The 61,645-nt window shown below is 53.6% G+C and overlaps 4 protein-coding genes and 1 long non-coding RNA gene across 13 annotated transcripts; 3 read left to right on the top strand and 2 right to left on the bottom strand.

Annotated features, from left to right (window-relative positions):
* Window positions 1-7,497: 7,497 nt before the first annotated feature.
* On the top strand, window positions 7,498-16,841 carry LOC122208909. The gene is made up of 6 exons (XM_042920356.1): window positions 7,498-7,634; window positions 10,932-11,072; window positions 12,736-12,867; window positions 14,528-14,692; window positions 14,969-15,115; window positions 16,609-16,841. Exons 1-6 carry the CDS (start codon window positions 7,577-7,579, stop codon window positions 16,839-16,841), a joined length of 876 nt encoding a protein of 291 aa, XP_042776290.1. The 5' UTR covers window positions 7,498-7,576.
* Window positions 16,842-26,954: 10,113 nt separating this feature from the next.
* On the bottom strand, window positions 26,955-31,106 carry LOC122208637. Its single transcript, XR_006197308.1, has 3 exons — window positions 29,929-31,106; window positions 28,064-28,190; window positions 26,955-27,136 (listed from the first exon to the last, which is right to left on the bottom strand). It is a non-coding gene; the product is annotated as an uncharacterized LOC122208637 (long non-coding RNA).
* Window positions 31,107-31,200: 94 nt separating this feature from the next.
* LOC122208635 (interferon-inducible GTPase 5) lies at window positions 31,201-34,363 on the top strand. The gene is made up of 2 exons (XM_042919898.1): window positions 31,201-31,295; window positions 32,792-34,363. The coding sequence occupies exon 2, from the start codon at window positions 32,896-32,898 to the stop codon at window positions 34,288-34,290; it is 1,395 nt and encodes a 464-aa protein (XP_042775832.1). The 5' UTR covers window positions 31,201-31,295; window positions 32,792-32,895; the 3' UTR covers window positions 34,291-34,363.
* Window positions 34,364-34,485: 122 nt separating this feature from the next.
* LOC122208636 (interferon-inducible GTPase 5-like) lies at window positions 34,486-38,884 on the top strand. 4 transcript variants are annotated; one of them, XM_042919902.1, is made up of 3 exons: window positions 34,486-34,710; window positions 36,879-37,518; window positions 38,126-38,884. In XM_042919902.1, exons 2-3 carry the CDS (start codon window positions 36,915-36,917, stop codon window positions 38,767-38,769), a joined length of 1,248 nt encoding a protein of 415 aa, XP_042775836.1. In that variant the 5' UTR covers window positions 34,486-34,710; window positions 36,879-36,914; the 3' UTR covers window positions 38,770-38,884. The 4 variants fall into 4 exon arrangements, with proteins under 4 accessions (XP_042775836.1, XP_042775834.1, XP_042775833.1 ...); XM_042919900.1 differs by lacking the exon at window positions 34,486-34,710 and adding an exon at window positions 34,879-34,909; XM_042919899.1 differs by lacking the exon at window positions 34,486-34,710 and adding an exon at window positions 34,881-34,919.
* A 1,340-nt stretch (window positions 38,885-40,224) lies between these two features.
* On the bottom strand, window positions 40,225-60,470 carry SMG9 (SMG9 nonsense mediated mRNA decay factor). Of its 6 annotated transcripts, XM_042918019.1 has the most exons (15): window positions 59,890-60,113; window positions 58,439-58,719; window positions 57,278-57,433; window positions 54,943-55,017; window positions 54,593-54,857; window positions 54,391-54,488; window positions 52,416-52,528; window positions 48,980-49,091; window positions 46,953-47,048; window positions 46,433-46,518; window positions 43,434-43,540; window positions 42,577-42,684; window positions 42,280-42,408; window positions 41,822-41,966; window positions 40,225-40,746 (listed from the first exon to the last, which is right to left on the bottom strand). In XM_042918019.1, exons 3-15 carry the CDS (start codon window positions 57,425-57,427, stop codon window positions 40,668-40,670), a joined length of 1,563 nt encoding a protein of 520 aa, XP_042773953.1. In that variant the 5' UTR covers window positions 57,428-57,433; window positions 58,439-58,719; window positions 59,890-60,113; the 3' UTR covers window positions 40,225-40,667. The 6 variants fall into 6 exon arrangements, with proteins under 6 accessions (XP_042773953.1, XP_042773955.1, XP_042773954.1 ...); XM_042918021.1 differs by lacking the exons at window positions 58,439-58,719; window positions 59,890-60,113 and adding an exon at window positions 60,259-60,470; XM_042918020.1 differs by lacking the exons at window positions 58,439-58,719; window positions 59,890-60,113 and adding an exon at window positions 60,140-60,224.
* Window positions 60,471-61,645: the final 1,175 nt, after the last annotated feature.

The raw sequence follows: 61,645 nt of genomic DNA, 5'->3' as shown, positions 1-61,645 counted from the left end.
GACAATACACAGTGCCTACTGTCCTCAGTGTTCTACGTACATTGACTCATTTAATTCCTCAATGCAGGCCTTGACATAGGTCCCCCTCCTCTCCTTTTTTTTTTTTTTTAATATTTATTTATTTATTTTGAAAGAGAGAGAGAGTGTGAGCAGGGGAGGAACAGAGAGAGAGGGAGAGAGAGAGAATCCCAAACAGGCTCCGAGCTGTCAGTGCAGAGCTTGACCTGGGGCTCGATCCCACAAACAATGAGATCATGACCTGAGCCGAGATCAAGAGTCAGGTGCCCAACGGACTGAGCCACCCAAGTGCCCCTCTCCTGTCCTCATCTGACAAAAGAGGAACTGAGGCCCTGGCAGGTGACGTGACTTGCCCGAGGCCACTGAGCTTGAAGCGGCAGGACGGGAACTTGAACCCAGGCCATCTGGATCCAAAGTGCTCATCCTCTTCTGGAAGCGTGTGTGCTTTCCTTAGAGCCGGAACATCGCTAGCGGAATCCTCCCAATGGGAACACAGCCACCATGTGCCCAGCGTCAGCAGGAGAGGGTGGAGTGTGCCAATTTAGTGGACGGAGGCACTGAGGACTGAAACCAAGGACGGGATATCCCCAGAGATATAAGTCAAAGGAGAGGCAGGTGGGGAGGTGAAGCAATGAGGAGGTGACTCTGACGGAGACCAAGCACTGGGGCTGTGGGCCTCTTGTGGGGTCCTTGAGATCGACCTTATTCCCATTAAACGGATGTGCAAATCAAGGCTGCCCAGTCAGAGGCAGGGGCAGAAGAGAAATGCAGGCCTCATCCGGCTGAGGCAGGCCATTTTCTAGGTGAGGGTGGGGGGCTGTCTTCCCTCTTCCCTCTCCATGAGGCTCAGCAGTCAGGTCAGAGAGGCCTGTGTTCAGATCCTGGTTATGCCAATGTCCTCGCTTTGTGGCTCTGGAGAAGGGCCTTAATGGCTCTGAGACTTAGTTTCTTTCCCTATAAAATGCGGGAAATTCGGGGCTCATTTAAACTGTACCAGCCGGGGGCGCCTGGGTGGCGCAGTCGGTTAAACTGTACCAGCCGTCAAACTATGGAAATACTTCCAGATTTGGTTGGTAGAAATCTGCTAGCTGTCCCGAGACCCCGAGCGCCCCTGTGGCATGCCCGGGTCCTCCCGGGCACCCCCATGTTCTAGCAACACCAGGTCTGTGGAGGCCAGCAGGCCTCGTGGTTACTGTCACAGAGGCTGACCTGTACCGATAGACGGTCAAATATCGGAATACTGTATCCCTTCTAGGATTGAGGGTAATGGCTTGTAGACTATGGTAGGGATTCAGTGAGCTAACGTCTCTGTGGAATGATCAGGAACGCGTTCATAATAGCAATGGTAATGCCAGCATGCCCTTCTTTCTTTGGCCATGACTCTCCCTCTTGCCTCTCAGGACTCAGTTTCCCCATCTCCATGCTCCTCCCTAACGCCCCTGCCTGCCCCCCCCCCCCCACCGCTGCCAGGTGTCCCAGTGGCCAGGATGGAGGGTGGGGCCGCTATCTCCCTCACCTGTTTGCTCTCTCTCTTCTAGGCCTGCCAGTCTAGCCCTTGCATAAAAGGCCAGGTCACCTGTGTCCTGCTTCCTCCCCTCCAGCCTGGATCATGCTCCAGCTCCTCACCAGTCTGGCGCTCTTGGGAGCGCTGGCCACCCCAGCAGGTAGGCACTTTACGTGTGGTCCCTGAGAGCAGGAACGAGAGAAAGAGCGAGAGAGACAGTCCGTGTTCACATGCGGGGTGGGAATCCAGCTTCAGAATCTGGGGTCCGGCTCCTTCTCTCCCTCAGCGTTTTGTCTAGCAGAGGCAGCTGAACTGTGTTTGAGAACGTAGTTCTGGAGCCAGCCTGCCAGGGTTCACATCTTGGCTCTGCCCGTTCTTAGCTTTGTGACCTTAATTCTCTTTTTTCTTTTCTTTTCTTTTTCTTTTTTTTTTTTTTTTAGTTTATTTAGTTTGAGAATGGGGAGGGGCAGAGAGAGAGGGAGAGAGAGAATCCCAAGCAGGCTCCACACTGTCAGCGCAGAGCCTGACGTGGGACTCAAAACCACAAACTGTGAGATCATGACCTGGGTGGAAACCAAGAGTCAGATACTCAACCTCCTGAGCCGCCCAGGCGCCCCAGGAGCAGTTATTATTATTCCTTTATCTTGCCTGCCTGTCTCCTCTTTGGTTCTAAACCTGCGCCGTGGGCTCAGGTTGGGGATTAAGTGGCCCAGCACTTAGCCAGGATCGCACTGTGTGACCCCGAGTGAGACTCTAAACCCATCTGTGTTCTGTCTCCTCTCCTCTTCATGTATAAGAGGCAGGTATGAGGCACGGTTTGCAGTCTTCAGACCGGGCTACTTCGAGCCTGTGGATTCTCGGAAGAGCCCCAGGTGCCTCTCTGCAGGTGAAGAAGAAGGCTGCCATGGGGCGCCTGGGTGGCTCAGTCGGCTAAGTGTCCGACTTCGGCTCAGGTCATGATCTTGAAGTTCCTGAGTCTGAGCTCCGAGTTGGGCTGTGTGCTGACAGCTCGGAGTCTGGAACCTGCTTCGGATTCTGTGTCTCCTTCTCTGTGCCCCTCCCCTGCTCGTGCTCTGTCTCTCTCTCTTTCAAGAATAAATAAACATTAAAAAAGAAGAAGAAGAAGAAGAAGAAGAAGAAGAAAGCTTCCTGGACGGATACAATTCTCCCCAGCCTACACTAAGAAGGGACATTCCATTTAAAAAAAATTTTTTCTTTAAAGTTTATTTATTTTGAGAGTGAGAGACAGAGAGAGAGAGAATGAGTGGGGGAAGGCAGAGAGAGAGAGAGGGAGAGAGAGAATCCCAAGTCCACACTGTCAGTGTGGAGCCCGATGCGAGGCTTGAACCCACGAACCGTGAGATCACCACCTGAGCCGAAACCAGTTGGATGCTTAACGGACGGAGCCACCCAGGCGCTCCATGGGACATCCTACTTTTATGCGTTCAACCGTGGGCTCCCGATGGAGGTGTTTGGAGAGAGTTGCCTGGCGAGAACTGGTAGATCAGATGGGGATCAATAGCATCTTCAGCTTGGAGATGCTGATTTCTGCCTCCAAACTTTTTGCCGTTTTGCTGCCCTGAACGCCAGTTACACACCCTCGGGGAAAATGTTCCTTGATCTCCCAACAGCCATTCCCTGCGCCCCGCCCCCCAGCCCTTAATCCAATTTTTTGAAAGTTTATTTAGTTGTTTTTTTTTTTATAATTTTTTTTTTAACGTTTATTTATTTTTGAGACAGAGAGAGACAGAGCATGAACGGGGGAGGGGCAGAGAGAGAGGGAGACACAGAATCGGAAGCAGGCTCCAGGCTCTGAGCTGAAAGCAGAGAGAGCCTGACTCAGGGCTCGAACCTGCAAACTGTGAGATCCTGACCTGAGCCGAAGTCGGACGCTTAACCGACTGAGCCACGCAGGTGTCCCCTGTGTTTCATTCTTTTTTTTTTTTTTTTTAACGTTTATTTATTTTTGAGACAGAGAGAGACAGAGCATGAACAGGGGAGGGGCAGAAAGAGAGGGAGACACAGAATCGGAAGCAAGCTCCAGGCTCTGAGCCGTCAGCCCAGAGCCTGACACGGGGCTCAAACTCATGGACCGCGAGATCGTGACCTGAGCTGAAGTCGGACGCTTAACCGACTGAGCCACCCAGGCGCCCCGAAAGTTTGTTTAGTTTTAAGAGAGAGAGAGAGAGAGATAGTGAGCAAGCGGCAGAGAGAGAGGGGAGAGAGAATCGCAAGCAGGCTTTGCACTGTCAGCACGGAGCCCGGCATGGGGCTCGAACCCATGAGCCGCGAGGTCACGACCTGAGCTGAAATCCAGAGTCAGACGCTTAGCCGACTGAACCACCCAGGTGGCCCCCCCCTTAATTCTATTTGTGAACCCTGTGTGTGTGCACACGCCTGTGTTCTCTCCTCAAATTACAGGGTCTGATCACTCCTCTCTCCCCGCAGGGACCTCCAAGACGTGTCCAGTCTGCTCTTTGCTGGGAAACTGCACCGAGATGACCTGTCCTCCCACCAAGGAAGCCTGCGTGTTTGGCCAGATGCAGCTGGGTGGGGGACCAGACGGGGGCTGGGCGGAGGCCCAACAAAGCGGGTGGGCACGGGGTGGGGGGAGAGGGGCGTGGAAGAACCACCCTGGGACTGAAGGTCGCAAAGTTTTGACTCGCTCAGCTCGGTGCTGCTGGGGAAGGGGGGCTGGGGTGGCTTCAATCCCAGCTGAGGTCCCAGACTGACCTCTGGGGATTGCTACAGAGGGGACAGAGGTCCGGGGAGGGCGGTGAGAGTCCCTAATCTCCCCCTCCTCAACGTCTATCCCTAGAAAATGGGACCCTCATCAGGAACGGGTCGTGTGTCTCGGAATGCCGAGAAGGTGTCTACACCCTGACCTACGGCCCCCACTCGAGCCTCTGGGTCAGCACAGACTGTTGTGTAAACGGCTGCGGCAGGGCCGCCCGACAAGGTTTGTTGGCAGCACTTGGGGGTCGGGCCGCCAGATGGGGTGTTGTGGGGACTTGGCCTTGATGGCCAGCTCTGCCTGGCTGACCTCAGTGTTCTCCTCCGGAAAAATGGGTGTGAAAGAGGCTTTGCAGGGGGTGCTTTGGAGCACAAGGCTGGCAGGTAGCAGGCACTATGGAAATTGTAGTTGTACTCACTGAGTTATCGGGCGGCTGGAGAGGAGCCCCAGAATTTTATTTCTCCTTAGGAGAGAAGCTCCCCTTGAGGGTTAGCCAAGCAGAGCAAGAAATGTACAGGTAGCGATGGGCCCGGTTCTAGGGTGAGGCCAGCGAGGCCCCAGGGTGCGAATTTTAAGGAGGCATTTACTTCCGGGCGCTGACTCTGCACTTGTGCGCCCTTGAGAGTGAGCGCCTCCTCGCTGGCCTTCCTCCAGACCTGGCTCTGAGCAGTGATAAAGATCACTTTGTTGCTTGGTTATTTTTCCAAAGAAGGAATTTGTATTTGGCAGGTGTAGCCACGGGGAGACCCCGGACAGCTCCACCTCGGGGGGACTACGAGCCAGACTTTCAAACAACTGGGGTTTGACTCCTCCTAAAAATTGTTACTTCTCCCCAAATAAAACAGCCCGTCCCAAGCTGAGAGGTGGGCACGCCATTCAGCCTGTAAATGCCAGTTATGATTATAACTGTGTTAAACAAACATTCCTGTGTGTAGAGAAAGATCAAAGGGACTGTCTTGAAATACTTGGAGTAATTGTCTGCTGGTGGGCAATCTATAGCAGCCCCAGGAGAAATGTAATGGGAACCACAGATGGAATGAAAGCTTTGCCAGTGGCCACGTGAAAAAGTGCAAGAAACCAGGCGAAATTAATTCTAATAATGTATCTCATTTAAGGTAGCATGTCTAAAACATTATTTCGACATGTAACGGTTTTTGAATTTTAAAAATCATGGGGAGCCTGGGTGGCTCAGTCAGTTAAGCATCTGACTTTGGCTCAGGTCATGATCTCATGGTTCATGAGTTCGAGCCCCGCATCAGGCTCTATGCGGACGGCTCGGAGCCTGGAGCTGGCTTCGGATTCTGTCTCTCTCTCTCTCTCTCTCCCCGACTTGCTCTCTCTCTCAAAAATAAATAAAAATTTAAAAAGCATATTGATTTTACATAATCAATATAAAATTATTGATGAGGCATTTTATTTTTTCAAACTAAGCTTCTGAAATCTAGGGTTATTTTATACTCACAGCACATCTCAAAGGGAAACTACCACATTTTTTTTTTAACGTTTATTTATTTTTGAGAGAGAGAGAGACAGAGTGCGAATAGGGGAGGGTCCGAAAGAGGGAGACACAGAATCTGAAGCAGGCTCCAGGCTCTGAGCTGTCAGCACAGAGCCCAACGCGGGACTTGAACTCACAAACTCTGATATCATGACCTGAGCCAAAGTCGGACGCTTAACCAACTGAGCCACCCAGGTGCCCCCGTTTCTTTTTTTTTAATCTCCCACTCCCCTTCACCCATTTTGCCCACCCTCCACCCACGCCCCCCCTTTTAAAAATTTATTTATTATTTATTTATATATTTTTTGTTTTAGAGAGGGAGAGAGAGAGAGCACAAGCTGGGGAGAGGGGAAGATGGAGAGAGAGAGAGAGAGAGAGAGAGAGAGAGAGAGAATGAATCCCAAGCAGGCTCCGGGCTTAGCACACAGCCCAATGTGGGCCTTGATCCCATGACCCTGTGATCATGACCTGAGCCAAGATCAAGAGTCAGTTGCCCAACTGACTGAGCCACCCAGGCACCCCCATTTCCCCTTTGTTAACCATATATATATGCCACACCCTCTTTATCCATTCATCTATGGATGGATACTTGGCTTGTCTCCGTATCTGGACCTTTGTAAATAATGCTGCAATAAACATAGGGGTACCGCTATCTTTTCAAATTAGCGTTTTTGCTTTCTTTGGGTAAATACCCAGTAGTCAAACCGCTGGATCACATGGTATTTCTACTTTTAAATTTTTGAGGAACCTCCATACTGTTTTCCACAGTGGCTGCCCCAGTTTATGTTCCCACCAACAGTGCACGAGGGGAACTGGCCGCATTTCAAGAGCTCAACAGCTACAGGTGCACAGGGGCCACGTATTAGCCAACACGGTTCTGTGGTCATGTTTTCTTTGGTCTGCTTTTCAGTATTTGCCAATAGTGCAACATAAATCACATTTAGAACGAGTCATGGCTTAGCTTTGACTCAGGAAAAAAATCTGTTTAAGCAGCTTCCTCTTAAATGTTTCAGACCTCTAAGAAAGCTCTGAAATTGATCAAATGGTAAAGAGCCCGGAGGCTAGAACACAGTATCTTAAAACCTAAAATAACAGGATTAATCTTTTTTTCAGGATTAGTTTTTTTTTTAAGTTTATTTTAATTTTGAGAGAGAGAGAGGGAGAGAGAATGAGTGGGGGAAGGGAAGAGAGAGAGAGGGAGACACAGGATCCGAAACAGGCTCCCGGCTCTGAGCTGTCAGCACAGAACCCCATGCGGGACTTGAACTCACAAACTGTGAGATCATGACCTGGGCCGGAGTCAGAGAGCTAACCGACTGAGCCACCCAGGCGCCCCTCAGGGTTACTTTTTAATCACTTTTGGAATTAAATGGGTTCAAGGGAGGGCTTTTCTCTGCGCGGTCAGGACTGGGTCTCCAGAACGGGGCCTGGCACAGTGGGTGCTCAAGAAATGTTTGTGGAATGAATAAAGGAACCCACAGGATCTAGCCCGAAGGTTTTAGGACGAAGCACCGGTGTGGGGTGGCCCCACCTTCGGCTCTGTCTGCTGCTCTTCAGAGTATATCTTCACGGTTTGGAAGCAGGTGGCTGAGACCAGGCTGGTCCCACTTTGGAGGAAATGCTCTGGATTGTGGTTGGGGGGTGGTGGCGGGAACAGAGGGCTGGTGGGGGAAGGAGGGTGGGGGGGGCGTGTTTCTCAGCCTTCACCCCACACCAACCACACCCACTCCTCCCAGAGGCAGGGTCCGAAGCCCAGCTCAACGGAGTGCAATGTCCCTACTGTTCTGGGAACAAGTCAGCCTCCTGTGACTCCCTTTCGGTCATGAACTGCACAGGGGACCAGACTATGTGTCTCACCCTCAACGGGACGTGGAATGGAGGTAAGGGTTCCTTCCCTTCTGGAGGCGCTTGTGTGGTGGGCCTGCCTCCGACACGCACAAACAAGTGTTGAGGTTCATTTGCATGGTGTTCTGGTCACCTGTTGCTATTAGCAAATCGCTCACAAATGTGGCAGCTTAAAATAATAGCCATCATTTTATTAACTCTTTTTTTTAATGTTTATTTATTTTTGAGAGAGACAGAGAGAGCAGGGGAGGGGCGGGGGGGGGGGGGGACAGAGGATTTGAAGCAGGCTCAACTTTGACAGCATAGAGCCCGACATGGGGCTTGAACTCACGAGCCATGAGATCATCATGACCTGAGCCAAAGCCAGATGCTTAAACCACTGAGCCACCCAGGCGCCCCATTTTGTTAACTCTTACAGTTTCTGTGGGTTGGGAATTGTGGAAAGCCCACCCGGATGGTTCTGAGTCTCTCACGGGATCACAGAGTGTGGCCGGGGCTGGAACCGGGCAACTGGGGGTTTGCTGAGCATCTCACACACGTAGACTCTGGGCCTTTCCAGGGTGGGTTTTCCACATTGGTTAGACTCGGCTTCCTCACAGCATGGCCGCCTCAGGGCTCATTATATGCTGGCTGAAGATCTCAGTACTGACTAGCTCAGCAAACAGGGCAGGGGCCGGGGCTAGTTAGGCATCTCTCTCTCTCTCTCTCTTCATGTAATCTTAGGGCCTCTCTATGTTGTTGCTCCACGTTGGTTAGATTGGGCTTCCCCACATCATGGCTGCCACCACCTTTGCATGGTGACTGAAGACTTTAAGGGCAAGTATTCCAGCAAACAAAATGGCAGCTGCCCACTTTTACATGAGTTAGCCTTGGAGGTCACATGATGTCATTTTACCATGCTTTGTTGGTTCAAACGATCACAAAAGTCCATCTGGTTTTGATGTGGTTCTTGAGCAAACGGCTAAGAAAGAATCCTTAAGACGTCTTTGGTGCAAAAAGGTGATTATATTAAAGCACGGGGACAGGACCCGTGGGCAGGAAGAGCTGCACTGGGGTGACTGATTTTATATTTTTATGTTTGTGAAGGGAGGGGTATAGAAGAAAAGTAAGTCTCTAAGGAATTTGGAAGCATGGCTTCCAGGACCTTGAGGGGCTAGCTGCTATTAAGTTAAGGTTACTTTTTTTTTTAATGTTTATTATTATTTATTTTTGAGACAGAGAGCGACAGAGAGACAGAGCACGAGCAGGGGAGGAGCAGAGAGAGAGGGAGACACAGAATCCGAGGCAGGCTCCAGGCTCCGAGCTGTCAGCACACAGCCCGATGCCAGGCTTGAACTCATGAACTGTGAGATCATGACCTGAGCCAAAGTCAGTGCTCAACCGACTGAGCAACCCAGGCGCCCCAAGATAAGGTTACTTTTAATAAAATATAAACATGAAGGCACTAAGGCAGCCATGAGTTCCTTGAGGAAAGTCACATTGCATGTTTCAGGTGTCTATCAGTGGGCTACAAGCTGTGAGGAGATTTAATTTAAGCTACATTTCTCTTGCCTTTGTTTCCCTCATCAGTTTCAAGAGGAGGAAGCCTAGTACCCTCACTTCTTGATGTGTCAAAGAATTTGCAGGTGTATTTTAAAATCACCCCTATGCGTTTGCAAACGGTTGGAGCAGAGGCTTTTTGAGCAAAAGGCTTAGAATAGAACATAGTCTAACTATTAGGCAAACAAAGCGACAGGAAGGAACAGTCCGGGCTTCTGCTCCTGGTAGACTGGACCTCTGAAAGGTCTTCCTGCTACAAACAGTGGCATACTGGGAAGGTGTGAGGTAAGGGAGGGGGGACATGAGTGGTGGGAGTGGTCCGCCCTGGGGGGAGGGGTACTTTATCACTGCCATTGTTTGGAAATGCTGGAATAGGGTGATAAAAAGAATCAGATTGATGTTTAGTCAGTTTTACTATAATAATAATAATAATAATTATTATTATTATTATTTTAAATGTTTATTTATTTATTTTGAGAGAGAGAGAGCTTGAGCGAGGGAGGGGCAGAAAGAGAGGGAGAGAGAATTCCAAGCAGGCTCCGCACTGTCAGTGCAGAGCCCCCAACACAAGGCTTGATCGCACAAACTGTGAGATCAGGACCTGAGTTGAAATCATGAGTCGGATGCTTAACCAACCGAGCCACCCAGGTGCCCCATTTTTTTTTTTAAGTAAGCTCTACGCCTACCGTGGAGGTTAAATTCAGCTCCCCAATATCAAGAGTCCCATGCTCTCCAGACTGAGCCAGCCAGGCTCCCCTAGTCAGTTTTATTATTGTTTTTAAGTGCATCCAACCCAGCATTGAACTTCAGCTCAGGTCACGATCTCGCGGTTCGTGGGTTCGAGCCCGGCGTCGGGCCCTGTGCTGACAGCTCAGAGCCTGGAGCCTGCTTCGGATTCTGTGTCTCCCTCTCTCTCACTGCCCCTCTCCTGCTTGCACTCTCTCTCTCCTTCTCAAAAATAAATAAACAATTATAAATAAATAAATAAATAAATAAATAAATAAATAAATAAATGTTCCATGGACAATACACCCCTTATAGCCTGTTCCCATTATCATCCCTCTTGGTATGCCATTATTTACAGACGAACTAGATGTACAAAATTATTTCTCCATGCTTTGGGGGGCTTATAGGAAGTTAGGGAAATGTCCAAGGATCCCCAAACAAAATAAAAATGTGAGCGGAATTCAGAGCAAGAGCAGTAAGCAAACATAAAAGGCAGAGTGGCCCTGGGAGCAAATGCTGATGACACCCTGCTTTGGGTGACTAGGTCTTGGGTCCGTGGCATGGCTGGGGAGCTGACTCTTAGAGCTCCACATAAGCGGGAAACCTCAGAAGGAGACTGGAATGATCCCAGGTTGGTAGTACCTCCTAGTTTTCAGTACAAGCAAAGGCAAATCCTCTCCACCCGAAAAGCCCTCAGGATACCCCGCCCCCCCCCCCAAGATCAACATCAACCAAATATGAGCTCACAATCAGAGCTCACAAAATGCACAAGGGAACAAGCTACCATGAGTGAGAGCAAAAGCAACAAACACGAGATTCGACTCACGAGGAGCTATTGTAATGATCAGCTACAGAACGTAACCATATGTGGTATATCTGAAAGAATAAACTTAGAATCACAAAAATGAGCAGGCATCAAAAGGTTGTACGAAATGACCAGGCAGATTTGACAACGAATCACATAGAACTGTCAACAGAGATGGGAACTTTCAGACCTAGAGAAAGTCAGCAAGGTGGGAAAGCTCTGGCTTTGAGTCTCCTCCTGCCGCTTCCCCCTGTTTCTGCAGGGGGTCCCCAAATCCTGAAGGGCTGTGCTACCCCAAATGTCTGCCACCTGCAAGTGAACACCACCCTGGGCCCAGAAACGTCTGGATTTCGTCTCGTCAGCCAGCCTGAATGCAACTATGTGGTTACACCCACCCTGCCAGGTACTTTGAACTCTGACTTCCTGAGATTCTATTTTCTCTGCCCTTCCTAGACCCCACATGCCCTTCCCAATCCTATGTGTTTCCAGGGTATCCCCTCCCCCTCCCAATACGCTCCCAGGGAATGCAGTTACCCTTATAAGCTCGCAGACGCGCGTGTGTGCACACGCACGCGTGCACACCCACACATCAGTTAACACTCCTAGAAGCAGAAAATCCAACTGGCACACACCCACACATCCACAACCATCTCCATCAGTATCCCAGCACCCCAAACACACGTACAGAGGAGCACACATTTCTAAACACAAGCATCCTGTCATGTAAATGAGATTAGAGATACAAACTCTGTTGAAATAAGAAGTCTCTTTCTTTCTTTCCTTCACTTCCTTGCTTGTGTAAGAAGACAGGTTTGCCAAAAGTCTTCTTCTGGCCTAACAAAGAACAAGGGCAATAAGTTTTGTCTTCCAGAAAAGAGAGATGCTAATTGAGAGCACTGACCAGGGCAACAGCTTTTTTTAAGCGAGACAACAGAACAGAATCACAGACGGTTCAGAGGAGAGAGAGGCAATTTTCAAATGTGGGTAGAGCGGCCTTCCCTCGGCTCCAGGGATGTGGAAGCCTCAATCTTAAGCATGTTCCACGCTCAGTGTGGAGCTCGACGAAGGGCTCACTCCCACCAACCGTGAGATCATGACCTGAGCCGAAAAAGGAGTCGGCCACTGAACTGACTGAGCCACCCAGGCGCCCCTGGGGGAGTTTTACTTTAAAAAATTAAACAGTGGGTTCAACGAATGATCACGATAGAGAAAAGAAAAAGACCCAGGAGCTCAAAATTTACAATATGGAAGGAGAGGGGTGCCTGGGCGGCTCAGTCGGTTGAGCATCCGACTTCAGCTCAGGTCATGATCTCACGGTTCCTGAGTTCGAGCCCCGCATTGTTGGGCTCTGTGCTGACAGCTCAGAGCCTGGAGCTGCTTCGGATTCTGTGTCCCCCTCTCTCTCTGCCCCTCCCTTGCTTGTGCTCTGTTTGTATCTCTCTCTCTCTCTCTCTCTCAAAAATAAATAAACTTTGAAAAAATATGGAAGGAGAAAGGACTAAGTAGGCTAGCCAACAACTGGAACACAAGACATGGAATTTTTGCATATACAGTCCCTCTGGACGTGTAACAGATCCATGCAGGGGGGCTCGTCAGTTGTCAGATCCGGGTGTGTGGACAGGCACCAACACACAAATATACGAAAGTACAAAATATACACAGACGTGCCGAAGCACTCTAACATTCACAGACATTCACATCTGTACTCCAGATATATATCCAAGCACCCTAAACCTTGCTGGGAACACAGACACATCCAGACCCACAAAATCAGCCTTTTATATATACACGTAAACATGTGCTCTGTTCACGCAGAGATGTAGACACCTTCTCCCACAGGGATGCCACACACAAACGTCCCCACCCTCTGCCGACGGTTCCAAAACAAACAGAGTTCAACACAGGCACACACAGCCCCGTGTGTACACAGGGAAACAGGCTTGGGCACACAAACTACATCATTGTAGAGGTGCGCATACGCTGATGTGCCCAGAAATACACACACACACACACACACACACACGCACAGGTTGCTCTCCAGCCTGCTCATCTTCCTTTCTCCCTAGGCCCCCCTGCAAACACGTCTCTGACCACGGACGGGGTCACTGTCTGTGTCACCTGCTCAGGACTCAATACTTGTGACGCTGTCCTCTGCCCAGCAGATCGGAACTACTGCCTTCAGACAGCAGGCATCCTAGGTGAGTGTCCCCGGAGACAGGATTGAGTGGGGGTGGCAGAAACGAGGCTCACCAAGATCTCTCCTTGCCCTCCGTGTTCGCCGCCCTGACTCCGGCCCTGGCGGCCTTTTCCTGGCGGTGGAGGACAGAGGCTGGTTGCAGCAGAGTATGTGAATTTAAGATGTGATGTCACACAGGGGGGGCCTGGGTGGCTCAGTGGGTTAAGCGTCCGACTTCAGCTCAGGTCATGATCTCACGCTCCGTGAGTTCGAGCCCTGTGTCAGGCTCTGGGCTTCCAGCTCAGAACCTGGAGACTGCTTTGGATTCTGTGTCTCTGTCTCTCTCTGTCTCTTCCCTGCTCATCCTCTGTCCCTGTCTCTCTGTCTCAAAAATAAATAAACATTAATACAAATTTTTAAGTAAATAAAATGTTAAAAAAAAAAGATGTGATGCCACATTTGTTATAGGTACTTATTGCTGAATAACAAATCAGCTTCAGATGGAGTGGCTTAACGAGACACAAAAGGACAAATACAGTATGACTCCTCTTATAAGGGACACCCTAGAGTAGTCAAAATAACAGAATGGTGCTAGTTTTTAGTATTGCAAAATGAAAGCGTTCTAGAGACCTGTTACCTAACAATGTAAATATAGTTAATACCACTCACAGTACATTTACAAATGCCTAGGAGGGTACATTTTTTATTATGTGGGGTTTTTTTTGGGGGGGGGTGGGGAGGGCGCAATGAAAAAAAACGCGTTGTGGCTAAAAAAACCCCATGATTTATTACTTCTCACTATTCTGTGGGTTCACGAGGCCCAGCTGGGCAGGTCTCCTCCTCCAAGGGGTGAGGTTCCCCCTGTGGCTGCATTCCGCTGGGAACCCGGCTGGGGCTGGAATGTTCAGTACGACCTCCTGCTTTCCGGGGCCTCTGTCCGTGTGGTCTATCATCAGTCAGTAGCCTTGCTGAGCCGCTTTCCAATATGGTGGCTGGCTTCCGAGAAGGAAGAGGTAGAAGCCACGGGCTTCGTAAGAGAGGAGCCCAGAACTGACACAGTGTCGCTCCTGCCACGGGTCTATTGATCAGAGCAAGTCGCAAGGCCAGCTCCGGGTTAAGGGGTGAGGAAACGGATTCCACCTCTTGATGTGGGAGTGGTAAGTGAAGATACAGAGATGCATGTGGGGTGGGAGAGACCGTTGCAGCCATCTTGGTTTCTACGTCAAGATTCTGGGCAAGGAGCCTGCTAAGGCCCCTGTCCGTCTGCCCCATAAAGGGAAAAACTAGACCCTTCGGTCATTGGGAAGGGGCGTTGAACTGGAAACCTGCTTTTCTCTGTCTTTTAGCTACGTAACTGGGGTTGGTAAGGGTAGTGTACCACGTGAACAGTTCCAGGATCCTTGAGAACTTTCTGGCTAAGCCCGCGAGGTTCTCATAGACAGGTTGGGAGACATCACAGGTACAGAGACGTCCTGATCATTGGAGCCCTCACTGGACAAGGCGGAGGAAGGAAGGCTTTTGAGCCGTGTGTCTTGATGACCGGTGACAGGCTTTGAGCGTATTAGGGCGGACCGTCAGGCGAAGTGAATGCCAACAATGGCACCCAGAGGGATTTGGGAGCTTCCAGTGAGGGCGTGGCTTATGGTGGCCTTTCCCGTAAGCCTGCCCCCCACATCTCTCAGCCTTAGGGAAAGGTGACTCTGTCGTCTGGAGAAGCGGCTCCTGTGTGGCCCTCAGGGACTGCCTATTTGGCAGCTCGGTCTCTGCCTTCACCTCCAGCGTGGACTTTGGCTTCCAGATCAACTCCACCTGTTGCCAAGGCAACTGCCAAGCACTCACTCCTCCCGGTATGCCGCCGCCACCGGAAAGCAGTCAGGGGGTGGCCACGGAAGTGGTGGGGTGCTCTGGAGGAGAGTTTGTCCTGAGTCGAGGAAGGCAGGCAGGCGGGAGCCCCCCCCCCCCCACGCCCCACCGCCCAGTTCCGCAGCCGGGCTGCTTGAAGTCACCCTGACCCCAGCTAGTTGGGCAAATGTCAATAAGGTCATTCCCCTGCGGGAGAGCCTAAGTGCACAGAGGCTCCTGGAGGTCCTGAGAGGTCCTGACTGTCAGCCTCCCCTTTACAGAAGGGGTGCCAGCCTCACACCCCCTGAGCGGGTTCCTGTGTCCTACATGTCCTAACGGCCACCCGGGGCCCTGCAATTCCTCCTTCTACGTGCAGTGTCCCGTCGGGGAGACTGAGTGTGTCCAGCTGGACCTGCTGTCTACAGAAGGTAATATACACGTGTGTACGTGCATGCGTGTGCCCGTGAGTAAGCCTGAGTGCACAGGTTTTGGATTCGGGCATTGCTTGGGTTTGGGGTCTCTAACTTATAAGACTGCTGTGGGAATTAGGGGCACCTGGGTGGCTCGGCTCATGCTCTCACGGCTCAGCTCGTGGGTGGGAGCCCCGCCTCGGGCTCGCTGCTGGCAGCGGGAGCCTGCTTGGGATCCTCCGGGCCGCACGTACGAGCTCTCTCTCTCAAAAATAAATAAACTTTTAAAGAAGACTGTTGTGGGAATTAGATAAGATAATCCATGAGACTTCTGGATGAGTGCTGTCCAAAAGGAATACGGGGTAAGCCACGTGCAGCATTTAAATTTTCCGAGTAGCCACATTAAAAAGTAGCGAGTCGGAGATGACATTAATTTGGTAATATTTTTTGTGTATACCCCACGTATTCAACAGCTGTCATTGCAACACGCGATGCGATCGATGTAAGAAATTATAAATGAAACAGGTTACATTCTTTTTTTTTTTTTTTTTGGCTACTAAGCCTTTGGAATCTGGTGTGGATTTTATATTCACAGCACGTTTCGGTTCAAAACCGGCCACATGTCTAGCGCTCAACAGCCATATGGGGCTAGTGGCTACTGGATTGAAAATTCGAGATCGTAAGCGCTATATACGGCATTTCAGTGAATCTAAGACCATCATGGCTCTCTGTGAGGAAATATACTCCAGTTCAGGGCACCCTGAGACAAAATACAGACTGTGCTGGGAGGCTAACGTGTCACTCACGCACTGAACCGTGAGCTCATGACCTGAGCCGAAGTCCCATGCTCAACCCACCGAGCCACCCGGGCGCCCCTCCAGACATTTCTTTAAAAGAGGAAGACTTAATGGGGCCCCTGGGGGGCTCAGTCAGTTGAGCGGACCGTTGATTTCCGCTCAGGTCATGATCTCACAGTTTGTGGGTTCCAGCCCTGCATCTGGCTCTGTGCTGACAGTGCAGAGCCTGCTTGGGACTCTCTCTCTTCCTCTCTCTCTCTCTGCCTGCATGCCCACTCGCTCGCTCTCTCTCTTTCTCTCTCAAAATAAATAAATAAACTTAAAATAATTTTTAAAAATGAAAAAAAAAAAAAAAAAAAAGAATAACAATGAAAGGCACAGCCCTGACCAGACCCCAGGTTGAGGATCCCAACATTTCCGGTGAGTTTTCCCCAAAGACATGGATCCGAGGGTCTGTCATCCCTCAGGGCTGGCCCGCTGCCATGTGTCCTGTCGGACGTGACAGTCTGGTCTTTTAGGAAACCCTGGCGACGCAGGCAGATCCCACGGGGCTGGAGGGAGTTGCCGGGAAGTGGGCTTATTCTGGGAGCCCGGAAGCCCGGGCGCGGGGACGGGAGGGTGGTGGCCGGGGTGGCTCGCGGTGGCAGGCGCACGTGGGCACGGAGGACACCTGCCCGCTCATCCTCACCTGCGTCCTCACCCGCGTCCCCGCAGGCAGCCAGAACGTGACCCTGCGCGGCTGCGGCTCCCAAAACCTGTGCGGGGTCCCCGACGCCACCGCCAAGGCGCTGCTGACGTTCCCCGGCCACCGGCTGGCCCACCAGCCCCACTGCAGCACCAGCCGGCGCGCCATCCTGGAATCCGAGTGCCCCTCTGGCGCGCCGCCTGGCCTCCGCCTCGCCCGGTCCGTGCTGCTGGTGGCCCTGGGCTTCCTGGCCCTCTCCTGAGCAGTCCCGCCTCCACCCTAACCCTCCACCACCCTCGCCCCGCAGCCGCTCAACCCCGCTTGCTTCCCACCTCGCTAGAGGGCGCCCTGGCTCTCCTCCCCTTCCCCGTTTCTAGGCCTGGAAGCTTCTGGTGAGAAAAGTCAGAAGGACTGAGCCTCCTCCCTCAGACTAAGGGCTTCCCCAGGGCAAGTCCTCTTTCTTAACACCAGGGTCCCAAAGGATGTAGCTCCTCCCTCCTACTAGGCTGTACTTCTCAGACCTCAGACTAGAGAGGCCTCCGCGGACACACAATCTTCATATGGGGGGGGGGGGGGGGGGGGGGGGGCAAAGACTAAGCCTCTTTCCTCAAACTAGGGGGTCTCCAACACCTGGCCATTCCCTTAGACTAGGGCTGTGTCTGTTTTCCTGAACATTGGGAAACAGCCCCTTCTGTCTTCCTCTTTAGGGTTTAGCAAAGTCCTGGGCAGCCAAGATGGGGCTTCAGGACCAAATACACCCCTTCCCAGGCTTGTAGAGCAGCCCATTCTATCCCCACCAGGGGCCCTCTTCTATCTGGGTTCAGCCTCCCCTCTGTAACCAAATCTGAATGAACCGCATCCCACAATACCAAGTGGCTTGGGTTTCCTTCTTCTGACTTCCGAAGCCTCAAACAGGGCCTTGATGTGGTCTACTCTCTCTCCTCTGGGGATTCTGGGACCTGAGGGGACCTGCAGATGACCGTGTCTAGCAGCCAAGGTGGGCGTGAGAGCAAATGCTCAGTCTGGAGTGAGTGTTTTTATTTTATTTTATTTTATTTTATTTTATTTTATTTTATTTTTTATTTTACATCTTATCTAAATGTAATCTGGAGTAGGACCTGAGAATCTGCATTTCTTTCTTTTTTAATGTTTCTTTCTTTTTGAGAGAGAGAGTGTGAGTAGAGGAGGAGCAGAGAGAGAAGGAGACACAGAATCCGAAGCAGGCTCCAGGCTCTGGGCTGTCAGCCCAGAGTCCAACTCGGGGCTTGAACTTGTGAACTGCAAGGTCATGACCTGAGCAGAAGTGGGAGGCTTAACTCACTGAGCCCCCCCAGGTGCCCCGTGAGTGTCATTTTAGAGCAAGCATTGGACCCAAAGGATTTAGCTGTGAGGTGAAGATGGGGGTGGGGGGAGGGCAGGAACCATTTGCTTTTGGCTGAACGTAATACAAAGTCCAACAAAAAGAACCGAAAGCATTCGCACGGCATGAATTGGACAAATATTTATTGATCACAGGCGATACACATCAAGCCCAGTTCTAGACACTGAGGGTACCTAGTAAAGAAAGCTCTCTGCTCTCAGGAGGGTTTATGTTTCAGTGGCAGAGACAGATAATAAACACAGTGCAGGGAAGAGAAATGGGAGGGCTGTAGAAGGGGTGTGGTTTTGTTTGTTTGTTTGTTTTTCGAGAGGTCTCAGGAAGGCGACATCTGAGCAGAGGGCCATGCGGATGTGTGGGGTGTGGAGGGGGGCACCCCAGGCAGAGGGAGCTGTAAGGGCAGAGGCCCCAAGGAAGGAGCACTAAGGAATACCTAATACACAACTGAACAGAGAGAATGGAGGTAGGGGTACCCAGGGGTCATTCATTCCACAGGTCAGAGGAGCCACTGAAGACCCATCTTGGTGCCCTGCCGCCCTCAGTATGTGGGTGTCTGCACGATGATGGCTGTAGCTGCGGCATCGTGCCCTCATGCAACCATATCCAAAGCTGGAAGAGGTGGCCTCCATTCTTGTCTTCCCAGAAACCCCGTCCCCTGGCAGACTTTCGCCGTGTCCGTTGTCCAGAACGGAGCCAGCCAATCCCTGTCAAGGTGATGGCGATCCCAGTTGCCTTTGTCTAATCAAGATTCAGTCTCTGAGGTTGACAGAGCCCCCAGCCCCCTCATTTAGGTACATGGCTGTCCCCAGATTCTGCACAAACTAGGGTTCTGTGAGCAAAGAAGAATCGGGGGATAGATGAACAGGGGTCAGCCAGGAAAAGAAAAGCAACCTAGGTGTTTCAACAGGGGTTCAATAAGGGGGGTTGAGTACATAATGCTGGAAGGACCAGGAGAGCAAAAGAGGGAAGGAAGGGGAGCTGGAGAGCAGTGAGGAAGAAAGGAAGATATTCCAGGCACAAATCACTCCAACACCAACCGGCATAAAACAACTCAGGAGTAGGAATTTGGGGATGGCCTGTGTCTGCCGCATGATGTGCATTAGCTGGGGTGGTTTGAGGCCGTCTGGAGGCGCATCCACTCACAACTTTGACGGTTGATGCGGGCTGCTGGCTGAGACCTTTGGGGGGCTATATATAGCTGGACACCTCCAGGGGGCTTCACTGCATGGCTTGGACTTGCTCACAACATGCGGTCTTGGCTTGTGGGAGGTAGAATTCTAAGCCCCCCCCCCCGCCCCCACCAATTTCCACCCTAATCCCTGGGACCGTGAAGGTGATGAGATTCAACACGTGTGACAATATGTGATATGCCAAAAGGGATTTGCAGATGTAATTAGATTTGCAGACGAGTTGATTTTGAGATCATCAAAGAGGTGATGGGGGGGTGGTGCTTCATCTACTCACATAAGCCCTTGAAAAGCAGAGAGTTTTCGCTGGCTGGTAGCAGAAGTCAGATTTGAAGCATGAAAAGGATGATGTGGCATTGCTGGTTTAAAGTTGGAGGGGGTTATGTGGAAAGGACCCAGGAGCAGCCCCCAGGGGCCAAGAGTGACCCCCAGCCGAGAGCCAGCAAGAACATGGGGACCTCAGTCCTACGAACGCAAGGAACTGGATTCTGCCAAGAACCGAGTGAGCCCGAAAGAGGAGCCCAAGCCCTAGATAAGAGCCCAGCCCAGCCAAGACCTTGCTTTCAGCCTTGCGAGGTCCTAAGCAGAGAACCCAGCTGAGCCCACCCCTACTTTTGACCTCCAGAACTGTGAGATTCTTAACGGGCACTATTGTAAGTGGATCAATCTGGGGTGATTTGTTACTCAGCCATAGATGCCCCTGGGTGAGCATCCCAAGAGAGAGAAACCGTGCTGCCCACTATGACCTAGGCTCCGAGGTCGAGAAGCACCCCTTCTGCTATGCTGTATTCGTCCAGGTTCAAGGGAAGAGGAGACAGCGTCCACTCTTGATGGCGAGTGACAGTCACAAGGTTCCACGGCAAGTGACAGTCACAAGGTTCTGAAAGAGCATATAGATACTGGCGTGGTCTTTTTTTTTTTGAGAATTGCAATTTCCATAGGAAGCGCCCCAGAGACTAGCAAATGCAGGAAGCAGCTCCCACGTCCAGGGCTGGGGAAGCCAAAGGGAGCAGCTGGTCTTAGCACAAGTGAGGAGCCCCCTTGCTGCTGTACTGCGGGCGGCTTGTCCCGGAACCACGGATTGGGGGGGGAGGGGGGTGCTGTGTGGCCAGGGCTGGGGCCACACAGGAGGCATCACAGCCAGATCTATGGATGCTGCCAGAAGCAGGGGTGGGGGAAGGCCCGTTTTACCCCTGACCTGGAGTGCTTCCTGTTTGCAGAAGTCAGGTGGCAAAGGAGCCTGGGAAATGTAGTTTTCAAACTCCCAGCCTCAGCATTACAGGGCAGAGAGGGGTGGACACTGAGGGACGCTAAGGGGCCACAGGCAAATAACAATGACGTTGGGCAGGTCCCTTCCTCTGTCTTAGCCCCAGTTTCCTCATCTGTAAAATGGGAGTAGTCATTGCTCCTGGAAAAGGGAATGTCTACAGATAGTACTTAGCAGATAATAAGCGTTCGGCGAATGGGAGTTGTTAAAATGCTGCTTAGCTTAGCTTAGGCTGCCGTAACCAAACACCACAGACTCGGCGGCTTACACGACACACATTTGCTCACAGTTCTGGAGGGCAGGGGCTCAGTGTGGTTGGGCTTCGGTGAGGCCCCCTCCTCCTGGTTTCCAGACCGACCCTTTTCTCACTTTGTCCTCGCATGGCAGAGACAGGGAGCCCGTTCTGGTCTTTCCTCCTTTCCTGCAAGGACACTAATTATCTCCGAGGCTCCACTTCCAAATACCATCACATCGTGGGGCTAGGGCGTCACCATATGAATTTGGGTGGCGGAGGGGCGGGGACACAAACATTCAGTGGCTAACAGTGTTGGGAGGAAAAAGGAAGTACTGTTTGTAGTGAGACCATGTTGGGTGTTTCATATCATTTATCTTATTTAATACCCTATGATGTAGGCATTATAGACAGTCATTCTGCAGATGAGGGACAGAGACCTCTGAGTCTCCAACCTCCAGGTCATGCATCAAGAAGCTGGACTCATCTGTGGCTACTGACTCATGATTCCCGTGGACTGAAGTGTCACCAGGCCCAGTGTTGCAGGATGGGGACGTCCTTGTAGGGACTCTGAAGTTGAGGGCAGAAGCAGCATCATGAGTCGGTTCCGGGCGGAAGCTTGAGTAAGAGCCTGTTCTGTCCGCCATGATGTCTGCAAGGTGCCAGACAGGATCCATCAACCCTACCCGCAGGTGACATGCCGTGAGAACGGGAAGTAAACTGTGGTGCTGTCGCAAGCCACCAAGAGGTCGGGCTGTTTGTTGCTGTGGCATCAGCTGGCCCATTCTGATTAGTATAGAGATCACAAAGGGAACTGAAGGCCCCACGTGGGGCCAGAGTTCCCACGTCTAGGGAACCCAAACCGCTGCCCTAGATGGGGTAGTGGTTAAGATCTCTGGACTCAGACCCGGGTTCGTAGGGTAACTTTGCAAGTTCTCTGTGGTGCGACCTTGGAAAAGTCTCGTAACCTCTCTGAGCTTCATGTTCCCATTTGGCATAGGGAGATATTAGTAGGTTGACCTCCCGGGGTGCCTGGATGGCTAAGTCACTTAAGCTTCTGACTCTTGGTTTCGGCTTAGGTCATGATCTCATGAATCGTGGGTTCGAGCCCCACGTGGGGCTCCTAGCCTGCTTGGGATTCTCTTTCTCTCTCTCTCTGCCTCTCCCCCATTCATTCTCTCTCTCTCTCTCTCTCTCAAAATGAATAAATAGGTGCAACTGGGTGACTCAGTTGGTTAAGCTTCCCACTTCGGCTCAGGTCATGATCTCACAGTTTGTGGGTTCAAGCCCCACATCGGTCTCTGTGCCAACAGCTCAGAGCCTGGAGCCTGCTTCAGATTCTATGTCTTTCTCTCTCTCTGCCCCTCCCCCACTCATGCCCTGTCTCTCTCTCTCTCTCTCTCTCTCTCTCTCTCAAAAATAAATAAACACACAAAAAATCAAAATGAATAAATAAACTTAAAAAGAAATAGTTTGACCTCCCATTGTCATAAGGTGTGCAAAGCATAAGGCTTGGCATGTCCTAAACTTTCAAAAGCTGGAAGCAGTCGTCTCCTAGGGTGTTAATCATCATGACAGCTGTCCTATTATTTACCCATATTGTGTAAAAGAGGAAACTGAGGCTCGCAGGAGAAAGGAAGGACGGCTAGTAAGTGGCAGCTGTGGGATTTTAACCCACATCTGCCTGACTCTAGAGGATGAACTTTCCCCCCGTTAAACACTGGGGAAACACCAACACACACACAAAAATAGAGGAAATAGTATAATGAACCTTCAAGTATCTACCCCCCTGCCTCCACAGCCCCTGTGTCAAAAATTATCCACATTCTGCCAATTATCTCTTCTTTCCCTTCCTCTTCCTCCTTCCCTCCCTCCCTCCTCTCCTCCATATCTTCCTTTCCTCCTCTTCCCTCCATCTGTCTTCTCTTCTTCCCCCCCTTCCTTCCTCCTCCCCCCCTCCTCCCTTCCTTCTGCTTTGTGCTGAGTAGTTCTAAAACAAATCCCAGACATCACATTTCACCCAGAAATACTTCAGCGGGCCTCAGAGCCTGCACGCATAACCTCTGCAATACATGTCCTTCCTGGGAGAGAGAATGGACTAGAATAGAGCAGCCGAGAGCTTCCCTGACCTGCCTCCATCCATTAGCAAAGGACCCCGGAATGTCCTCGGCCTCCAGGGGAGATCCCCCCTCGCCCCCGCGGGGCTGTGGTATTCTTCTCAAGTCCTCACAGAAAAATCATATCAGAAGTGCCTCCTTCCATGCGCAGACGAGAGTCACAGCAAAGAGAGAGACGGCGGTCAAGAGTGTGGACTCCGGTACCAGTCTGTCCGGGTTCAAACACCGGCTTTGCCGGCTACTAGTTTTGTGACCTTGGGTGACGACCATACGTGCACAGAAGTCAGAGTTCAATACGAGTAAATAATAGCCTTTAAAAAAATGAGTATTTATTTTGAGAGGGGGCGGGAGGGGCAGAGAGAGAGAGAATCCCAAGCAGGCTTGCGGGGTCAGCACAGAGCCCGGCCTGGGGCTTGAACTCGTGAAACTGTGAGATCATGACCTAAGCCAAAACCAAGAGTCAGATGCTTAACCGACTGAGCCATCCAGCCACCCCTCCCTCCCGTGTCAAAAAACCCCCTTATATACCACAATACACATGTACGTGTGTGTATGTATGTACACATACACTGATATCTGATATCAACGTGTGCATATGTATGTATTTATATGTATTTATTTATACAATGTCTATATGGGGAATATTTGACTTTGGGGAATAACAGAAGGAGCTCCGTGAGGCTCTCACCATGAAATCCCGGGGAAGGGGGAGGTCTGTGGGGAGAGTCTACGGGGAAGAAAGGGGGAGAACAGAGAAAAGGAAAAGGGAAAAAATTCAAAGCGTGGACATTTGTAGCAAAATTACAGGTGTCATGTTCTGGGACGCCGGGGTGGCTCAGTCGGTTAAGTGTCTAACTTCGGCTCAGGTCATGGTCTCATGGTTTGTGAGTTCGGTTTGTGAGTTCGAGCCCCGCGTCGGGGGCTGAGCTGTCGGCACAGAGCCTGGAGCCCGCTTTGGAGTCTGTGTCTCCCTCTCTCTCCGTCCTCCACCACTCATGCTCTGTCTCTCTCAAAGATAAATAAACATTAAAAAAAAATTTTTTTTTAAAGGGAAAAGCAAGTACCGTGTTCAAGGTAGCGCTTGTCTCAGGAGAGGAAAGAGGAGTGAAAGGTGTGTGGTCAGGGAAGGGGCTGCTGGGGATTGTAGCTGTTTTGATGCTTTTTGTCCACTGAGCGCTAAGAGATGCTCCTTATACTCTATTTGTTTTTGTATGTTCTAAGTAATTTGTAACACATTAAAAAAACTTGAATAATATACTCACATTGGTGCCCGTAGAGGAAATCAGGAATGTACAATAGAATTAAACTCTCGGCCTGGCTAGCCACCCCTCCCCCACCCCCACCCACCCTCCCCACCGACTCCAGGGTCATGGTCATCAGATAAGCATTTCCTGAGCACCTCTGTAGGCTCCCAGTTCAGCCGAGGTGGGTCATATCCTGGCCCCATCCCCTGGGCCTCCAATCTCACAGAAACATCATCTTCCTTCCTCGCCCCCCCCCCGCCTCTGCCTCCACCCCACGTTTCTCTGCATCTGCACCTTAGAGCAGACATCCTCTAGACAGGAGGCCGTACTGGGTAGCAGGAAGAAAGGAGCTTTTGGGGCCAAACACACATCCGCGCTGTGTGACCCAAAGGGCGCTCCTCCTCCCCAGTGATAATAGTTAAAGGCTATTATTTGGGGCGCCTGGGTAGCTCAGTTGGTTGAGTCTGACTCTTGGTTTTGGCTGAGGTCACGATCTCATGGTTTGTGGGTTCGAGCCCTGGGTCGGGCTCTGCTCTGGCAGGCAGTGTAGAGTCCGCTTGGGATTTTCTGTCTCTGCCCTTCCTCTCCACAAAAGAAAGAGAGTGGCGGGGGGAGGGGGGCAGGCAGAGAGAGAGAGGAGGACAGAGGATCTGAAGCGGGTTCTGTGCTGACAGCAGAGAGCCTGATGTGGGGCTGGAACTCATGAACCATGAGATCATGACCTCAGCTGAAACCAAGAGGTGGACACTTAACAGATTGAGCCACCCAGGTGCCCCTAAAAAATGTCAGATGCATTTTAAAAGTTTGGATGATATATCCCTTCAATGCATTGAAAGACAATTCTAAAATATATAATGAAATGGAATAGAAAGTTAAAAATGAGGGGCGCCTGGGTGGCTCAGTCGGTTGAGCGCTGACTTAGGCTCAGGTCACGATCTCGCGGTCCGTGAGTTCGAGCCCCGCATCGGGCCCCTGTGCTGACAGCTCAGAGCCCGGAGCCTGTTTCAGATTCTGTGTCTCCCTCTCTCTGACCCTCCCCCATTCATGCTCTGTCTCTCTCTGTCTCAAAAATGAATAAAAACATTAAAAAAAAAATGAAAAAAAAAATGAAAAGACACGGTGAATAGGGGAGGGGTGGGAATTCAAGGAGCATCTTCCCCTGACTTTCTTGGTGTCACATTTACCCAGGTGAAGTCTCCTGGACATCCCTTCTCCCCGACAGACTCCAGGAAGCAGTCAGTTAAATCACTTCAGCCCTCAAACGTCTAGGAGATAGATTTTCAGGAGAAGGGATGTGGGCCGGAGGGAACGAATGTATTTAATTCATTAATGGGTGTTGTCAGCCTGGCCTCAAGTGTTTCTTCTTTAGCCTGACCTCATGAGGGCCACCTGATTCTCTCCTGCAAACAGACCTTGACTTCCCAGCCCTCCCCCTTTGCCTACCACCTTCAAGAAACAGCCCTGCCCTATCTCTCGGCTTCCGACCAATGCTGTGCTGAGCCATATCGGAGCCTGATGAAAAAGGCCCTGTATACTTGCTTTGGGTTCTTTTTTAATGGTCATTATTTTTCCAGAACACTAAAGTAGTTGAAAAAATATTAACAAAATATAAACGGAGTATATTAAAACTCATGATATTTTTAGTTAACGTATTTCTACCAAGACAGAATTTAACATAATTTTATTTCACTGTAAGTCAATTAAAACTTATTTATTTATTAAAAAAATTTTTTTAACATTTATTTATTTTTGAGAGAGACAGAGCGCAAGTCGGGGAGGGAAAGAGAGAGAGAGGGAGACTCAGAATCCGGAGCAGGCTCCAGGCTCTGAGCTGTCAGCCCAGAGCCTGATGTAGGGCTTGAACTCACAGACGGCAAGATCCTGACCTGCGCCGAAGTCGGACGCTTAACCGACTGAGTCACCCAGGTGCCCCATAAAGCCATGTTTTAGGCCACTAAATGGCCAAGTGATTTGGGGGAGGGAGTGTGCTATTTTTGACAGAGTGGTCTGGTAAGGCCTGTCTGAGAAAGTGACATTGTATTTGAGCAGAGGTCTGAGTGAAGTAAGGAAACAAACCATGGAGACATCACAGGGAAGAGGGCATGGAAGTGCAAAGGTCCTGAGGCAGAACTGAGTCTAATGTGTCTGAGGGAGAATCACGGTGGCTGGTGTGGCTGGAGCAGACTGAGCAAGGAGAGAGTTCTAGGAGATGAGGTCTGTGAGGCAGTCAGGGCCCAGATCTCATGATAGACCACAGCGAGGATGTACACACCCATTACCCGGGAGGACGTCAAAGGCCTCCTGGGGGGGGGGGTCATGAGAGGAGGCCAGGGATGAGGCAGGCATCCTTCTGCACTGAGTGACACAGTTTGGTCAGAACTAGGGCCAGGACTAAAGCCAACAAGTGAGACACTGGCCTTGGGTGCAAAATTTAAGGGAGTGTCAAAAAACTCAATTAGCGAGATAAATGATATTGTAATGTAATACTTTTTTCAAAAAACAGCAAAAAATCCATGATATTTCGATGAACAAGATACCAAAATTTTAAATAAAGACCAGCACCTGTGCTGAGCCATGTTGGTGCTGGGAAAACGGGCACCCCTGGCTTTGATGGAATGGAGCCCATCAACAATATTTTCAAAACCTGCGTCTCGGCTTATCGCCTTTTCAACTGAGAGAATTTTCATGCTTGACAGTTTCTCTTGACCAAATGATGATGTTAAATAAGCTTTTATTGGGGCGCCTGGGTGGCTCAGTTGGTTAAGCGTCCGACTTCGGCTCAGGTCAGGATCTCATGGCTTGTGAGTTCGAGCCCTGCCCCGGGCTCTGTGCTGACTGCTCAGCTTCGGATTCTGTGTCTCCCCCCTTCTCTCTGCCCCTCCCCTGCTTGCTCTCCGTCCGTCTGTCTCTCAAAATATTAAAAAATATTTAAAAAAAACACAATGCTTTATTATTTCCCACAGGTCCGTGCGTTGGCTGAGCTCAGCTGTTTCTTCTGCTTCCATGGAGCTGGGGTCACTCTCGTGGCTGCAGTCAGCTGGAGGTCAGTTAGGGCTTGAAGGTCCTAAGGTGGCTTCAGGCTCATCTCCATGGGGGTCTCTCCAGCAGGACCTCACCATGGTAGCTCGGGCTCTGAGAAGGAGAAAGCAGAAGTTGCCCCTTCTTAAGGCCTGAGCTTGGAAGTTCTAGAATGTCCCTTGTGCTACATACCATTGATCAGAGCAAGTCATGAGGCCAGCCCAGGTTCAAGGGGAGAGGACAGAGACTCCCGCTCTTGGTGGGAAGAGGGGCATGTGCCTCCAGGGACGGGAGAAATTGTTGGTGGCCACCGCGACAGGCAATCCACCAACCTTACAACTCGCTTTCTTGTTTTTATTTTTTTTCCTTCATACTATTTGACACAATCTTATTTTCGTTTATTATCTTTCATCGCTCACAAAATATAAGCTCCACGAGGGCAAGGGCCATCTGTGTGTCAGTTCCTACCGCTGTATCTAGCCAGTGTGTATTTGAATGAATGAATGAATCCCTAGGGACTAACTTCAGGTTTCCTCGGGTTCGTGGCGAATGGAGAGAAGGTGAAGGCCACGTGCGCGGACATCCCTCGGGAAGTGCTTCAGGTGTTCAGGAAGTGTGTGTGTATAGTGAGTGAACTTTCCCCAGAAAGCCTTCCCTGACACCTCCCCACCTCGAGCTGGGTCAGTCACCCCCTTGGCTCTCACACTTGTCTGGGCAACTCCTTCCCTACTCTGCCCGCTGCGGGTCGTCACCGTCAGGAGAGGGGTCTGTGTCCCTCATGGATTCTGAGTCCCATGGGGACAAGGCCGGAGCTGTCTTTGGTCACTGCTGGGTTCTGAACATCGAACCTACTGGGTCCTTGGCACACAGTAGGCATATGCCTCCCCGTAGGAAAGGACTGTGTCTGTCATTGCTGTGTTCCCAGCCTGGCAGGCACAGAATGGACACTCAGGAACCCCTTCACTGATTCTCAGGGGTACTCCCCCCGCCCCCACGTTTTAGCAATGTTGACACCCGGAAGAGTCGCGGATGGCACCTTACCGTCACTGTCAGCCATCCCGGGGTCAGACTCTGCGGTTAGGAGGACAACTTAGCCACTCTGTTTCTCACGCACGAGCGATGCACGCGAGGGACACGCGGTACAAAAATCTGTATTTTCTAAGTATGCCTACAAAGAGTAAGCGTGGAATAAAAATTTTAAGAGCTACGGAAATGCCGTGTGATGCTTGTATCGGCAGCAAATTTTCCCTTTGTCGGTGGGACAGAAAATGGTGCCTGTGACAACCAGGGGCACCTTAGGTCTGATCATCTAGGGGACCCGTGGAAAGAGCGAATGCATGAATGTGTTCATCTCGTTTGTGTCTGTCTTCCTCTCTCCTCCAACCTCAGCTCCTGGGGTTTATGTCTGTCAGAGGATGTGGCGGGGGGGAGGGGGGGCGGGGGGAACAGAATACTGGTCCCAGTTAAATGAGCTGCTTCATCCGACGGGTTTCACACAGCGCCTGGCACTTTGTAAACACTAAGTGAAAACACTCTGCCTTGTGTGTGATCACGTCAGCCTCCTCCAACAGCCTGTGAAGTGTCCTTCACACCTGTGGACCAGTCCCGGGACTGGCCGAGGGTCAGGTCTAAGCAAATGGTCGTGGAATGACCAAGTAACAGACTGCGTGAATTCCTGGTTGAACGAGAGCCCTCTGCCAATTCAGGGTCCTTGCACAGGGCCGGTCCTGTGGCCTGGGATGCAACTTCCTAGCAGGCTATCAGGCTCCCACCTCTCAGCTCAGGTGCCCTCTCTTCCAGGAAGCCCTCCCCGACTCCCAGGCTGGGTCAGGTATCCCCTTTGTGTTCCCACGGCCCTCCAGGGTCCCCCATCCTGGGCCTGGGTCCTCACTGTCTGTGGGTGGATGTGACTCCCGCATGGGCCTGTGAGCCCCTGAGGGCAGAGCCTGGGTCTGCCACACTTCTGGCTGGGCTCCCCGGATCAGGAGCAGGGGCCGCATGAATGAGGGTCATGGATGGTGACGCAGGCTTTGGGGACGTGACCTGTGTGCGTGGTCTGCGTGCGGTTGTCTCTCCCGGTCTGCGGGTCTGTGTGTGCCTGAACGTGAGTCGGCTGAACCTTGCATTTGCCGGAGTTTAGCTTTTCTGTAATTTGAGAGTCTGTGTCTCTGCTTTCCTTCTTAGGCCGGGGGTGCAGGTCTGTGACTCTAGGGGAGGGGTCCGGGTCTGTGTGTCTGGTGTCTGGGAATGTCTGAAAAGATATTTTTGAAGTTTGCTCATTTATCTGGAGGGCGGTGGTGGGGGGGGGGGGAGTGGGCAGAGAGAAGGAGAGAGAGAATCCCAAGCAGGATCCACACTGTCAACGCAGAGCCGGACGCAGGGCTCGAACTCACGAACTATGAGATCACGACCTGAGCCGAGGTCAAGAGTCAGACGCTTAACTGACTGAGCCACCCAGGCTCCCTTGTCTGAAAATACTTTTTAATCTCCGGGTCTCTGGGTTCTTCTGTCAGTCACCGAGGGTGTGAGTGAGTCCATTAGCCGGTGGTCTGCATTTCTCTTTCTTTCTGTGGCTGAAGAATTCTGGACTGTGTGGTTGGCAAACCATTCTTTCCTTTTTTCTAAATAATTTTTTAAATGTTTACTTATTTTTGAGAGAGAGAGAGAGAGAGAGAGAGACAGAGCATGGGTGGGGGAGGGGCAGAGAGAGAGGGAGACACAGAATCCGAAGCAGGCTCCAGGCGCTAAGCTGTCAGCAGAGAGCCCGATGCGGGGCTCGAACTCATGAACCGTGAGATCATGACCTGAGCTAAAGTGGGAAGCTTAACTGACTGAGCCCCCCGGGGGGCTCCAGACCATTCTTTCCTTGACTCTTGGTGTGGCCTTGAGCTGGTCTAGTCCCTTACCGGACATCCGTCTCCTCCTGAAGTTGTTTCCCCAGGTTCCTTTCCAGAACCGACCTTCAGATCCATCCTTGGGTAGGAGGGGCCTCTGGGGACACCCCAGGAAATGGGGGAGGGGAGGGCCCGTGGAACTAGGCCTGGGCGGAGAAGAGGCTTGGGGGGTGGATGGGGTGGACATGGTCCTAAAAGGACTTGAGAGCTGGGTGTGTCTGTGTGTGTGTGTGTGTGCACACGCTTGGATGCTGCGGAGATGGAGGCTGGCGTTTGGGGGAGCGGGGTGTCCCCGGTGGCTGGGGTTCAGGGCATCTTGGTCTCTAGACCTTCAGCCCCTTCCCTGTGTCTGTGTGTTTCCTCCTCTCTGTAACCTGTCTTTCCTTGGTTCTCTCTGACGTGGTGTCTCCTCCCTTCTGTCTTCTTGCCGGACTTTCCCTCCGATTTTTTCCTGGGGGGTCTCCTTCCACACCCCGACTCTCCCCATCTCGGGGGCCTTTGCCCCAGCCTCTCTTCTCATTCACATCACTCCCCACTTTGGCCTCCTGGTTTGTCACACTGCTGCCATCTTGGGCGGTGGGTGGTCGTGAGGAAGCAGGGGAGGGAGAGGGCAGAGAGGACCACGGCCTCACACAGAGTTGGCACTGAGCTGGGATTTGAAGGATGGGCTGTGCTGGGCACAGGAGAGGACAGTAAAGCTCTGGGGAGGCAGAGGCCGAGCCCAGGGGCCTGAATACCAGATACCGAATGGGGGTGTGGCGCTGCACCGCAGCTTGTGGGCGCCAGACCCGGCCAGGGCCAGGCAGAGGCATGCCGTGACCGTGACTGTGACCGTGGCCGTGGCCGTGACCGTGTGGGTGGTTTCAGACCTGGCCTCTCCCCGCGGCCAGCGCTGGCGAAGCTAAATCAGCACGCTCAGAGCGTGTGCGACACATCTCAGGGTGGCAGGTGACTGGATGGTGCCGAGAAGGGCACACGAATGATGAATGACATGTTTGGGAAACAGCCCCCTGGAAGGAGAAGAAACAGAGGGCGGGCGGTGAACAGGCTCAGGCTGCGGAGCTGGGACGTTGTGCCGAGGGTGATGGAGACAGCGGATGGGCTGTGAGCCTGTTGGTGTTAGAGAGAGCTCTCTGGGTCCCTTGTGGGGGACTGAGGGCCCAGTGTGACCGAGAAGGGGGCCCCAGCAGCAGCCAGGGGATGGGGACCCCGCCCTCTGACATCACTGTCGCCGCATTATTGCACTAGGGTTGGCTGGCCAATGAGCTGCTGCTTGCTATTATAATGGGTCCTAGCAACAGGTCTGACCTTGGGCTAACAGGGGAGGAGACCCCACCGGCGGGGAGAGTGTGAGGGGACAGGGAGAGCCTGCAGGGCAGGTGAGTCCCCTGAGGGCAGGGCTCTCTGGCTGGACTCTGTGGGGGAAGGGAGGAAGGGGTTTCCAGGCCCAACACCAGCTCTGTCAGCCCTAGTCCCACCCCAGGGGCCACCCTCCTCTCTGGTCCTGGCCACTGGGACCTGCCCCAGCATTTGCTCTCCTGTCCCTTACTTAGGGGGACAGGGTGCAGGGGCAGCGGGCATAGCGTGGGGGAAATGCCTACACCGGGTGGCAGGGGGGTGGGTAGGACCTGGTGGGAACAATGTGGGGGGTGGACAGGGACAGCCCAGAAGACAGGCAGGGAGGCAAAGACGTGTGGCTGAAGACAGAGGGGGCCCTTCGGAGGCATGAGGGAGCCCAGGGACCTGGGTTTGAGTCCTGGCTGGGGACATCACTTGTGTAGTCCGAGCCTCGGTCCCTCTCTGTCTGATGGGGACGGCGATCCCTAGCGTGAACTTAGCTTAGCAACCAGGGCGGGGCGGGGTGTTCGATGAGAAGGACTCCCAGCGTCTGGGCATTCGCCCACCGCAGGCTTCTCCCACCAGCTGAACCCAAGAACGCTGGCCCAGGGCTAGATACATGGGCTCACGATCGATCGATCGTCACAGCAGCCCCATGAGGTGGCAAGGTTATCTTCCATGGTGCGGTTGCTGCCCCCTGAGGCTCAGAGAGGGCAGGGTATGGCTCAACGTCACACAGCTAGGAATATTAATCATGATAATCATGGAGTTGCTGCTGATAACAGACTGCCCGCTCTGTGCCAGACACTATTTCAAGGACTTTATATGTATCAACTCGCTTAATTCTCAACAACCCAAGGAGGTGGTTTGCTATTATCGTAGTCACAGCCTCCTCTTACGGATGAGGGGAGTAAGGCAGGCAGTTTCAAGTCGCCTGCCCTGCATCACTCAGCGCGTATGTGGGGAGCCAGGATTTGACTCCGGGTCTGGCTCCAGGGTCTGGGACCCCTTCACCACCCCTTCCGGCTGCTCCCAACAGCGCTCCCTGCCCGGGCCCGGGTGCTGGGCTTCAGCCCCGCAAAATTTGCGGGGCCCGGTGCAAAATGAAAACACAGGGCCCCTGGTTCAAATATCATTAATCTCGGTCAGTGTCAGCAGGGTATCAAGCCAAGAGCCGGGCCTTCTAAGCCTGGGGCCCCATGTGGCCGCGTGGGTCCCGAGCTGCTGTCACACTGTTCCTGCTCTTAGGTTACCTTTGAAGGGTCCTGAGCACCTCAGGAGGTAGGTCAGTCACTGTGCCCTTTACGCGGAGAAGCAGGCTCAGAGAGCCACCTTATCCTGCCCCAGGTCACACAGCAAGTTAGTGGCAGGGATGGGATGTGAGCCTGGGCCCGTGAGACTCCAGACCGCCCTGCCTCGTGTCAAAAACGTACCCCAGGTTTTTGAGAAGGGGAGGGCTGTGAGGTGCCAGAGGGACTTCCCTTATACCTTCGTCTCTCTCTCTCTCTCTCTCTCTCTCTCCCTGCCCTGTGCCAAGGCCCAGGAGAAGCCAAGCACTCCCTTCTACCCCCGCAGACACCGAGGACCACGCGCCCCCGTGACTCTCCCCCCATCCCCGCACCCTCTGAGCCGCTGGTCACCATGGCGACTTCGAGGTTGCCCAGGGTGCCCGGGGAGGAGGAGACCACCATCCTCATGGCCAAGGAAGAGCTGGAGGCCCTGCGCACCGCCTTCGAGTCGGGCGACATCCCCCAGGCGGCCTCTCGCCTCCGGGAGCTGCTGGCCTCCTCCGATAGCACTCGCCTGGAGGTGGGCGTCACGGGCGAGTCGGGCGCCGGCAAGTCGTCCCTCATCAACGCCCTCCGTGGCCTGGGGGCCGAGGACCCCGGCGCGGCCCTCACTGGCGTCGTGGAGACCACCGTGCAGCCTTCGCCCTACCCGCACCCACAGTTGCCCGACGTGACCCTGTGGGACCTGCCGGGGGCCGGCTCTCCGGGCTGCCCGGCTGACAGGTACCTGAAGCAGGTGGACTTCTGCCGCTATGACTTCTTCCTGCTGGTCTCCGCCCGCCGCTGCGGGGCCGTGGAGACCCGCCTGGCCTCCGAGATCCTGCGCCAGGGCAAGAAGTTCTACTTCGTGCGCACCAAGGTGGACGAGGACCTGGCGGCCACGCGCACCCAGCGGCCCTCGGGCTTCAGCGAGGCGACCGTCCTGCAGGAGATCCGCGACCACTGTGCCGAGCGGCTGCGGGCGGCCGGCGTCGCCGACCCCCGCATCTTCCTCGTGTCCAACCTCTCGCCGGCCCGCTACGACTTTCCGCTGCTCGTGTCCACCTGGGAGCACGACTTGCCGGCCCACCGGCGCCACGCCGGCCTGCTGTCGCTGCCGGACATCTCGCTGGAGGCGCTGCAGAAGAAGAAAGACATGCTCCAGGAGCAGGTGCTCAAGACGGCCCTGGTGTCGGGCGTCATCCAGGCCCTGCCCGTGCCGGGGCTGGCGGCCGCCTACGACGACGCTCTGCTTATCCGCTCGCTGCGCGGCTACCACCGCAGCTTCGGCCTGGATGACGACTCTCTGGCCAAGCTGGCCGAGCAGGTGGGCAAGCAGGCGGGCGACCTCCGCTCCGTCATCCGGTCCCCACTGGCCAACGAGGTCTCACCGGAAACTGTCCTGCGGCTCTACTCGCAGTCATCCGACGGCGCCATGCGGGTGGCCCGTGCCTTCGAGAGGGGCATCCCCGTGTTCGGGACGCTGGTGGCCGGGGGCATCAGCTTCGGCGCCGTCTACACCATGCTCCAGGGCTGCCTCAATGAGATGGCCGAGGACGCCCAGCGGGTCCGCATCAAGGCCCTGGAGGAGGACGAGCCCCAGGCTTCGGTCAGCCTAGAGGCGGCGGGTGACAACGGCGTGGAAAAGCGGGTGTCCGGGGAGGGAACCTGCGAGGAGGCCCCGCTCTCCACCCGCCGGAAGCTCGGCCTGCTCCTCAAGTATATCCTCGACAGCTGGAAGAAGCGCGACTTGTTGGAAGACAAGTGACCGCGCGGCCCCTGTCCCCTCGCCTCACCCACAAACCAAGCCTTGACAAAAACCAACCAACCAACCGACCGAAGCCGCTGTAGTGAAAATGAGCGCTGCGGTCGCTGAGGGGCGGACGTGGAGGGGGCCAGAGCTTGCCATCTTGGGAGGGCGGGGGAGGGGCGGTTTGGAGGGGCCCGAGGAGGCCTGGGCGCCCAAGGCCGAGAGGGATACACTGACCTGGAAGGGGGGAATGGAGCTGGGTGGGGAGAGCTTCAAGATCCGGATGGCGGGCCAAGGGCCCCTTGCCGGGATCTCTCTCCCTGGTCCCCTGGTAGCCAAGGGAGATCTGTGGGGCAACGGGATGTCCCGGCCTGGACCCAAGACCTGTGTCAACTGTCAACCTGTGCGGGTGACTTAGTGGGGACTGGACTGGCTATGGTACTTATTTTTGTTGCCATTCCTGTCCCTTTCAGAGAAGCCCAGTGTCCCAAAGGCCTCCTCTGGAGCGGGGGGGGGGGGGGGGGGGGGGGGGGGGGGGGGGGCAGCCAATCAGTGCCCAGGTTGGGTACAATGGTGCCTAGCAACCCAGCTAAACAGGGTGGGGGGCTCGGAGCATCCCCAGCCAGCCCTGCTGCCAGTGAGTGATGGTGGGTGTCGGTGGCGGGGGGGAGGGGAGGTCCCACGGCCTCGGGCTGGCCTCCGCGTGGAGCCTGGGGTGGTAAGGCTGGTGGGCTCTTTCTCTGCCCGCCAAAGCAAGGAGGGGGGGCAGAGGGCGAATCCCGCCACCGAGAACGAGTCGTTTCGGAGGCTTGTGGGAATGTGTGTGGTGACGGGCTTTCTGGTGTGTGTGTGTGATTGGGAGGGGCCTTGGTAAGTCTCCGGGGGTGTGACACTGTGGGTCCGAGGTTGTGAACAGCCTGCTGACTGGGGTCACCTGCTGTCTCCGCGTGGGTGTGTGGGTGCACGGATGCTGGGGTTGTCCTGAAAGGCCATGGAACTGAGAGGGGGCGATGGCAGTAGGATTCCTGAGAGCTGCATGGGCTGCGGGTGACACAGGGCATATGCAACACGTGGATGGGGTGAGGGCATCTGTTTCTGCCCAGGGGACCCTGTGAAACCAAACCCCCGGGCACTCCCTTACTCCCTGTTGGCTCTTCGGTAGGAATGCAAAAGTGAATCTGACACCCTCGCACAAGCCTAACCTCACATGCCCAGTCAAGCGTCACATGTGTTTAAAAGATTCGCACGCTACCTGGTTAGGGGCTTTGGACAGGACAAGGGCTGCCCCTAGGCTTCCTGTGGGCTTGAACAAGGGTCATGGATGGGGTCGGATTTAGGTGCGGAGAAAGGCGAGTTTCCAGGAATTCACAAGAAGACCCCGGAGGCTGTGTATAAGGCCGGCGGCGAAGCGGGGACTGTCCTGCGGGGAGGTGGCCTCACCCCTAGGTGCTCACAAATACTGCCTGTGGGTATTCCCAGATCTGGTGATGATGATTCTAGCCTCATTTGGGGCCTCGAATTACCTTAAGCCTAGAAAACCATTCCGGACTAAGACGGGCGGCTTTCCCCTGGAGGGTTAACCAAAGGATTCTTCCCTTCCCGGAACGCCTTCCCATTGGCTGTGCCGGGACTACTCTGGGGTTCACATGGACTTTTCTGCGCCAAAGAGGGTGTGAGGGGTTATGGTAGGGAAATCCCAGACTCTCAGATACAAGGATAGACAGTCCATTGCAAACCTATTCTCAAAAATACAGCCCACATCCCGGTACCCGTGCACCCTCACACACCATCCTGAACACGGGACTCCCTGGCGGTGTGAGCATAGGGTGGTGGGGGCTGTATGGCAGAAGGATCAGAAGGAGCCGGTCCATGTCCTGGCTCTGGTGCAGGCTGGACAATCTAGTGACTGTTACCTCCCTGAGCCTCGGTTTCCCTCTCTGTAAAATGGGGACTTAGTGAAATTACGCATGTGGTTAGGACAGTGGCTGGCCCCGGGTAAACGTTAAATGAACACTAACTTCTACCAGCGACGATGAGGGTTCCAGCGCTTAATTACTGCCCTATATGGTTGACTGTAGTGCCCGGTGCATGGTAAATGCCACAAAAAGTAATTTAAGAATTTGAATTCTAGGAGCACCTGGCTGGCTAGGTCGGTGGAGCGTGCGACTCTTGATCTTAGGGTTGTGAGTTCGAGCCCCACGTTGGGTGTAGAGATTACTTGAAACTAAAATCTTAACAAAATAATGATCTTGAAGAAAAAAAAGAATTTAAATTCTAGGATCAGAGGGACCGATTCCTATTCCCAACACTCCATGCACTAGCCAGAGGTCTTGGGCAAACGATTTCTCCACTAGGTGCCAAATGTGGATAGTAAGGGAATCTCCTTTTCCGGCTGTTATGAGGATTTTATGAGATGCTCCAGGAGGAGAACCTGGCAGTGATGAATACGTGTTAACTGAAATAAAGCACTTAGCACGGGACCTGACATATGGTTGCACTCTCAGTACGATTGCTGGCAAGGCCTCAGATACTTTGGGCGTGCTGGGGGGTGTAGAGGAGAGAGGGCGGCCCCGAGTGAAAATATTCCCTTCCCTGCCCTGCCAAAGGTCATCGATCCTGAAGGCCTGGACGTCAGGTAGCCCATGGCGGGCAGAGTCTTCCAGTCAAGCCTCAGCCAGTCCAAGATACTGGAGCTATGGAGGGACACCGGTGCTCTGATGGGAGCCTTTGAGGCGGGGGGTCTGCCCGCAGTGGCCGCCAGGCTGCAGGCCACACTTCATTCGCTGGAGAATGCCAGGCTGGACATTGGCATCACTGGGGGCACAGGCTCAGGCAAGTCGACCTTTGTCAATGCCATCAGGGGGCTGGGAGACGAGGACCCCAACTCAGCCTGCACGGGCGTGGTGGAAATGACGGTGGACCCCACGCCGTACCCACACCCTAAGTACCCCAACATCGTCATCTGGGACCTGCCGGGCATAGGCACGTCCCGCTTCCCGACTGGTAGATACCTCCAGCGGGTGCTGCTGGAACGTTACGACTTCTTCATCATCATCACCTCAGACAGCTTCACCGCCCACCATGCCCAGCTGGCCTGCGAGATCCTGCAGCGGGGCAAACGCTTCTACCTCGTCCGCTCCAAGGTGGACGTGGACATTGCCGCCTCGCGGAGCCGGCGCCCCAGCACCTTCTCCGAGGAGGGAGTGCTCCGCCAGATCCGGGAAGACTGTGGGCGGCGGCTGAGGGGTGAGGTTCAGGCTCTGGAGGTGGGTGGATTCTGGAGGGTTGGCCGGCCCCCTCCCCTTCCTCTCCCATCTGAGGCCCACAGTGGGAGAAGGGGTCATCCAATGTCGCGCTGCGTGACTGATCCGGGCCCCGCGGTGAAATAATGCTTACAGCTGCCATTCACTTCCTGAGAGTTGGCTCTTCCCGGTCACAGGTGACAGAGACCAATCACCTGCATTAAGGAAACAGGGCACGTTCTGGCGCGTGTGTTTGCCAAGTTAGAGCGGTGCAAAAGCTCTGCACCCACGGGATGCTGGCACCTGTGGCCGAGGGCAGCTGACATTTGTTAAGGGCTTATCGCGGGCCAGGCACCGTTTTCATGTGCTCCCTTCACAACATCCCTACGAGGCAGGTACAGTTATCCCCTTGTTTGGTTGGGTAACTTGCCCAAGGCCACACGGGTGGTGGGTAGCAAGGCTGGGGTCCGGACTCAGGCAGCCTGGCTCCAGGGACAACTCTCGCGAGCCACGTGCTGTGCACTCACAGCAAGTGCTTGTGCCTCCGCGGCGGTCGGCACGCCATGGCCCGCTCCGGCGCAGGAACAGAGCGGCGCTCTTGTCTTCTGCAGCGGAGGGCCTGAAGGACCCCAAGGTCTTCCTGCTCTCCATGTTTGAGTTGGGCAAGTACGACTTCCACCTGCTGGAGGAGCTGATGGTGAAGGAACTGGAGAGTCACAAGCAGCACGCGTTTCTGCTGGCCGTGCCCAACGTCTCGAAGCCCATCCTAGAGAAGAAGGCAGCCTCGCTGCGGCAGCATATCTGGCTGGTGGCCACGGTGGCCTGTGGCGTCAACCCGAGCCCCGTGCCAGGCGTACGGGATGTGGCATGTGACCTGTACGTGCTCATCAGCTCCCTGGAGGGCTACCGCCACAGCCTCGGCCTCGACGAGGACTCCCTCGTCAGGCTGGCTGAGCAGACAGGCCAGCCCCTGCACAAGATCCTGGCGGCGGTGCAGGGCTGGAAGACCGAGGTCACTGAGGCACTGGTGGCGGAGCTACTGGGCCAGGCCTCCAGGGATGCCTCTGCTTTCACCCAGGAGCTCCTCGGCGTGCCCGTCCCAGGCGCCCTGGCCACCTGCGGCATCAGCTTCGCCACCATCTACCACATGCTCCGCACAGCTCTAGACGAGGTGGTCAAGGACGCCCGGAGAGTGCTGACCCAGGCCTTCCTCCACGACTCTGACCATGAGCTCCCAGATAAACGCAATCAATAATCCCAGCCCTGAGCTCAGGCCAGCTGGAGGTGGCAGTGTAAGAGTGGGAGGACACAGGTTCCATCTGTCCCCAGGCCGGATGGTGTTGAGGAATGGAAAGAAACTCAAGCTCCAACCCTCCTGCGCCGTGTGCGGTCTTGTACTTTTGAGCCCCGGATCTTATGCCCTCTCTGGCCATTGCCCCCACCTTCCCTGCCCTGGACGCTCAAATCAACCAGCAGTCCCCCTGGGAAGCAGAGGGAGGGGGCGGGACATGGGACAGATAAGGTCTGACAAGGTGGGGAGGGTCTCAGTTGCCTAGCTGAGAGGGCACTTAGGAAGGTGTTTGTGTAGTCAGGGCAGTGGGGCGAGGGGTTCAGAAGCATTTCCCTGAGAGGGCAAGTGAATGTCTCCGCTCTGAACGGCCTTGAAGATCGTTAAGGGAGTTTCTTGCCTGAGGTCTTCTCGGTCAGCAAGACCTGGGTGTCATGCCTCCCAGACCTCAGCCCCTCGCTCTTTTAGAGATCTACAGGGACCCCACTCCTGGCCTCTTGGGTGTTTTCTTCACCACCCCCCGCCCCGCCCCCAGGATTCCTACAACAAGGACGCCAGGACTGTACGGGTACGCTCAAGGGCAGGAGGAAGGCAAGGAGGCCAAAGGGGCATGGGGTAGCGGGCAGCCAGACTTGGCTGGTGACGGAACCAACCGCGTTAGGGAAGGGTGAGGTGGCGCGATTCGAAGGTCGGGACTAATTTGGGATGGGTGCGGTGGCCAGACCAACTTGGAGACGCACTCGGGGAAACACTAAGCTAGGAGGTAGTGAATTTAAACCGGGTAGGTGAGGTAGGTACCATATTGAAGTGAAGGGTGTACTTAACTGAGGGTAGGTTCTGGACTTACAAGGCAGAGACTACTTTTAAGCAAGAGTAGACGAGCTCTGTAGGCAAAGGGAGCCACCATACTTCACCAACTGTGGGCGCTGTGTGTTAAGGGTAACGTACGAGCATTTGGATAAGGGTAGAACCTGTTTCAACTCAGGGTAAGCCCTGTATTCCACCGTATTTAACTAAGACACACTCTATTTTTTAACCGTATACTGAATGAGGCATTGCATTTAACGAGGCATTTCACCAAAGGCAGGCACTGTCTTCAACTGAGAGCAGACGACACGAAGGTAGTCACTGCATTTAGCCAAAGGAGGGCACTGTCTTTTCCTATCCATGGCACAGAGATGGGACTTGATGTCACCGCAGGAAACAGAATACCCCTTTTTCTAGGGGCTTCCTCCTTAGCAGAGACTGGTTTTCCTCAGCTCCTGACAATTCTACAACCTGCAGTGAAAGTGTCCCCATGGCAAGTTCACTCAGGCTCCAATGGTGGCTGCAGGTAGTCTGCCCCCTAAAGGCCAGGACCCAAATCTGCCCTGGTCCCCAGGACAGCATGCTGGGGAGACGGGAAGAAGAGAAGCACCAGAACAGGCTTGCATGACTCTTTATTCGAACCACCAGACCTGCCCCAACGAAGAGCTCCCCAGACCCTGCCGCACCTTATAGGAAAGGGCTCAGAGTCAGGGAGGAGGGACCCTGTTGCTCCTGTCCCTGCCGAGGGAGGTCAAGATGGAACCTGGGATTCTCCGTGACCAGACTACTCCCACTGCCTGTCCCTGCAGGGGACTGAGATGGGCCGCCCTGGCCCAGGTTGGGGGTGGGATCTCAGAGTTGCCCCTGAACAACACTCCGTTGAGGATGGGAGGCCTGGCCCTGGACGCCTCACGTCTCTGGGAGAGGATGTCGTGGTCCCTCGTCCATCAGACCTGCCGCCACTTTCCACCCCACCAGGGGGGCAGGACGCGTGTGCTCCCTCACCATCCGTGAGGACCCAGAGGGGGGTTCTCTGCATGACGTTCCTCCCCTCGGCCTCAGGCCAGCAGGCGGCTGTACTCCGCCAGGGCAGAGGACTTCTTTACGCCGTCCCAGATCCGGGCAGCGTAGTGGAACCTGGGGGAGGAGGTGAGTGGTCAGCAGCCCTGGCTGTGGCCCGCCAGCCTTGCGCTGACCCGGGCCAGGTGCAAAAACAGGTCCTGCGTACGACCTGCATGACCTGACCCCGGAGGCTCCTGGACCGGGATGTGGGGCAGGTGACAGTGCCGATGGGAGTGGCCCGGGTTCTGACGCCTCCCCTGGGGTGAGCAAAGCGGAAGGCACCTGGTCTGGAATGAAGGCCTCAAGCCCCAACTTGAGGGTCAGGATTCTACCTCTATCTCCCTCCAGAGTCTTGTGGCGATCAGAAACGTCTGACAGCTGCATGACCCTCTACCCGGCTGGGCCCTGCTACAGACCGTGGGAGAGTAGAGTCCCGAGCCCCCTCGCCCGCACGGCTCACTGGCTTTGCTGCTGTGTGCGCTCCCTGCCCCTTCCGGCCACGGCCAGCCACAGACCCCGGGGGAGCCGTGCTAGAGGCTGCACCCGGCCAAGCTCTTTCTCTCCAACTTCCGTGTCTCCTGGAAATTCGATGTTGCAGACCTGCTGCGGGCTCCAGACACAGAGGGTCATGTGGGGCCGGGGCTGGGGCTGGGGCTGGGGGAGGTCGGGGCTCTGTGAAAGCAGAGTGGGGAGAGCCAGGTGGCACAGGAGGAGGGAAGGTGGGGGGGCGCAGGGAGACAGTACCATCCAGTGAGAGCTGGAGAATGCAGCTCCTGTGGGGACATTTCAGCGTCCCCTCCTGTGAGGCCACGCTTTCCGCACTCAGGGCCTCAGAATAAACGCTTGAGCTTGACTGGGCTCACTGGTCCTACTCCTCGCCATCAAATGGCACCTAGCTACCGGTATGTGACATCACTATGTGACAATTCCTTTCTCTGAGCCTCAATTTCCCCACGAGTAAAACTGGTGACAAGACTTACACCCTACTGGCGACTCAGGAGGACTTAAGAGACAGCACGCTGTCCAGCGTGGAAGCGGTCATCAGCGTCCCAGAAAAGGGAACCGAGATGTGGAGAGATCACTGAGAACTTCCTCCAGTCTGCACCAGGGTGGGGGCCCCCACACTGACCACCCTGCCCGGAGCTCTTACCAGTTCTTCTCCGTGAGGATGGTGTGTGACAGCTGTGGCCGGGCCATGGACATCACTTGGCTCCGGAGCTTGCTCACCAGGGACTGGAAACTGGGGTGGCCACGGTACCCAGGGAGCAGGGAGAAGAGCGGGCTGGAACCGGGTCCTGGAGAGTTGAGGTGGGGACGATAAGGGGGTGGGGGGGACAGCCTGTCAGAGGGCCTTTCCTTTTTCCCAGGCACCCAGTATCCTGGGCTGGAATTCCAGGAGTACCTCCATGTCCAGACCCAGCCCAGCTCTTCCCGTACTCCAACATCTTGGAAACACACTCCTAAGAAAGGGTCCAAGCACCTCAAGGACAAGCCACGAGTCTCCCCTCAGACCAGTTGTGGGTCCCGATCACCCCAGGCCAGGGCAACCTGTATCTCCCACCAGACCAGGGAAGAACTGGTATCCCTGTGGACCAGACTCAACCATACCTGCCCGAGGTGGGTTTTCACTCTCTGCTTCGCTGTCCATGAAGGGCACCAGGAACAAATTGACCTCAGAGTCCAGGAAGTCAGGTGGGAGCCCAGGGAAGACGTTGCACTGTAACATGGACAGAGTACCTGCAGGAGAGAACCTATCAGCCTACAGATACTATGCTGAGGGGCAGGGGAGGTACACACATGATGGTCAAGCTAGAATCAGGAGGCCAGTCTGGACGTCTGGGCCACGGGCCAGAGCAGGAGTCAAGAGCCACTGGTCAGCCTGGGGGGTGATTCAGGGACCCTTACCCTTGTAACGCAAGTGGGAGTGAGCCATGAGCTGGTCAATCATCAGGTGCATCTGGCGCAGCTTTCGAGGACAGAAGTCCTCTCGGCGAGCTTTGTTCTGCAGGAAGACTGGAGGGGTGGGAAGAGAGATGTAGTCGCGTGAGGCAGCTGGGGCTTGGCCGTGTGGCCTTCCCCACTCGTGCCAAAGATCTGCCGTTACCCCTGGGCTCAGAGCTCTTGTAAATGTTTATGTTACATGTTACTTTGCTTTAGCACCAGACCCTGTGCTGGGTGATGCAGGGGACCCAGACGTGAGATCCGGTTTCTGTCCCCAAGGAACCCCCAGTCTGATGGAAAAGACCGAAGAGGAAAATAGCCACACAATCAGGAGTAAGACAGAAAGGCACCAGGGACTTGGTGAGGCAGAGGAAGTAGGGAAGACCTTGCCTGGGGTGTCATAAACGAACGAGATGTTTGCAGAAGGGCAGTGTGACAGTAGAGCAGAGCGAGCAGATGGTGTGAGGACACAGGGCAAGCAGGGCACCTGGGGCCACTCGGGTTACTTCAGCACTCCCCTCGCCCCCAGTCTGTGCTGGAGGTGCGGGGGACAGAGAAATGGGCTGATGTGGATCCTGTATATAAAAGGCTCCCCTTCTGATCAAGGAGATGGACCCAGACTCAGGGTCGTGCCCTTGGTGGCCAGGTGGGAACCTTGGAGGAAGAAGCAGCTAATCTGCTGACTTGCTTCCTCCCAGCTCCCCACTTCCCCAGCGCTCCTGGTTTTCGCCCCTCCCCCGTCCCCCTGCTTCCCCCCCTCCCCCTGATTTCTCCCTCCCCCAGCCCCCCGCCCCCCCCCCAGCCCCAGTCAAGTCCCTCACCCAGGTGGGGGTAGTACTCAGTGCCTTCGTCAGAGCCTGAGGAAGTGCTGGACTCGTGGCTGGGGGATGGGGTAGAGGGCTTCACCATCTCTGCTGTCTGGAGGAACCTGGGGTTCAGGGCGAGAGGTTGGTGCTCTGGCATGGGCACCCCCTGTCCCACAGCCTGGGGAGGGGGCCCCCTCTGCGGATCTGATAAAAGCTACAGCTACACCGATTTTAGGGGATTTTAGGGAATTCAGAGACAACTCTCTCAGACACCAATCCATGGACCCGTGTCAACTGTATGCGTTTTTAAATGAGTCTATGCTATTAAAAAAATACTTCATTTTTTAAAGCATTGGTAAGATCACCACAAAACCAAGTGGAAAGTACGGGGATTCCCATGAATGTCCCGCCCCACTCCCACACATAGCCTCCCCCACTGTCAACATTCCAATGAGCCTGTGACACATCATCATCACCCAAAGGCTATGCTACACACTAGGCTTCCCTGCCAGTGTTGTCTACTCTGCGCGTTTTGACAAAAAGGACATGTGCCCGCCACACAGCATCACAGCGAGCGGCGTCACTGCCCTAACAACCCTCCATGCTCTACCTATCCGCCCCTCATCTTTTTACTTGTCCCCACAGCTTTGCCTTTTCCAGAACGTCATGGAGTTGGGATCATACACTAGCCCTTTCAAACTGGCGTCTCTCACTTAGTAATACGCACTCAAGAGTGTGTACCTTCCTCCTTTTCACGGCGTGATAACGCATTTCCAGTAACATTCCCTTGTGTGCATGTACCATAGTTTATCAATTTACCTACTGAAATATACCTTGATCACTTCCTCGTTTTGGCAATTACGAATAAAACTGCGTTATAAACATCCATGTGCAAGTTTCTGCATGGACCTAAGTTTCAGTTTATGCCATTTTAAAATAAAATTTCCAGACATGTAAAAAAAATAAACCTGCTATCTGAAGGAAGGGCTCATGGGAATCCGATAAAAAGCACGGACATTCTCCTCACACGAACACACATACAAACGTGTTGTCCACAGTTTCGTGGGGTTTCCCTGCCGAGAAGCCCACCTCAGGCTCTGGATTAAAAGCAAGGTTCTGCCACGTGCCGGGCCGAGTCCATACCCCAATCAGAATGCAAACTCCACAGGGCAGTCTGGTAAATTCACACCTGTGTCCCCAGTGCCCCGAACGGGGAATGGCATCCATAAATGGTCAATATACTCCTCTCACGTGAATGAATTCAAATAGACTATGGTGATGGTAGCAGCGCGGGTGTTTCAGAAATGAGACACTTAGGGGCGCCTGAGCGGCTCAGCTGATGAAATGTCCGGCTTGGGCTCAGGTTATCAGAGTTGGTAAGTTGGTGAGTTCGAGCCCCACATCGGGTTCTCTGTCAGCGCACAGCCCACTTCAGATCCTCTGTCTCTCTGCCCCTCCCTCACTCTCACTCTCTAAAATACATTAAAAAAAAAAAAAAAAAAGACATTTAGATCTGGTCACAAGGGCTGGTTTTCACAGAAAGTCATTTTTACTGTTGGCCAGACCAGACCCACAGTTCACCCCAACCCCCAGGGTTACTAACATAAACATTACATTCCCATTTACCACCGAATGCTGTTAAGTTCTTTAAACTCATTTAATCCGCATAAAACAATTTGCCTATGAGGAGCTAAGGAAAAATAGACCACTCACCTGCTAAGACCTGGGGTTCAAATCCTGGGCTGCCTTACTTTGGAGACATCTGCTTCCCTTGGCTCAGCTCTCCCCTCCCCATGAGCTCCTGTTCCTTCCTTCTGGCTGGGCTCTGTGCCCAAGGCGGCTGGCCTCCGCACAGCTATCCCCTGGGGCCTGAGGCCAAGAGGAACCCTTACGCCTTAGGTTCTGAGCCAGTTCTGTCCAGGGGGCATTTCTAAAAGCTCCAGCTGCTTCAGGCAGGACTCCAGCCAGATCCTGACTCCTTCCCCAGATCCTGACTCCTTCCCCCTTCCTGCCTGCCCGGGTACGGTACATGTGCCTGGCGATGGACAAGAGGGACAAGCCCGCTCCTGATTACGCTATTCATTCTACAAACGTGTATTAACCACCTTGTGCCAGGCACTGTGTGAGGCACCAGGGACTCAGACTGGGAGACAGACCCTAAAAAGATCTGCAATGTCCTGCTAGGGAGTGATAAATGCAATGAAGGAAAACACAGTAGCGTAAGAGTGGAGTGGTGGTGGGGTGGTTCTATGTTATAAGATCTATGTTATAAGATGTTATAAGATCTATGTTATGAGATCGGGGAAGGCCTGAGGTGGGACGACGTGAGGGAGGGAGTCTGAGGTCTGTAGGAAGAGTGTTCTGGCTGAGGGATGCGGCGCGGAGGTCCTAAGCTGCACGAGGAGTAGCCATGGGGCCACTAGGGCTTTAATGGGGGGAGCGAGGGAAAGTGGTGGGAGAGAAGGTCAATGAGGAGACTAGGACCGTCCCGTGGAGGACCTTGTAGGCCATGAGAAGGACTTTGGATTTTGTTCTGAGTGATGTATAAAGCCAGTGGGGAGTTGTAAGCATGTGTATGTCTGCTAGGTGGTGGTGACCCACTCCAACTCACGTTTTATTTTATTTTAAGTTTATTTTTGAGAGAGAGAACATGCATGCATGTGTGAGCATTCACGACTGGGGGAGTGGCAGAGAAGCAGAGAGAGAGAGAGAAAGAGAGAGAGCGAGCGAGCACAAGAGTGAGAAAATCCCAAGCAGGATCCACACTGTCAGCACAGAGCCCGACTCGAGGCTCCATCTCGCCAACCGCAAGATCGTGACCTGACCCCATATCAAGAGTCGGACACTTAACTGACTGAGCCACCCATGCGTCCGCAACTCAGACTTTAAAAGGGTCCCTATGGATACTGTGTGGAACGTATGAGACTCAGGCAAGTGGCCGAGGCTCTGATCCCCATCTCTTGCCTTCGCTCCCTGCCCCCACCCCCCCCCACCCCTCCCCGCCACCTGCTCACCTGTATAAACTGAGGTCTGTGAACCAGTCCTGGACAACGATCACCACGTGGCAGACCGTGAAGAGGAAAGCCGCGATCTGGAGCGACTGAGAGGGGGCAGGAAGGGGTGACCGAGCTGGAGGTCCCCCCTACCCAGACTGGGGTCCCTGCTCCCAGGACTTAGCTGAAGGGGCAGCAGGGTGAGAGCCTCAGAGCCGTTAAGCACCTACTGTGTGCCCAGACTCCGCTGGCACTTCCTTCACAGGCCATCCCTAAATTGGGCAAGATGGGAATGATCACTCCCATCTCACCCAGGCAGATAACGAGGCCTGAAGGGGGAGGGGGCAGGAAATGACTCTTCTGAGGAGCACAGCCAGGAGGTGAGCCTGACAGGACTCTCAGTGCTATTCTTTCCTACAGCTCTTGGGGCACCCAGGGCTCTTTATGAAGCAGAAACGAGGTCAACCCATATCCAACTCCCCACCGCGAATCTCGAGGGGGAAGGGTGAGACCTTCCCTAGGTCCGGCTTGGTCCCCTCACCTGCATCTCAACGTAGGTGTGGGGCAGGTTGTACTCTGGAGGCAGCTTGCGGTCATTGTTGATAAGGTGGTCCAAGATGGAGGGGCTCAGGATGGGCTGCGGCAAGGAAGAGAGGGTGTCGGGAACGGGGGCTGGAGGCCGGGACCCTAAGTGTCACAGCCACCCAAGTTCCGCAAGTTGAAGGCCAACACCTTGCCTCTCTCGGGGCAAAATAAGGTCAGAAACACAGGCGGTTTCTGATGAGTAAGAGCTAGTCAGCAAGAGGGGGTGAAAGAAGAATGTTTCAAAGCAGATATACTTCCCCCAGCTCCTTTATGAATTATCACCCCTCTCAAGTGCCTCGTGCTCAAAGAGAACTCTCCTAGTGCTAATAAATGTAATATTGGCTTGCATGAGTCATGTCCCTTCAAGACACTTTCCTTTTCTTAGTTGTTTCAAATGCTTTCAAAACTTTGCTAAGATAATTACTTTGGTCAAAAAACGATGTTTAGTGTGAAAATTGGTGAGGATTTAAAAACGGCATCAGTGGGTGTAAAAGAATCCATGGTGAGTGCATCACCTTTTCTTAAAGGAACATTCCATTTAAAAGCCACAAGAGTGCAATCAGTTTGGTGGTCTTACTGACTTCTTGCTGCAGCGAGTGGAATTCTTTAAGGAAGACAGTTTCCCAATTGCTGGCTTTCTAAAACTCCCAATAGAGCTGCATGCTCTATTCTGTCCTGTTTTAACTTCTGTTCTGCTCCACATGGGCCTTGGACCCAGCTCATGGCAGTTCAGCTTGTCTCCAGGTCCCCTAGTGGCCCCTGCACAGGGCCTGACTCACAGATCACATCTGTGGGCTTTCACTGTCCGTGCCATCCACAACTATGGTGACTAGAACTCTGCTCCATCAACAGTCAGGGAGAACCACGTAGGGGCCGGGCCCTGACCAACAGAGCTCCTCCCTAAAGCGCTCCAGGCAGGTGGGGAGTGGGAGCAGTACGCTGTGGGAAGAGGCTGTGATACGTCAGTGCCACAATGGAAGGCGCACGCGGCACCAGTGGGGGCTCAGAGGAGGGGGAGGCTTCTGGGAGGAGGCGATGCCCCGGCAGAGTCTTCTCGGAGGAGAAGGCATTAGCCCGGCAAAATGGCAAGGGGAGAGAGAGTGTTCTCATGCTCATGATACTGACAGCAAAGTATGAAGTACCAACCTCATGGCAGGCGCCGCCATTAGGGCTCTACTTGTATTAACTCACCGGAGCCTCACAACAACCCTACGAGGTAGGCAATGATGTTTTTCCCACTTAAGAAAACCGAGGAACAGGCAGTTTCAGATAAAGGGTAGTTTCGGATAAAGGGAACAGGAGGTGGACGGCCCAGGGTGGGAGGGGGATCAAGGCGAGGCCTTGTGGTGCGTCCGGTGGAGCTAGAGACTACGCCAGAGAGGGGAGGCTGGAGCCTGAAGGAGGTGAGCCCCACGAGCCCTGAACACCACGCTGAAGAATGGGGACTCTGCCTGGGGGCAAGAGAGAGGATGAGGAAAGCCGCCAGAAACACACAGGCCAGTTCTAATGACAGTGATGGGCCTGAACGCTAACTACATGCCAGGTCCTGTGCCAACCACTCTGCCTGGACCGTTCCACTGAAGCCTTGCAATGAACCTGTGAGGCTGAGTACGATTATCGTCCCCACTTATAGACGAAGAAACTGAGGTTTGAGGGGGGGTAAACACCGGCTTCACATCACCCAAATGGTAAGAATTAAAGGCAGAACCTGGACATACACAGACCGGCCTCGAGGGCCCACACATTTAGCCACTATGCTAGAAGATTCTCTAGGCTACTGTGTATACGATGGATGGGAGGGGAGGGAGGCAAAATCTGAAAACGTGCTAAAGGCCAAGAAAAGACACAACTTGTCCATAAGCACCTAGCGTGCCCATGGCTGGGCTGGGACCACATGGAATCCAAGCGGGGTTCTGGCTTAACAACATTCAGGGATGGATGTGAAGGTGGCATGCAGGAGGGCGGGCACGTGGAGGTCAGCACCTGTGTGTCCAGGAAAACAATCCGCTCTTGGGTAATAAAGAAGTCAATGCCACTGGTCTGGTTGCCCCCTCGTTCCTTCATCTCGGCACTCTGGGCCCGGAAAACATACGCCCTGTGGAGAGAAGCGGGTGGGATGCATTAGAGGCGCGCTTCTCAGCCTCTGATGCCTCCAGAGTGCAACTATGTAAAATGAGCGTGGTTCCCTACGCTCTCAAAGCCCCCTACAAAGCCCTCCACCTGTGGCCCCTGTTGTCTGGAGAACCACATTTTATTCCACATGACTTCACCTTTACCCATAAGAAGATCTATTAACCCATCTAATGAAGTCAGTAGAGTGAGGTGTTTAAGAGTCAGGACTTTGTTGGACCGCTGGGATTCAAATCCCAGTTCTGCCTCTTCCTGGCTCTGTGGCTTTGGGCAAGTCCTTAATTTCTTTCTCCTTGGCCTCCTCATCTGTAAATGGGGATAACAGCAGTCTCAAAACTCTTAGGGCTGCTATGAGGCTAACTGCCGTAAAGCCCTTAGGAAAATGCCTGCTAGGCAGCGATACGTAATCGTTAGCTGTGAATTACCCAGTGCACTTGCCATGGGCCGGGCCCGGAGATATAGCACTGAGAGCTCTCCACCCTCACAGCGAGAGGCTGGGTGGTTGTAGAACTCCGTTCCCAGTTCTTCCCCTGGGAGGAGAGTCTCCCTCGGTTCTATCTGCGTCGGACCGGAAGATGACGCCAAAGCAGGCACAGCTGAGCCTTGCCCTAGACCATGGAGCTCAACTGGGTCACATTCTGTGACCTGGACAAAGTGATTTTCTCTTTCAATCTGTAAAATCAGGGTAATGGTATTTGTCTCTCAAAAGGTAATCCCCACCTCCCTGAGAGGCGTGTTACGCTGACACCCACTTAACAACACCATACTGAAGGCCTCTGATGTACCAGATACCGGGATGCGACAGGGAACAAGGACCGTCTCTGCTTCCAAGCAGCTCCTGCTCTAGCTTACAGATCAACACAGATCAGTAACTGTGAGCGGTAGGAAGAAGGGGTGTGTGGCGCTCAGGATGGGGATAGCTCAGTTGGGAGAGCTGGGAAGGGCTGCCGTACAAGAGACAGATGACCACACAGAGTGAGAGACAGAAGAGTTTATTGAGCGACTTTAATTAAGTTAAAGGGTGGAGGATGGAAGCAAAGACCGTCCCAGGTGGACGGCAGGTGGCGCGTGTGGGGAATCAAAGACCAGTGTGGGGAGAGGGGAAAGCGGAGAACAGGGGGACTGGGAGCAACAAGAGGGAGCACAGGCCTCTGTGGGGCCTGGTAAGGAGCTGGGGCTTTGGCCCACGAGCCTGGAGTAGCCCTGAAGACATTTAAGTAGGGAAGTGACAGGACTGGAGGTGGGTTTTGAAAGGCTCCCCCTTGTGCTATGTGGTGAGCCGTAGCCTCCCTTATCCTCTCTGACCTTGACCGCCTAGGCCTTCCCTTCTTGCTCACTCCGCGCCAGCTCCAGGGCCTTCATGCCATTCTGCACACACACCAGGCAAGCGCTGTTGCCTCAGACATAGGCTCCTGTCATTCCCTCTGATTAGAAAGCTCTCCCTCCTCCCAGTCTGCTTGTGCTCAGTGTCCCTCTTTGCGAGGCCTTCCCTGACCACTCTGTTTAGGACTGTAATCCAGCACCAACCACAGCTTCCCTATAATCCCTTCCCGTTTGGGTATCACCTTCTCACATGTCAAATAACGTAGTTTGTTTGCCTTCACCCTGATTAGAATGAAGGCTCACCAGGACAAAGGTTCTTGCCAGTTCTGTTGACTGTTGTATCCCCAGTGCCCGGAACAGTGCCTGGCACGCCGTAAGCACTCAATAGATGTTAGCCGAATTGAACTAAAGCAGGGAGATCAGTGAGGAGATTCTTGACATTCAGTAGGGGAGATGTCGGAGGCTTGGGCCAGGAGATAGGAATGAAGGAAGGGAGAAGCAGATGAATTCTTAACGTAAAGGGGGCCTGACGGCAAGAGTTGGCACCAAAGTCCGCCACACCACGGGCTGACGTGGCTCAAAAACATAAGCAGAGGGCACCTCGGTGGTTCAGGCAGTTAAGTGTCTGACTTCAGTTTAGGTCGTGATCTCATGGTTTGGGAGTTCGAGCCCCATGTTTGGCTCTGCGCCAGCAGTGTGGAGCCTGCTTTGGATTCTCTGTCTCCCTCTCTCTCTGCCCCTCCCCCACTCACATTATCTCTCAAAATAAACTAAACAATAAAAAAACACAAAAGATACGGCCAGGCCAGTAGAATTCTCTCTAGCTCAGGAATCTGAACTCAAAGCCGGGGGAAGGGGAGGAGAAATTTGCTAGTTGGGGGTGGAAGCTGAGACGGAAAGAATGCTATCTGAGAGAGCTGGAGCTGTTCCCAGGTGGAGCCAAGGTGAGCTTAAGTTACAAGTTGACAAGAGAGGAGACGGACCTGGGAGGAAGGGCAGCCCCACAGCTCTGGTTCTAGTGGACGTACAGTCTCACGATAGTGGTTCTTAACCTGCTCTGGGTCTCCATCGGACCCTCTAAGATCTGGGGGAAACTACAGACCCATTTCCGAGAAGAAAAGCCCAACTGCAGATAGATGTAAAATCCCTCATATACTGTTAGGAGGAGGTTCGTGGACCCCCTGATATGCATCCACGCAATGCAAGATAGTATCACCTGCTTTATGGAAAACAAAAACAAAAACCAAACCCCTACATTTTCTAGACAATCCCTTTCTCATTCTCCAGTTTGAGTCGTCCTTAATCAGACCGGTTATGTCTCTCCTCCCTAGTCCCTGCCTTTCTCCTTTTCCTTCCCTGCCCTCAGTTCTGGTCCCTAGTTCCTAAGCTCTCTCTTCCCCCAAATCCTCTCCTGTGACTTCATACTTTTATTTTCACAATCATCCCCATCCTTACTCAAGAATGCAGGACCGAGGCTGGTCTAGAACCCATGCCCTACATTCGAGTCTCTTTCCCGGTTCTATTTACCAGGTCTTAGCAACCAGTATCCTATGAGCATTTGCTCTGTGTCAGGTTCTTGTTAACTTTGCCTTCCTGATCTTATCCTCCAAAAACCCACTTTACACATGACGAGGTGAGATACTGGGAAGTGAAGCGACATTCCCAAGGTCAATTAGCTGGTGAGTGGCAGGGCTGAGACTGAAGTCAACCTAAATCCAAAGCCGGGCTCTATACCATTCCCTGGGGCGAGGCAGGAAGGGAGGGAGAAACAGGACTGGTTATCTTGGAGCCACACAAAGATTTAGTCCAGGCCCTAATCACCCTAATCTGACAAAGACATTGAGGCCAAGGGAGGTGAAACATTTTCCCAAAGTCCTTTGGTAATACCACTTGCAATACCCAGGCCCACCCCTCCCTGTCCTCCAGGTAGGTGTCCACCTCCCTCCTGGTCTTCCACACCCCTTACCTCTGGTCCTCCTCAGGAGTGTTCGCTGACAGCAATGACATGACCATGGACTTGCCTGTCCCCTGAAGGCCCAGGACACCAACCACCAACACATCGGTCTGATCCAACAGGTACTGTGGGAAGATGAAGGAATGTGAGCCTCGTAAATCTGTCAGCTGCTGGAGTGGGAGTGAGACTGGGGTGGGTTGGGGGGCAGAGACCGGCCCGCCTGCCTTGTCGGATGTGGAAGCAAAACTTTGACGCCTCCGATCCCCTCAGTTGGGCAAAGGGCCCCTGTACGTATGCGGTGGCACAGAGAAGAACATTTGTGAGGGCTCCCGAGAGGAGAAGAGCCTGGCATGGTCAAGAAACTAATGGAAAGTCAGTGCCGCAGGAACACAGCGGGCAAAAAGGGAAACCTGACTTTGGGGAAGAGTAGAAGAAAGGCACAGGAATGAAGAACAGGTGGAAGGACAGGATGTGGTATCCGAGGGCTACTGCAGCAGACTCCTGGAGGACTTTCGGCTTCTGGCAGGTCAGGAAAACACGCAGAAGCGTGAAAAAGGGACAAGAGTGAGGAAGGGGAGGTCAGTCTGTCCTGGATCCTGTCCGGGATTTAAGAGTCCTAAGACCTTCACCTCTGGGCCACGAGCTCTGATGCCTTTCACCACTAGGGGGTGCGAGAGACACGCTTTAAAAAAAAAGAGAGCCGTCCTCAACAGGCTCCTTAAAAATCAACTGGAGTTTTTTGTTTTTGTTTTTTTTTTAAAAAGGAAGCCAATCTTGGCTCTAACCCTAGACACATTAAAGCAGAAAGAACACCTAGCGCTAGCCCTGTTCAATAAGCTGGACACTGACCACATGGGGCCATTTAAATTTAAGTTCATTAAAATTAGGGGCGCCTGGGTGGCTCAGTTGGTTAAGTGTCCAACTCTGCCTCAGGTTATGACCTTCTGGTCCGTTGAGCTCGAGCCCCATGTCGGGCTCTGCGCTGACAGCTCAGAACCTGGAGCCTGCTTTACATTCTGTGTCTCCCTCTCTCTGCCCTTCCCCATTCTCGTGCTTTGTCTCTCTCAAAAATAAACATTAAAGCAAAATTTTGTAAGTTCATTAAAATGAAACAAAACTAAACCTTCAGTTCCTCAGTTATATTAGCCACATATGGGGATATGTGGACAAGTGCTCGATAGCCACTTAGAAGGATAGTGGCTACCATACTAGACAGTGTAAATACAGAACACTGTCACCACTGCAGGGCGTTCTAATCTGACAGTGCAGGGTAGGCCTGGACACTGGCTTTTGTTTTGTTTTAAGGCCCTCCAGTTGATATCAATAGGACAGCGGACATAGAAAGGAAGGAGGCCGGGTAAAATACAGACCCGGCATGCTGTCCTAGTAAGTCCAAGCTGTTGGAGAAGGAGAAGGGACACATCTGGGAGAATCTGGGCAGCAACGTGATGTGACGGGTCTAGGGGGGAAAAGCAGCAGGAGAGGAGAAATGAAGCCCGAGAGTCTGGAGGTAGGCATGCCGGTCCAGGGATGTGAGGTCTGAACTAGGCCAGGGGCCACTGAGATGGAAAAGGGAGCCTCTGGGAGTGACATTCAAACCAGTTAACACTGGTACTGCATGGGTTGTTTCGATCAATCAGGAGGGGAACTGGAGCAGGGTCTAGGAGGCTGACCTGCGGGGGCAGGAGATGGTGAAGGAGGTCCCAGGGCATCTGGGTGGTAGCGGGAGTCCCTCTTTGCCAACCGGTATCGTGGCTGTTCAGTATTTTAACAACCAGCACAGCCCATGTACTGCAAGCCACTGCAACTCAGCCCTGGTTGGGTGAGAACTTTCAGATTCCTTCTCTCTCATTGTTGCAATTGCCTGAAAGCTGTCTAGTCCAGTATCACCTGCCAAGAGGGTGGCGGTGGGGAGGTGGGGTGGAGGCAGTGAGACGCGGGACCCGGGGAAGCTCAAGCAGGGAGACCCATGCTCCCCGCTCAGTACCTCAATGGCGCTGTCACACCAATTCATCTGGTCATCTACCAACTTGATGCTGTGCTTCATGCGTTCTGGGGGCAGTAGTTTGGCCTGGCCCACGACAGCTGGAGACAGGAGAAAGCAGGAGATGGGATGTGGTGAGGGTCTGTGTGAGGGCGGTCCAGCTCCTAACCGTCCTCGACAGGCTCCTGCCCAGGCCCCAACTCACGGTCCATGGCTGCGGGTGCGGCAGTGCCCATGCCTCGGTTCTGGATCTGGTACACAGGCTGCGTGGGTCTCTGTCCCTCCTTCTCTCCCTTGGGCGGTGCGGGGGCTGCAGGGGGTGCTGGGGCAGCGCCCTCGGGGGTGGAGGTGGTTGTCGCAGCGGCAGGCCCTTTCCCCTCTTCCCGTGGTTTCATGAGGACGATAGGCTTCTCGAGAGGGGCTGGGGCAGGTGGGGCAGCCGGGGCTGTTGGGGGTGGTGGCTGCTTAGACTATGGGAGAAGGTTCCGGTCAGCAGGAGAGATCTTTGCCCTAACTGCTCCCAGCCTCCCCTTCAGAAGACTCTTCCCTGCTCACCCGCTCTGCTGGAGGTTTCGAGAGGATGATGGGGGTTTTCTGCATGACCGCCGTGCTGGTCTCTTCGCTGCCATCCTGTGGTGAGGGAGGGCAGTTACTCGGGCATGGCTCCCTCGCCTCTCAGAGACACTCCCCAGGGCCTTTGGGTGCCAGGTACAATTCTAAATGCCTTCACATATTAATTCCACCAGCAACCCCGTGAGATAGACACTATCATCCCCATTTTACAAATGGAGATACTGAGGTTAACTGGCTTGCCCAAGGTCACGTGGCCAACAAAGAATGGAGCCAGGCTTTGAACCCTGGCAGCCTGGCTCCACAACTGCATTTGGCTGCCTCTGCCAGAAGACAAGCCCAGGTGGAGGGAGCCAGGGCTCTGGAGCTAGCCCTGGGTTCAAACTCGGCCCTGCCTTTTGCTGGCTGTGTGAACTTGGCTAAGGCCTCACTTCGGCCTGTTTCCTCATCTGGCCAGGAGGGATAGGAAATTCTTCACAGGACTACTACGGGCTGAGCGTAGCTGGAACTTGACAACTGTCCATGTGGCGTCTGACGCATGGCAGGCGCTCACTATCTGACAGCCGCTATCCGGAGAGCCCTGCTACCCTGATCGTTCTTCATCACTCCTCAGCTCCACTTACGCTTGCCAGTAGCCAGGGGGCTGATCCCACACCTTGCCTTCATGTTTATTTTGACTCACCCCCAATCTGCTCAAGAAAGGGAGATCGGCTTTTGAGCCTCGTTCTTTTGAGCCTTGTTCCCTGAGGAACCTCAGGAGAGCCATGACCCTGCAGTGGGTCTATTTCTTCACCATACACTGGGGATACTTACTTCAATTCTGCTCACTTCACTGGCCTATGGTGAAGAACAAAGGGCATGAAAGTATTTGGGAAGAAGAGCTGTGACAGAACCACAGGAGAGGCTGCGGGCTTTCAGAAGGCCAGGGAGGGAGACGGGGAGAAGGTCCGGGGAGGAGAGGAGGATACCTGGGACGAGGACAGGAGATGTATTCAGGAGGCACAACGTACAGGGTGACTGACGTGGGGAAGGGGGTGTCCAGGATGAGGCCCAGGGGGCTGTCATGGATACTAGGAAAAATGGGAGGAAGATGCCGAGGTCGGCGGGGGACATGGAGGACGTGAGGAGTCCACTGGCCACTTAGGAGGCTGCCAGGGATCAGTGGCAAAGTCAGAGGCAAAGACAAGAGGCTTCGGAGAGGCTGATCCAGGACTAAAGCTGAAAGTGCACGATGATGGCGACACTGTCCAGGGTATGTGTGGCAGGAAGAAAGAGACCCTGTGTTCTCACTTATGCTGTAACCCAAGGAAAGAAATAAGAGCCGAGCTCACTGTGAAATCAATTATTACTCATGTCTACCGTTTTATGGCTCAGAAAACAGTTCCAACTGTTACTTTCTTCTTCCCCCCAGGGCTCTCTCAGAGGTGGGCGGGGCCCTAGAGAAAGGACACGAGCAGGGGGCAGGTTCTGACAGCGAGTCACCTCAGCACAGGAGAGAAGACAAGGCAGGACCGGGGTGCACGCCGAGGCTCCTGGTTCCCAGTCCAGGACGCTATGGCCGGCAGACCAGTGCTGTGCTTGGGCTCAGCTGGATTTGGGTTCGGGTTCTGGCCCCAAAGCTCACTGATTTTGGGACTCTGGGTTGAGTCCTTTCTCCCCTGAGACTCACTCTCTTCATTAGCGAAAATCAGATCTGTCCTAGGCTCTACTTCATGGGGTAGCTAGAAGAGTGCAGGAAGACCCGAAAGACGTTAAGGCACCTTGCACGTGCACGCTGCTCAACACCTAGGAACAGCTGCGGTTATCATGGGACTCTTCGAAACATGAGCTTATGGCGCCTCTCAGCTCAAACCCTCCAGTGCCAATTTCATTCAACAAAATCCAAAGTCCTTTCTCAGGCCTATCAGGTCCTACGTGATCTGGCCTGAGTTACCTCTCCGACATCATCTTCTATTACCTTCCCTTCTTTGGCCACTGCAGCCACACTGGCTTTCTGGCTACTCCTTGAATACACCAGCTATAGGGCTCAGGGCCTTCCCATTTGCCGATCTGTCTAGAATGCTCTTCACTCAGATTTTGTCACGGTGTATTCCCTCGCCTCCTTCAGGTCTCTGCTCCAAACCCACCCCTTCAGGGAGGCCCTCTCTGTCCGCTTCATCTAGGACAGACCCCTTTGCCACTCTCTACTCTTACTTCATAAGGCTTTTGTTCACAGATTGATCCCCAGCATCTAGATTAGTGCCTGGCACGTGGCAGGTGCTTAAAAACATTTGTGGAACGAGTGGATATGTGGATGCTGCCCTTGGGCCCACTCACTCACCCGTCTCTCTCTCTCCCATGGGGCAATGTAGTCCCTCTCCCGACCACCAGGCCCGGAGAGGTTCTGGGGGCCACCGGGGCCAGGCTCTTTCCAGCGTCGCCGCCTCTCTATCCCATAGAGCCCAGGCTGACTATGGCCAGACTCAGACATGGTTGCCTACAGAGAGAGAGAGACACACAGAGAGAGAGAGAGAGAGAGAGAGAGAGAGAGGGAGAGAGAGGTGGATTTCAGAGTGAGGACAGACTCTTTTCAATCTATTTGGTTCACTCTGGACTGTAAGAAGGCACTTCCTTTCAAGAGAGCTCTGTGGCTGTGGCAGTGACTGCTAGCTTGCTCTCAAGATCTGTTCTCTTCTTCCAAAAAAATAAAATAAAACCCTCAGTTCTGAGCTGGGCACATGGCTGTCCAGAACACACCTCTCAGCACCTTTTGCAGTTAGGTGGCCATGTGACTAAGTTCTTTCTGGCCAATGGTATGACACCAGAAGTGTGTTCTAGCAGCTTTCAGAAACTTTCCTTCACAGATGCTGGCACATGCCTTTTGCCCTTTCCTCCTCCTGGCTGGGAGGAATATGGTGTGCAGGCTGGAGCTCAAGCAGCCACCCTGGACTGGAAAGAAGGAACGAAGGCAGGCTGGCGTGGCAGAAAAAAAAATTGGCGGTCTCCTGTTCACCTGGCGTTATTTCCTTCTAGATGCAGTGGGAAACAGCTACACTTCTCTTACTTGTAGCCAAAACTACTCCCAACTATTAGTCACTTGGCCTCAACCTGTATCTCATAGGGGGAGGGGGTCACATAAAAATGGGACCTATTCTTTCCCAAACTGTGGCAAAGCATTTCCTTACAAACCAGTAACATGATCCTCAGTGCGACAACTACTGCTTTGATTACCTAATACTGGCATGTGTTGGGGTGGGGCTCCTGCACTCAAGGCCCTATCTTATCTGATGTCCCTCTACATCTCAGTCTGTCTACCTTAGGTTTCTGATGGCCCGCCATCCCTCACACTCCCAAGTCTCACCGGTGGTTAATCTAAGATGTTATAAAATGAACCGCCACCTATATGGTCTACTCCCTACCATTTAACTCGCTTTATAGGTCCCTCGAGGGACTTTCCCCAGCTGTTTACACTTCATTCCAGAGAAGTCTCTGAATACTTAACAGTCTGTTTGCAGGAGAGGCCATTTCCTTTACAGCTCAGAGGTCAAGTTGGCAAACTGTAGGCTACGGACCAAATCAGGGCTGCCTTCTGCGTTTGTAAATGACGTTTTATAGGAATACAGCCACCTCCATCAACTTAGAAGTTGTCTATGGCTGCCTTCTTGATCCAGTGACAGAGTCGAGTGGTTGAGACAGAGACAGTACGACCTGCAGGATCTCGAACAATTCCTCTCTGTCCCTTTACAGAAAAAGTCTGCTGATCCTTGCTTAGCTCTTAAGTGCCTATGAAATCATTTTTATTTTTAAAAAAATTTTAGGTAAGCTCTGTGCCCAATATGGGGCTCGAACTCACAACCCCAAGATCGAGAGCTGCACTCTCCACCAACGGAGACAGCCAGGTGCCCCCACCTGTGAAATGGTTCTATGAATCCCCCACCTCCTACCCAAGTACACAGTCACAGATCCCTGTGAGAGATTCGCTTTCCAGAACAGCAGTATCTGTTAACAGGATGTAGGAGTAGGGGCTTGTCCAGCGCCCCTCTCATTGCTACAAGTGACCTCTTCTCCCCCCACCCCCCACCCCGTCACAAACCCAGCTGAAGACTGCCTTCTGAGACAGGAGGGCAGGGCCTGTTTACACATGCTCATGGAAAATGATCCACTCAGCACTTAAGTGACTGTTTACAGTCTCTGGCAGAGATTCCCCTCAGAAACTGGGAATCCTCCCTTCCTTGCAGTTAAGGGTCACTTTGCACATTATTCTCGAGACAGCCCCACCCCCCGAGTGCTTCAGTGTCTCTTTTCATTCCTCCACAGGGACTCTGCCCCAGCACTCCAGTCCATTTGTAAATGAGAAGCCCCAAGAGAAGCCCCTTCTCATGCAGCAAGTGTCCGTTTGCATGTTTTTTTCTGGAAACTTCCACAGTATTTGGGTCTATTGAACAGCTCTATGGGGGAGCTCCCCAGAAGGAGTCTACCTACATACAGTTTGGGGACCCCCCCCATGTTTCCAGGCTCCTCTGGGGAGTCTCCCAAAATGTATAAAGCCAGTCTATTTGTGTTTATTTACAGGGCTCTTACAGTGACCTCCCAGATGTTACGAATCTGACTAGGCATTCTTTGGGGGAGTTTCCTCAGTGCTTAAGCATCTCTTCATATGCCCCCTTTGGGGACTCTTCCAGAACCTACGTGTCTATTTGCAAACTCTGAGGGGAGACTTCTCTAATTCCCAACTCTGTATTTACACACCACCACCCCCAAGAACTTCAGAGTCTATTTACACTATTTTTTAAGGACTCTCTAACACTTGTAAATACACGTTTACAAGTTTGTATATGGGGCATCCCCTAAAACCAATGAGTCTCTCTCTATTACTCAGGTAACATCCCCAATAATTAGACACCTGCTTACAAGCCTCCTATGGGGAACCCTACGATTTAGGTTTCTATTTACATAGGATTCGGAGGACCTCCCGGGTATACAGGGTCTGTCTGTAGACCCTCTGCGAGCGTGTTCCCAAGACTTGTTTCTCTTTACACGCTATCGTTAGGACGTTTGCAATACTTGACGGCCAGTTTAAAGGCCCTATTAGGCCCTCCCCGAACTGAAGTTCCTATCTACACCTTACTTATCTCCTCCCCACCCCGCGCCCGCCAACCCGGTATTTTAAGGGTCGCCCTTGAATGCCTAGTCTGTTACGCACACCTGCCGGACGTCCGAGCAACCGTTTAACGGTAGAGAAGGGGGCGGGGCCCCGAAACGCGCCCAGCGCCCCGCCCCCTGCCGGTGCACGAGCCTCGCGCGGGCTTGCGGGCCCCTTACCTAAGGCGGCTGCTGATTGGCTCTTGGGGCGCAGCGCTACGCGCGCTTTCCGTGACGGGGCTGGTGGGGGGAGGTTCCACTACAAGCCACGGGCCTGTAAATGGCGTCTAGGGGACGAGGAGCGTTGGGGAGAGAGAGAGAGAAAGCAGGCACCGGTCACTCCGGAACCGGTGTAGGCACCCCGGAAGCGGCACCCAAAGAACGCCGGCCCGAAAGAGGAAGAGGAGAAGGTAGCACGGGGCGGAGCGGAGATCAGGACCCGTGGGGTGCTGGCCTTGCGCATGCGCCGAGGGCTGGGCGCGCCAGAACGGAGCGTCAGAGCCGGGCTGAGCATGCGTTGATGGAGGTGGTTGGCTTTAGCACGCATGCGGATGACGGAGGGGAGGAGGGCGGACGCTGCGGTTCCGCCTTAGTGTGCGCGCGCTGCTTTGAGGCCCATGTGGGAGTGTAGCGAGGAGGGAGAGAGGGCGGCTCCGGAGATGGCAGGTTCGAGTCCCGCCTCTTCAGTGGCGTTGGCGGGATTCGGTGGGGTGGGGTGGGGCGGCGCGGCAGGGAGGAATTTCAGGGTCCTGGGCCGAGTAAGTGCTGAGAACACGGGAATGAATTAGACCTAGTGTGTGCGCTGTAAGACATAACGCTCTGTGGAGGGAGACAACTAGAGCAAATCACTGAAGGAAAGGGCCCAGGTCCGGTTTGACCTTGAAGGGCGGGAAAGGGTACTCCAGGTGGAGGGAAAGGTCCAGACTGTTTTGGACTCAGAATTCCCTCTGGGTGGGAGGTGAGGCCGCAGAGACGGGCTGGTCAGATCCTGAAGGCCTGGGAGACGGAGACTAGTGGCATAGGATTGTTCAGTCTCTCGCCCGCCGCGGTGGGGGAGGAACCCAGGGATAGGGGTCGAAAATTCAAGAAGCCAGTGGCGCAGCCTTGTGCGCACCAGAGTCGGGGGTGGGGGGGAGAAATGCCCGGCCCGAGGAGAGCGCATGCGCGCAGCGGTTTAGCTAGAGCCCGCGGTTACCACTGGGAGGGCAATAACCCCGGGGAGGAGAGAGAAGGGGCGTGTGTACAAACGTACGTTCATATGTATATCGGTGAATGGGGGAATTTAACCATTTTTCATTTGCAATATTACTAAAAAAATTTTTTGTAATTTATAACTGAACAGGGGATACATGTACTTTCTGACAAAATTCAGGCAGCCACTAGGGTACACAAAGTCTACTCTGGTTCTCATATTCCATTCCTGAAGCACCGGCTCCCAGTTTCCTTCTGGAATGACTGTTTAAGCAAAGCACTGAGGATAAGAGCTTGAGCCTGGGTTCACACAAATGGCAGCTGACCTTGGCCACGTTCCTCAACCCTCTCTACCCCCGTTTCTAAAATGGAGATT

The sequence above is a fragment of the Panthera leo genome, chromosome E2, assembly GCF_018350215.1.
Source record: "Panthera leo isolate Ple1 chromosome E2, P.leo_Ple1_pat1.1, whole genome shotgun sequence".
NCBI classification, from domain to species: Eukaryota; Metazoa; Chordata; class Mammalia; order Carnivora; family Felidae; genus Panthera; species Panthera leo.
The sequence above is the reverse complement of the archived record's forward strand: the minus strand, read 5'-3'. Positions and strand labels throughout refer to the sequence as shown.

Coding starts and splice junctions, on each gene's coding strand:
- LOC122208636 (XM_042919902.1), top strand. CDS start 36,915: ATGGCGGGCAGAGTCTTCCAGTCAAGCCTCAGCCAGTCCAAGATACTG. Junction 37,519..38,125: donor CTGTGGGCGGCGGCTGAGGG/GTGAGGTTCAGG, acceptor TGTCTTCTGCAG/CGGAGGGCCTGAAGGACCCC.
- LOC122208635 (XM_042919898.1), top strand. CDS start 32,896: ATGGCGACTTCGAGGTTGCCCAGGGTGCCCGGGGAGGAGGAGACCACC.
- LOC122208909 (XM_042920356.1), top strand. CDS start 7,577: ATGAACTGCACAGGGGACCAGACTATGTGTCTCACCCTCAACGGGACG. Junction 11,073..12,735: donor GGTTACACCCACCCTGCCAG/GTACTTTGAACT, acceptor CTTTCTCCCTAG/GCCCCCCTGCAAACACGTCT. Junction 15,116..16,608: donor GGACCTGCTGTCTACAGAAG/GTAATATACACG, acceptor GCGTCCCCGCAG/GCAGCCAGAACGTGACCCTG.
- SMG9 (XM_042918021.1), bottom strand. CDS start 57,427: ATGTCTGAGTCTGGCCATAGTCAGCCTGGGCTCTATGGGATAGAGAGG. Junction 47,049..48,979: donor TTGTTTTCCTGGACACACAG/GTGCTGACCTCC, acceptor TCCTTGCCGCAG/CCCATCCTGAGCCCCTCCAT. Junction 42,685..43,433: donor TGAGTACTACCCCCACCTGG/GTGAGGGACTTG, acceptor CCACCCCTCCAG/TCTTCCTGCAGAACAAAGCT.